The following is a 72,089-nucleotide window of genomic DNA, read 5'->3' as shown; positions in this document are numbered from 1 at the left end:
TCCAAGAGACAGTTACACTGACGACTGCAGCTAAGTCCCCCTGGCCCCCTCACCCCACCTTGGCCACTTGGTGCCGGCTTACTCAACTATTAAATGTTTCAAGCAGAATGCTCCGAGGGAATGACACATGGGCTCAGATCTGACAGCAAATAAACCCATTAGTGAGATTTTTCACGCTTTCTGCTCTGTTGGGGGGTGAGCTGAAAGATGGGAGTTAAGAGGGCAAAGGGGTGTACCAGAAGAAGAAGAAGAAGGAGCAAAGAGGAGGGGGTATCCAGAACTTGAGGGGTTTCAGCGGCTGCTGCTTCTTCTCACTCTCTCACTGTGCAGTGGATCCAGCAAAGGGATGCAGTGATGGCTAATAGTTGAAGGTCAGCCAAAGATGGGCATTTGTCATAAAGATCTTGTTGCCCTCTCATGGGACAGTTGGACACAATCGTAGGTGATCCAGTCATCCAAATCTCTACCCCGTGGTTTGTCAGGAATATTCCTTTGCTCGATCACGAGTCGAACCTCTTTACAACCCCATGATATTCAGGTGCTGTGGTAATTCATTGAAGGTCACTCCTCCTTGCAAACCCACATCTGTTTGACATCAGATGGCAGAAACGAGTTTTGGTGTTGGTCTCTGTGTATCCAGGTTCTCCCCTGTTCACTTTCTGAGCATTAGGAAGGAGCTCAGTGGCATTTAAATCATGAGCCGTACTCCCACCCCTTTCCTTCTTCACTGTTGGCAAGCACACTAGCTTGTCTTGGTCTGTTATATCTCACCTGAAGCACAAGGGCTTCTGTGGCAACAACTTGTTTATGCATGAGACGTGTGTTCATTTGTGTGGATATCCCTAAATGTTGACATTGCCTAGAGCAGATTCTTCTAAATCTTATCATCAATAAATCTTCTGAGAATGGGTGGGGTTGAGTTAAATGGAAATTAAAAAAACTGTAATAGGACGCATTTGATAATGACTGAAATTTAAAACGACTTTCATGTATTCTCATGATGTACCTCTGAAGTCCTATGTGAAACTTCAAACCCTTAAGACGCAATATTATATATTTTAGTATTCTGCCATCCAGCGGCAGCAGTTTGAAGTGCATATACTTAAGACAACGTTTTGTAATGCTCAGCATAAATATATGTATACAATAATATAAATATATATATTTATATTAATATAGTTTTTTCCATCGAACCCAATCCAGTCAATTTCTACCTTAAACGTGTACTTTAATGTGAAAGTCCAACTTCCTGTCTGTATTTTCTTTGTAGCTGTGTTTAGCTTGACACAACAAGCACAATTGTGCCAGATTCTGACGTGTTTCTTACTGGGACCAGTTAACGAGAACTTCCCAGACGGGTTTTTTGTCACTGTTGTTACCGAATGCGCCGGTCGGATTTTAGCTGTACACGACAGTGAGCTACGTGAAAGCCACGTCTACAGTTAAGCAAGATCACCCTGACGTGGTGTTAGCGGCTCGGCACTAGTTTGAGTACCTGCTAGCCTGTCACTTTCCTACGGCGTCTTTGACAGAGTTGCTGTTTACAAAGGCTGTTCACTGGTAAGTATGGTTATATTGAAATATACTCTCTTACCGCAGAATAAACCACTGGGGTTTAGCATTGACCAACTGGGCGTTAAGTTGACAGTGTTTTGGAAGCGTCTGTCATGTCGGAAGCTTCCTCTGTACACGCAGTCGCTTCCCCCCTAATAAAAAAAAAAAATACTCTTTGAATTTAGAACAACGTGAACCATTGATCTGATTTAAAGGAATGCAGCTGGCAAAAAAATGAAAATAAACAACGAAAAAAAATGTATTGGATTATGACTCATTGCCTGCTACTGACACCAATGTAGGTTTCATTCAAACTGGGGGAAGTGCAACTACAGTGAACCCTCGCTTATCGCGGTACTGCACTACTGCAGGAATATGCAATACTCATTTGTAAAGATCTCATTTTAATGATGATGTAATGCTTTCTTCTCAGGTAACAATGGGAGTATTTACAAATCTTGGTTGTCCAAATCTCCTTGCACTGTCACTATTGTTGTGGACATTGGTGCTAGGAATCCATGTAAATGCTCGGCCAGCCAATGCACCCACTCCAAAAGACAAGCCTGCATCCAACAAGGAAGAGAATGAGATTCTTCCACCGGGACACCTTAATGGCGTGAAGATGGAACTAGATGGTCACCTCAACAAGGAATTCCACCAAGAGGTGTTCTTAGGTAAAGATATGGAGGAGTTTGAAGAGGACTCTGAGCCAAGGCGGAACAGAAAGAAGCTTATTGACATTTTCTCCAAGTATGTAATAACTCGACTACCATATTTTCTCACAAATACACCATATATGTCACTAAACTAATGGCTTATGTGCGTCCAAATTAGACTTGACATGCACGAAACAATTTATTTTGACCTACGAACAAAATTCTAAAAATATATATATATATATTTTGCATAAAACGTCAAAAAACTCACTTGTGCCTGCCATTGTTCGCTCAGGGTGGCAACATCTTACCTTGTGATGACAGACTAGACCGATATGGACTCACTTTCTTGTTGGACTGCTCACAGGAATTCTTTTTTGAAATTGTCTACTTGCAGGCAACACCCTTTAGGAATGTGCAGTCCAGCACACTATCCTTTCAATTCATACAGTACAGTAAAACACTTTGACACACAAGGAATTTGAGATATGAGTAAAATTCCGAGCAAATATTTACTTTGAGGTACGCAACACATTTTGAGATACAAGCATACGAGAAAGCCAGGTGGCCATGCCACGAGAGGCTGGTTATGATTTTAGCACACTGTCTCTCTCGCCGCACCTCCCTCGTGCAAAGTTCTCTACGAGCTGTGGGGGGAACGTTGCATTTTTTCCGTGTCTTTTTTTTTTTTTGCGTTAGTTAGTGCAGAATTAAGGAAAACACAATGGGTCCAAAAAGCTAGCTGGTCCAATGAAGGGCAGTGTGAAGAAAAGGCGTATGATGACAATTGATATTAAGCACGAAATAATCAAAAAACATGAGTACTGTACTTGTGACTGAGCAGGCTTGGCAATACTTATGTGGAAGCAGGAAGTTGGCCTCGAAAGCCACGGTGGAATACATTAACCTCTTTGCCTTGGTTATTGCACAAGAAAGTTTACATTTTGTGCAACGTAAGATCAAAAGTTTTTGTGTGTGTTTTTAGGAATCTAAGTTCATTTTAGTTAAACTTAAAGTTTGTGTTACGTTACAAGCGCATCCATCAAGTCTCCCTCTCCCAATCGCGAACTCCGGGTTGTACTGAATAATGTCTCGTTTTAATGTTAAACACCATAACCAATAAAGGTTGTTAGTAAATGGTAAATTACAACCAATAAAAATGTTTTTACATTGTAAAATCATGTTTTTTTCAGAGGGTAGGAATGAATTAATTTGTATTTAGTTCTATATCTGATTTGAGATGGGAGTAAATCGACATACAAGCTCAAGTACCGGAACGCATTAAGCTTGTATATCAAGGTATGACTGTGTATCAGAAATACCACCTGCGATGATTTTCCCTTCAAAGTGACACATTTGTACGCCCTATCAAATCCATGAATTTGGAGGTGAAAATTGTGAATCAGGCGGTGTCTTTTTTATATAAGAGAAATTGTAAAAATTTAACGATTTTAAGGCAAATTTAAGAGTAGTGTGGCTAACGTGCGAGAAAACACAGTAATTTTGCAACGTGGGGTCTAATGGCGCGTGCACTCCAAAATTGTTGATCTGTTTTCAAGCCTATCCAGGGCTATCTGAGACCAGGCACCCACATACATGAACGTTACATTTTGGTTCACTCATTGGCGGGTTCAAGGGGAGTTATCATCTCTCAAAATTGAATAAATACATTGAAATGTTCTTTTTTTTATCTACCTCTTTCCACAGAGTGGATTTCAATAAGGATCAAAGTGTAAGCGCCAAGGAGATGCAGCGCTGGATTATGGAGAAGACGGAAGAACATTTTCAAGAGGCCATGAGGGAGAACAAGAACAGCTTCCATGCTGTCGATCCAGATGGTGACGGTAAGTGTGTGTGAACATTTTGTATTGATACATGATTTAATTTGGACAATTTCAACATTAGAAGAAGGCAATGTTGCCAAAACAAAACAAGTTTTTAGTGCACCTGTCTAAAATGCCTTTCCTTTTTCCGCATTTTCACCCTCTTGCTACTGTGATAAAGAAATTTTCCCGAATACGGGATGAATAAAATTATACAATCCAATAGCATTTTGGGGACAAATGGCATCGCAAAATCAAAATGTGATGATTTAATTACAAAGTTACGACTTAAATACTTTTTGAATACTAGTTTCCCTCCTAATTTATCATTTTCAGGTCACGTGACTTGGGATGAATACAGGATCAAGTTTCTTACCAGCAAAGGTTTTGATGAAAAAGAACTTGCAGAGAAAATCAAGAAAAATGAAGATATTAAACTGGACGATGAAAGTAAGTTGAGAACTATACAGAATATTTAAAACGTTATTTCAACGTTTTGTTGTTTTTTTGCTGCCATTTGCAGCTCAAGAAGTTCTGGAGAGCTTGAAGGACCGCTGGTTTCAGGCTGACAACCCGCCAGCTGACCATTTACTCAATGAGCAGGAGTTCTTGTCATTCTTGCACCCAGAGCACAGCAGAGGCATGTTGAAATACATGGTCAAGGAGATCATGCGTGACTTAGGTACTGACCCAATTTCACTTGTATTCCATCAAAAACACAGAAATTTGAGTCAAAATGGATTGGATGTCCATCATTGTCAATAGCAAACAATTAGTTAATTTATTAAACGGCACTAACACCATTAGAACAAAAGTTATCCAATCCAATAGAAACATTGTGTTTCCTTGGTTTCAGTTTGGCTGGATAATCTAAAAAAATAATAATAAAAAAAATTCAAACAAATAATTGTAGATTTTGTTGTTGCTTTTTTGGCAAAAATGTGAATCTAAAAAATTCATTACCAGTATTTTAAAAAAAAACATCCTTGTTTTGAAATTTTGCTGAGTTTTTTTCTTATTTTTCTCATTAAAAAAGATAACTATTATTAAGGAAATTCCCAAATAAAATTTGGGTGAAAATATTGGAGATTTCTTTTTAAGGCCATCACCCAATCCTAATTTCAGGATCGGACCTTTGGGTGTTTGTTTGCATCATGAGATAGACACTGATGAGAGACAAGTAACCCAAAGTAGTCTAGGCACATCATTTTGGGATAGTACATTGCATTTATGACATGAAATTTTCCTTTTCAAATAATTTTTTTTGCTTGTGCTGCAGACCAAGATGGCGACCACAAGCTGACCTTGTCAGAGTTCATCTCCTTGCCTATGGGTACTGTGATGAACCAAGAGGGCCAGGACATTGATGACGATTGGGTTCGAGAACGCAGGAAGGAGTTCCTGGAAGTCCTCGATGGCGACCATGACGGCATTGTCACCATGGAAGAACTGGAGGTGCTTTATCACTCTAATTGTTCTCTTGCCATTTGCTTTGTCCTTCAATCATGCATTTCAGTATTTTCCCCCTTATGATAATTGGTACACGCTTTCAATGATTCTCAGAGGTACTGCTTTAAAAAATCCCCAAATATACACGAATCATTCCAGAATTAATGGCAATTTTACATCCAACCTTAACATTCTCTACAATCCACTTACAAAATTAAATTAAGAGACAAGAGTGCTTTAGAATATCTAAAAGTAAAAAATAAGTATCCATGAAAATGCATGGAGCTTTTCTTAACATACATTTATCATCCTGATAGAAAAATCACATGACTCACATGATATCCTGGACTTGATTTTAAACAGATTTCCAAAAGAATGTTCATAAATGTATGATAGTCTTGATTAAATACCTGACTATTTCATGCAACCTATATATTGAACTTGTTATTTATCTTTTTTACTTTTATGTTCTCTATATTGGATGTCTTACTATCTTTTACACTTATAGTTAGAAGCTCCAATGACATTCTGAAACTGGTTCTGTAATGAAAATAGAGCATATTCAGATCTGATTTTCCTAATCATTAGGAACAGCTTGCTTCTACCCCTGAAAAAAGCACTAACCCTAACATTAATATGGATTTGCAACTCCTAAGGTTTTATTGGAAAAGAGAAGATGCTGTTCAACATCTTTTCAACTTTTTTTACGGTTTATTTTTCAAGAATTTGAATGGCCAAATGCCCCGATTCAACTTTGGGAGAATGAAAACTAGGAAAATGAGAGAATGCAAAAAAATCCAGGTTAAGCCTAAACTTGTGGCATTTTGTTTCCCATGTGGCAGGAGTACATGGATCCAATGAACGAGCACAACGCTCTGAACGAAGCCAAACAGATGATCGCTGTGGCCGACGAAAACCAGAACCACAGTCTGGAACTGGATGAGATTCTCAAGTACAGTGAGTACTTCACTGGCAGCAAACTCATGGACTATGCCAAAAATGTTCACGAGGAGTTTTAAAGGGATCACTTGCCATCCACCGTTGACCCAAGTTGCCTGGACAACATTTCAGGCAATTTAGCTGTCCTCATGAATGTGTCGCACTGTGTTCAAAGTTGATAATTGTGCGTATGCAGTGTATGTATATGAAAAGTATCCCCGGAGGTGATTGAAAAGGCACCTTATGAGTGTGTATAGTGTAAATATATTAAATTTGACTTGCATGAAGCAGATCTCCCTTGCGCTTTAAAGTTTTTATAGTAATTTCTAAAGCAAGACAAGTAATGTAACAGATGAATAATATATGATGACAAAAGCTCAGGTGTTGAACATTTTCTTTGATTTGTTTGGATTATCTGATGGCTTTTTCTTCCCTGGTTTACATATGAGCAGCATTGTACCACATGCTGAATGACCTCATTTACAATTTTGTGTGTGTGTGTGTGTAGTAGTATGAGGAACGGCATCAGAAGAGATTTTATTCCTTTTGTTTTGGAATATTGCTCAGTAACATGTAAAATACAAACAACTACTTTATGACAACTATAGCAAATGCACTGCAGAATAAATATTTCCTACCAATTGTTTTTCTCTAGTTTTTTCATGTGTAAAAAAATCTTTTTAACCAAACTCAAACCAGTTGTACTACACTGTACACATTATATATCATATTCAAAAAGAAAAATCTTGAAAAGGAAATAGTGGTTGACCAAAACATTTTTTTTAGTATAAAGACTTGCACATGCCCACTAAATGGTATTTTATGTCTCATACGCTAAACCTATAGTTCCCTTTTCACCACAGTTTTATTTTCAGTATTTACTGATGTCATTGCTCTCAAGCAAGGGAGGCTGAGTCACATCATGAGATATTCCTATGTCATAGAGTTAAGATGAACACTTGTAGATTGATGACCAACCTTAGGGGTTGTAAATTTGGAACACCGAGTAATCTGTCAATTTTGAAACAAGTGGGACAAGTGACAAGAAAAATGCTGTCCGACTTATCAGTGGAACAGGAGATTCTCCTGCCGATGCTGTCGAAACATTTTGAGAACATTTCACCAGCCCAGTGGGGCATTTTGTCTCAAGGCCATTTCGACTCCAAAGCAGGGACTACACTGGCGGAAATGTGTACAGAGATGAGTCAAAAACTCTGTAGTGATGCCTCGAAATTCATCGTGCCAATGTTTCTGCAGCGCATCGGTGAAACTGATCGTTTGGCTCCCGTCCCTCAGGGCACAACAAACAGCGCTCCTAAAATTCCATTAATACAGTGCGATCATGCCACCAAGTTGGATTCACTGTTAGCAGATGAGTTTTCCAAAAGGTTAAATGGTACTTTGAACGCTGAACAGTTAACGTCGCTCACACACCCCGCTGGCACTTCTACCAATATCAATGGGCTTTATCAGATGGCTCGTCTTTCTGGTAGTGCATTGTTGACGTATCTAGATCATGTCGAGGCAAGAAAAGGGGGTTTAGGAGCATGTTGGCGTCAACCATCGGTTCAAAAGGGCCACGGTGACCAGCTGACGCAAATTGAGGAAGTTCTGAATCTGACGTCATCCTGCGCTCTAAAGTCAAATATGAGTCTTGATGACACAACTGAAGCAGTAATTGAAATGTTACACAAATGTTTAGCTTCCAAGGACATGGAACCTGTAAATACCCAACCTGAAATCCCTCCAACATTTCATGGTGATGTTCACAATCCTTCAGAAATGGACAGTAGTAACTGCAAGAGCTCAGTGAGTACTCGTTTTGATCAGAGTTGGATTCAGAAGACAGTGATGCGTTTTTTTTCCTCTCGCATAGAAGAAAGTGCACGCAAAAAGAGATTTCTTGAGTTCTCGAGAAGAAGATTTTGCAAAATGATGGCTGATGTGGTCAGTCCAGATTTGTGGAAAGACTCAGAGTACCTGGTCACATTCCAGGGCTCTACTGATTCTGCATTTGATCCTAAATTGCCTCGGCCAGGTCCTGACATGGCTCCTTTGAGTTTTGAGGTAATCCAGGACGATGTTGAGGATTTGTACAATAGTTTTGCTAAAGCAGCAAAAAAAGCCACAAAACTACATGAAAATCTCAATGACGAGATGACCAAGTTTTCCAAAAAGCTGAAGTATAAAATTTTTAATCATGTGAAGGTGAACGAGAAATTGTGTCCCTCTGAATTTGCAAACAAGCAAAAACCCGGGCAGAGAAAACACAAAAAACACAACCTGGATGTATTATATAACTTTGTAGAAGATTCTATTGGTATGTTCTTGCAGCAGTTACTCCTTTGGATGGAGCTGGAGTCCAGAAAGGGCATCACCAATGCACAGTGTGCCACCCCAAATGTCACTGAGATGTTCAAGTCCGCAATTGACAATCGAGGCCAAGACAAATCCTGTTTACATCATGTCACCCTACCAAAGCAAGGGCCCTCAGTGTCTGCAGACCACCAAAATATAACTCCGTCTAATGCCAGGTCGGTTGCCATTACGACAACACTACGAGAGAAGCTGGCAATGAGCCTTGTAAACATGCTTATCATGAGTCTGGTGAAAGAGTTCCCAAAGAAAGTCAGGAAATCAATGGAACAACACGAAGTGCAGTCGATCATCAGTAAAGTCTACAGGGAAGTTTTGAAGGGGACTGATTTGGATTCACTGATTTCTATGGACATGGTCCTCTATAATAAATTCATCAAGATGGTGATCAAGGACCTTTTCCATCAGTACCAATCCAAGAAGAAGCTATTAGAAACGTTTAGGTCAAATTCTGATTTGTTTCGGGATGCTGTGTTGAAACATATCACTTACAACCTCAAATTTAACAAAGTTGACTCTGGTAGGGCAAAAATCTAAACATTTTTTTTCATTAAGTTTCATTCAACAATGTTGGTCCTTAACTATTTATAAGGGTTGTGAATATTTTTGTAGTATATAATTTAAAAAAAAAAACATAATGATCTTGTGTCCAGTGATTCAAAATGTAGTAATGTCCACACTGGGTCTCAATTATAATCCTTTTTTTTATTGTTAGACACTAGTATAATATATTTATTAGTCAATAAAATTAAAAATGGAAACATCATAATAGCAAATAATGCAAATAAATTAGTATGTAAAAAAGTAAACTTTGGCTAAGGTAGTACTTCAAAGTACTTTCTTAGTTTATAACTTATTACCTCCCATTGACAACAACAGACAACCAATTCAAGGACAAATGAGTGAATGCTCTTCTTGTAGTTCTACAGATCCATGGAGTTAAATGACTGTCCATTTGAGAGTTTATTCTTGCATTACAAGAAGGAAATTTAGTCCCAAAAAATACAACCTTTAATGCTGAAATCCAAAGAGGAGTCATAAGTCAAAACTGAAAATGTGTGAAATGTTTTGTGTGACCCTCTGTGTAATAGAAGTGGGATAAGAAACAAAAATGAGAATTTGAAATGCATGCTGGATGAAATTTCAATTGTTGGTTAAGAAAAAATTGTAGATTTTTTGACAAAAATGGGGGGGGGGGGATCTAAAATGGGAAATTCTTTGGAATGGGTTAAAATTTACAAATTTGTGTTCAAATTGTGATTTGTTTTGGTGAAATAAGAAATAAACTTTTGTAAACACGTCATGTGAATGATAAGTACACAGCGTGTTTAACTCATTCACTCCCATTGAGAGCGATAAATTTCAAAACAATTTGGACTGGGGTGGCCATCCATAAATGATGATCTTTCAGTTCCAATGACAACGATAGAAGTCCAATCCCTTTGGACAGGAAGGGGCTGGCAGCGAGAGAACACTCCTTGTCCAAATGATTTGGACATCTTTCGACTTCAAGAGGCAGCTAATGAGTTAATTCTGTGATCATGCAAAATCTAATGGTTAAAAAAAACATTTCACGTACAGTCTGTTACCAACATGTATTCTTTATTTGCTTTGTCAAACAGTAAATTTAAAAGTAACACATTCATAAGCTAAATCTTTTTCATCCATCTTTGCATCATCGCATTGTTTAGGAACTCCACAGATTCAATGAATGTTTTTTCTTCCAGTTTACTATCTGCACTATTGCTGAACATTCTCCAAAAGAGATTTTTCGGTTCACCTTATTTCACACAAGTGAATAACTAAAAATTTGATCCATGTAGTTCTATGTATTGCTTGCTGAAGAAGTTATTTTTTAGGTGTGCATGTGCTGATCTTCAAAGTTTTAGTTAGATTATGTGACAGGCTAAAGTGTGTAAGTTATTAATAGTAGAGTGTGACATGCAGTGTTTAAGTTATAAATGATTGCATGTGTGATGTAAAACTAGTTTTGGGATTGGATGTTTATCAGTCTTCGATTATTGATGCCTCCAGCAAAACAGCAAGAGTATGTATCAGTATTTGATTATTTATGTCTGGATACATATAGTTCAAGCGGGGAGGACCTTCAGTCATTGCAGTAAAAGTTGGCTTGAAGATAACAACAACTGACCTGTATGATTATTTCTCCCTGTGTTTAAAGGTATGTTGTTTTGTTGTAGAGACCGACTTCTACTGCAATGACTGAAGGTCCCCCGCGCTTCAACTAAATGTACCCAGACATAAATAATCGAATACCGATACATACTCTTGCTATTTGGCTGGAGGCATCAATAATCGAAGACTGATAAACATCCAATCCCAAAAGTAGTTTTACATCACACATGCAATCATTTATAACTTAAACACTTTTAGCATGTGACCCTCTATTATTAATAACTTACACACTTTAGCCTGTCACAATTACAGTACATGTGCTTACTAGCAGTTCAGCATGATACAATGAATAAAATTTTATTGCACACCTAAGTACAATTCAGAAGCATATTGTTATGTAAGGCTCGGTATAAAGGTTAACTGTTCACTTCAAAGTCAGACTACAGTAATGAAGACTTTTCAAGTCTTTGGAGGTAGTTTGGGATTTCATTAAAATCCACGTTAAGCATGCCCATTATTTTTCCTTCCTGGAAACAATTGCAGCATAATGGTAACATCATCATGGCATTGCTTACAATGCACAAATACTTGCTCAATTGAAATTGATGCCTGAGAAAGTATATCATGTGTGTTGACTTCAAGAAATACAATTCAAATAAAAATGATAGCTTTAGAGAGAACATTTACTGGTTTTCCCTGTAAAGACATAAATAAACACTTTTTTCAGTCTATTTTTAGGTAGAAAAAATAGAGATTTTTGAAAAATATATATTTTATATATTTCTAGTTTTTCACATATTGTTTTTAACATAAATAGAATATACATTTTAATCTTTCCTTCGTGGAGAACTAATCAGTAAAAGGTAGACAAAAGGAAATGTTTGCTCATCTTAAAGAATTTTTTTCCTGTTTTGATCTTCCTAAATAAAGTGTAGAAAAATAAATGTAAAAAAAAAAACGAAAAAATGTCTACTCTTCCCTTTTTTTTCCACTGGAAATAAATAAACTACATTTAAGAAATAGCAAATTTACTCCCCTTCTTTTGCATTCAAAAATTGTGCATAAATGGTAAAAAAAAAATTGAAACCACATGAGAATATTTGACACCAAAACAGAAGATTTTGAGAAAATTTTGAAATAATCTATCGATTATCAGAAAAACTGTCGATTCATTAGTTATGGCAGCTTAGTTGGCAAACGTAACGACCCTCCGAATACTCTCAAAATTGTTATTTTCCCTATTAAACCTTTTGTTTCCATAGTGTTTTTTTTAAATAGTACCCGTCTTCCTATGAAGACAAAACTATAACTGCGTTGTTGCTTTAATCTACATTTCCATGCAACTGTGCAGGTTAGTTAGTTTGATAAATTTTTTCTGCGGTTGCTTGCATATCCCAAACAAAGTGTAGGATGGACCTGCATCAGTTATGCCCTGCACAAAATGAGACAGAATAATGATTTGCAAATTGAAATTTCTAACATTTGCGAGCAAGCGACAGGAAATTTAATTCCCCTTCATTGTTTTGCAGTGTAGTTGCTAAACGTTGCCTCTTCCACCCCTTCCCATTCCACATTCACACTGTTAAAGATTGAGTGGAGACAAGCGAAAGTAAGTTGAACCGCAATGGTTGGTAGAAAAAAGGATGGGGAAGCAATCAACTAGAGTACAACCAGAATGATATGCTCACCCCACATGTGATAGTCAGTCATGCTTGTGGGTTGGTAACACAAGTACACCCCACAGCTACCTGATAAGGACAGCGGCACAATAACTGTTGGCTGATTCTCTTGTAGACCGGGATCTCGATGTAGATGGGTTTTGCCACCATGTGTGCCACGGTGCAATTCTTGCAAACAGCATATTCAATGGTTGCCGGCTCTCTGCCTATAGCAAAGTTTTTCCTGCAATGAAATGGAACCTTATGATGACAGCATTAAGATATAACATATATAATAAGATATAACGGTTATAAATAAATCCAGTACATATACATACATAAAAAAAAAAAAAAAATATATATATATATATATATATATATATATATATATATATATATATATATATATATATATATATATATATATATATATATATATATATATATATATATATATATATATATATATATATATATATATATATATATATATATATATATATATATATATATATATATATATATATATATATATATATATATATATATATATATATATATATATATATATATATATATATATATATATATATATATATATATATATATATATATATATATATATATATATATATTTAAACATTCACCTCATAGTCTGAAAAATATTGTACTAATTCTATTTATTATGATTACTATTAGGCTTTAATTTAGGTCAAACGCTGAAGGAATACTTTTTTGTCTGGTACGCTGATTTTTACTATTACTCCATACATCATTACCTCCATCAGTAGGTTGAAATTATACAATATATTCAGAAATCTAAGTCTGTTTGTCCTCCCTGTGTGTGTTCAAGATAACTTAGTTCGAATGAAGGGTGTATTATCAAACTACAAGGATATGATATGTTTGTAATATGAAATGGAGGAGGTCAAAGGTCACAGAGGTCTTGAAAGGAATTTTGTGATAACTGATCAGATTCCCTTATTACTCTTGAAATTCACAGAGGTCAGAAATATATCAATGCTTTGAATTTGGTTCTTCATGCAGAAGTAATGAGTGAAAAAGTCTATTTCAGGAGGGATGAAAGGGAAAAAAATACATTTCAGTTTCTTTTAACAGCTTCCTGAAGGAATAGAGAATCATTTTTTATCGTGTGTATAACAGCAGATATAGTCTTGTTTAAAAGAGAATGTACTCTTTCTAAAATGTAACCGTGGAGAAAGATGTAAAATATAAACAATATTTTTGAGGAAGTGGTCACTGGACGCAGAGGACAGAGATATATCATTTCAGTAGCAACATAGCGTTACTCAAAAGAGTAATGAGGTTGATTTTTTTGCATACTTGATATTGTCTGTTTGACTATTTTAAAAGTAAAATTTGTCAAAACTGCTCCAGCTAAACTGCAAGGCTAATGAGAACAGATACCATAAAAAAGAAATAAATGAGTAAAACAAATTAACAACCTGACAGATGTCTTTAAAAAAAGTCTATAAGAACGCAGTAGTCTTAACATTGCTGTAGTGAACATTGGAGGATAACTTACGTCAGTTCCCAGGGAGCGACTGAAGACTCTCCCAAATCAGACACGTGTTTGATGCGTGTGTGTTGATAGTATTGTTTTGGGATAATTTTGCATCCATCTGAGCAAGAATTTTTGACGCTCGCCGTATGGATTAAGACCAGAAACATCTGGGAACACTGGAAAAGAAAACAGAAAAGCACAAGAATTGATTCAACATGAACTTGAATTAGTGTGGAGCACTGCTGGTGACAAAATTTCTGCAAAGGTACAATGCTGGAGATGAGCTGATGCTTAGTTTGTCCTATTCTAAGATGTACATATTTCATTCGGCTGTTCACTAATTTCACTAGCTGTGTTAATGAACATTTCATAATGTAGCACGTTTGACTAAAAACAAATTAGTCAGCTAACCAACTGTGACTGTGAGCTGACAGTGTTTACTTGCTTGAAATATTTGCCTATGTTCTTGCAAGGTTAACATAACCAAAACAATGCCTCGATTTTAACATTGCTTATTTATTGAAATGAGGCATAGTGACTATAGATGAATGAAGCAGCAGCTTTTAAAACAACCCCTTGTACTCACCAGTATTGCCTTGGCAGCCATGGTGATGTCGTAATTGAAATTGTAGATGCTCAAAAAGCAAGAGTCGTTGAGATGTGTTGGCTAAAATGTTTGCAGGAAAGGCAGCTCACTTTTTATACTTGTACCCTGCCACCATTCCTGTGACATCGACGTGCATTTGCATAATGTTTCTGACCACAGATGAGTTGCTGAGCTCCCATAATCCAAAGCAAGGTTGAAAACATTAATCTAGTTCTCTATATTTTTCTCATACATTGATTCTGCTGAGGAAGATCTTTGCTTTAGCAAAAATCTAGGAATGAAGACCAAAACCAGTCTCAGTTTTCTACTCTTACAGGTTCAGTTTTTTATTTTCATTTTTCATTTTAATATACGTATATAATATATATGTATATATATATATGTATATATATATATATATATATATATATATATATATATATATATATATATATATATATATATATATATATATATATATATATATATATATATATATATATATATATATATATATATATATATATATATATATATATATATATATATATATATATATATATATATATATATATATATATATATATATATATATATATATATATATATATATATATATATATATATATATATATATATATATATATATATATATATATATATATATATATATATATATATATATATATATATGTATATATATATATATACATACATATATATACACATACATACACACATACGTATATACATACATATATATATACACATATATATATATATATTTTTCTGCAACACGCTTATTTTTTTATTCATGTAATTATTAACTAATTTATTATTCATCTATTCATGTCTCAAATGTCTTTTCCTGTGTCGGCATTCTCACCCTCTTCCTAGTGTGACAATAAAATATCCCGAATACGGGATGTATAAAGTTATCTAATCCAATCTAATCTAATATGATGCTGTTATACCACATGTACTCAATGTTTAATTTGTATTTTTGAATTACTTGCATTTTTAATCCCAACGTAATTATCATCCACACCAAAAGTATCAAAATTCTTTCTGTACGTCATCTCTTGATGATTCAGATGCTTCCTCTGAATCATCCATAGCAACGTGGATGTTTGGAAGCACTAGTGTCTAAGCCTGGTTTCTATGTTTATGTGAATGTTGGGGCTTCCATATACTAATGAGGGAGTCACCAGTCCTCAGGGATTTACAACCATCAGAAAACAGGAAGTCTGAGCTCCACACGGAAATACTTGCCTACCAATGACAAGGAGAGCTTTACAATTAATTTAAACTGGCCGGACCGTCATGTTTTTATTTGATCCCTCCCTGGCAAAATAAATAATAATAAAAAGAAAAATAATAAAAGATGGGGATTCTGGCCTTCATACATCTCTATAGCTGATTTTACTCTGGCCAAATATAGTCCATACTTTCATTACAAGTAAGCAATTATTATTATATACTAACTGTTTCAGTCATTTCTGTTGATGCAGAGTGTAAGATTATATCAGTTTTCAGTATAAAAGGATCATTTTCATACTGACATGTCAGCATAAACACTCAACAATCTGACTGATTGATTTCTTTTTGCCCTGTAAATGACTGAAACGTATCTGTCCAAAGTCTTGGTAACAACTGTCAGTTTGGCCTGTATTTAAGACTCACTCACTGGTCATTCAGTGAGAGCTGCAAGAACAATAGACTGTGAGCGGTTCAGGCTGTATGAGCTCTCCCCATTTCTGCAGTCCGGTAACAAACCTATTTACTATTAAATTGATGTCACTCTTTCTTAACCTGCTCCTAAAGTTGTCTTTCAGACCTATCACATGGCATGGTTTTTGAAACAGTAAAAAAAAATGTTGTGTAAGTAACAAGCTTGCTGATGTCTACAATTTTTTTCCAGGTCACCCTGTATTTGCAAAGTTCCAAGAGGTGAGACTTGTTTGGATTGTAGCTGTATGATAGCCATTCTGCCACTTAAATTTTGCTATATGGTCAACTTTCTAGTTACCATTTTTACTCACCTAAGATCATGTATAACGTGTCTGAGATCAACTGATAATAGTCAAGCAAAATAATTATAAATAAAAAGTCTTTACTAAAGAGGAGAAAAAAACCCAGGTTGGTTTTCTAGTCTTGCATTTCAAGACAATTTTGTTCCAATCTGAGCCTCCAACATGGCAACCCACCAATATTGCAGTCGTAAAATGTCAATTTGAAACAGTGAAGGAAGAGTGGTTGGCTCAGTGAGAAGTTTGCATGTTTTCTCCAGGCCCACGTAGGTTTTTTCCAGGTATGTCAGTTCCCACCACATGCCAAAAACATGCATACTAGGCTAGTTTAACACTCGAAACTGTCCTTCGCTATGAGCATGATTGGTTGTTCTGGCTCCTTATGGGGGAAGGGTGTTGATTGAATGGTTAGCGTGTCAGCCTCACAGTTCTAGGGTCGGGGGTTCGATCCCAAGTCGGTCTACACTGTGTGGAGTTTGCATGTTCTCCCTGGGCTTGCATGCACATAAAAACATGCAGGATAGGCTGGAACACTCTAAATTGCCCCTAGTTATGAGTGTGCTGTGATTGGCTGGCCAATTCATTGTTCCCCACTTGGTGGCCACAGTTAGCTGAGATAGGCCTCCAGCACCCCTGCAACCCTTGTGAGGATAAGCAGTTCAGAAAATAAATGAATGTCTCCAAGTGCCCTGGCTTAGTTTGGCAACCTATAAATGTCTTCCGCCTACTGCCAAATGGTTGACTGAGATATGCTCCAGCAAACCCGACTTTGTGAGGACTCCAGAATGAATAAAACAACAAGAAAACAAAACACTACTGATGGTGCATGTTCTTTGTTTTGTGCCAAAGAAATCACAGCAAAACCTGCCACGGTGAAAGATTTTTTTTAATTTGCTGTCATGATAGCAATCAATCACAAATGAGGCTGTTCACATCACGAGGCCAGACAGAGAACAAGCGCTAATTTACAGAAACATCTGAATGAATTGGGAGGAATATCACATTACATCCTAGCTCATTTCAGGCAAGACACTTGAGGCTATGGGTGAAATGAAATAGCTGTTTGTATTATTTCTATGCTTTTTTTGTTTTGTATTTGTAGCCGACAGGGTTACAAAACAAAAAAAGATATTTCTCTATCTGTGATCAATGCTAGAAAAACTTTAAAATTCTCAAGAGAACACAAATTTATGATACAGGTACAACCCCCCCCCCCCCCCCCCAAAAAAAAAATACCTCGAAGAGAAACTACATGTGCTGCCCCAATCTGCACATTCAAGTTAAAAGCATTAAACAAATAGGAGCCAAATGGGGTTTGTATATTCAATGTAAATAGTTTAATCACAATCATACAAGAAACCGGGGTCACAATGTATTCCACTGGGAATCCAACTCCAATTTTTCACAATCCTATGTTTGGAGCATAATCAGGCTTAAATAATATGAACAGTTCAGAAGACAGAACTGAAACAAACATAACCTTAACAATTTTTGCCCATGCTGGGATTTGGACTCTGTTCGGGCATTTGATCTGCGACTCCTCCAAAAACACATTCTCATTAGAGGCGCTGTCTAATGAGTACAATGCAGATTGGGGCATCGAAGTAGAACTTTTGAAAAACGTCCCGTTAAATGGTCAGAATGGATATAAGCCTGCTTTCCATGAAGAGTGCCATGTACATTCTTTGCTTTTTTTCCCTAATCACAGCAGAAGATTTTCCAACGTATTCACCGAGTAGCCGTTTGCCTCGGGCCACCATTGACGCTAATTGTCACACAATCTCCTTGTGCTACTGTGACGTTCTACTTCAGGAGGTTGGATTTGGTTTTGAGGAATGTTGGTTTGAAACACAATTTTTTATGTTATTTTTGGTTTTAATTTTATATGAAACAGTAGAAAACAACGCAAAGGGAGCTTGGAAAAGCTGTTCTTCCTTCAACCCATCTTGGCGAGTGAGGGACTGTCATTTTGTGTTCTCGCTAATGGCAAAGAGGCTCAAGCGTCAATGGTCTTCAGAGCATTTTCACGTCGTCAGGGGAAGCACCGGGGTGAGAATGTGACACGCCAATTGAACGGTTGCGCTCATTAGAAAACATCGGCAGGAGCAGCAACAGGTGGCCATTTTCTGTAAACGGTTGCAATTATCTTAACCCCACCATAACATCTTTTGAAGATCACCAATGGAGGCTTTCTTTGTAACCTGATGTTTCTGGTATCTCCCGAACTAACCCAATTAACATTTACACAGCTGCTTTCATTCTAAATAAAGAATCTCTAAGTATGGGTAACACTGCAACGTGTTAATTCAATGTTTAGTTCTGTATTCTTTACGGTGGTGCTACCGTACGAAATATGTTAACAGGGGTGAAATAACTAACTATTTTATATACATTGTATTTTCCACCCAAAAAACATTCTGGGAACATTTTAACACGTCTTATCAAAAATAAATAATTTAAGTGTGATTAAAAAGCTTTTATTTTGGTGGTGTTAGAATTACAATCTATTGTGGACGCCTGTTTATGGGTTGCCAGATTTTCTCGGAAAATTTCATTTTCACCTCTGTGACTCCCCTGGGACGTTCAGGCTGACAATATTTGTTGCAGATGGACAATTGTGGGCAACGTTCTTTAGTGGGCCTGCAAGATAAAAATGGGAAAGGAACAGATTAGAAAGAAGAGTAAAGCATGAATGCATGGATCAACTTAAACTTAAATGTACTTTTTGCTGCTATGGATAACAATGGTACCTCTACTTACGAATGCTTCTACACACGAACATTTCAGGTTACGGAACCCTACAATATGCACATTACTGTTCCCATAAAGGAAAACATGATCCAAGTTACAAAATCCCCCAAAATGTCAATAATTTTACACGTATCCGTTACTTTATTTTAAAATTGAAGTAGGAGCGTTACAAAAAAATCCAAGTTAGGAAAATTATATTTATTGATATGAAAAAGATATCTCGGCAAAATGGAATAGATTATTTTTTTATATTTTCTAAGTTTCCTGAAGCCTTCCACAAGTTTTTAGGTATTAAATTAGCACATGGTAACAAGTTCACAAATGAAATGAGTTATTCCTGTTTTCCTTCACTACTGGTTTCCACCAGAAAGGCATCACCACCACCATTTTGCATATTTAGTCTTTCATTGTGAGCAGAGCAACAGCGGATTTGTATTCCTGAACGAGTACACGAGGCATAAATATTGGTTGGCACAGCAACAAACTGCATTGACTGATTGAGTTTTAAAGTTTATACATTTATTTTGTATTTGTTTAATGACACATTTAACTTGTGTGTTGTCTCAGGACTGCGCTAAACCAGATTACCTCTGCACTCTGCCTTTGCACTTTGTGGCCTGAGTAAGACGACGAGTCTTCTTCCCCCGGCGCATCACGTTCCGACTCGCGCTCGCGTTTTCCTGTGATGCCAGCTCTCGTGTGTGAAAGTCCTGAATGTACAAATTGGACAGAGAAACAATAAACGAAATCTATTAGACCTATTAGTATATTATTTATATATTTACATATAAAGAAATTTGTAATTATGAAGGCTTATATATATATATATATATATATATATATATATATATATATATATATATATATATATATATATATATATATATATATATATATATATATATATATACATATATATATACATACACACATTTATATATATATATATATATATATACACATTTATACATATACATTTATCATTTATATTATACATTTATCCATAACTCTTGTCATTAACTTTCACAAACAAACATAGAACGTCTTCTCAGAATGTGGAAGTCTTTATACTACAAAAAAGTGTGGTGGTGGATACTACTCCACAATCATTCATTCATTTTGTGAACCGCTTATCCTCCCACGGGTCCGAGGTGGTGCTGGAGCCGATCCCAGCTGAGTTCGGGCAACAGGCGGGGGACACCCTGAATCAGTGGCCAGCCAATCGCAGGGCACAATGATATGGACAACCATTCATATTCACACTCATACCTAGGTCAAATTAGAGTGTTCAATAGGCCTGCATGTTCTTGGGATGTGGGAGGAAACCGGACTACGTGGGGCAAACCCACACAAGTCCGGGGAAAATATGCAAACTCCATGGATTGAACCCTCAACCCCAGAACATCCTTTTGGTCACTTCCTTCATCATGAGCCACCTTACCTGGGTGTTGAGGCACAGCAAACTTGTGGTACAGTCGGTTGTTGGTGATGGCTGTGTTGTTTTCTGGCACTGTTTGGTAACCTACAAGACAACAACAAAATGTTACCAATCCTACTTGCTCATTAGCCCTTTAATGAGTCCACAATTTAGTTGTCTTTTAAAATAAAATTCCTTAAATCCAATAGTGTTAGCATAATTTGTTTGAAAGATGGCTGCTTAAAGAATACAAATACGCAAATCAGGAATCTCTTAGAATCATTATAAAGTAGAAAATAATGTTTTAAAACAGAAAATGACTCACTGACATTTTTTTTCTTAGGCAAATATTTCATTGGCTAAAACATAATAATAAAAATGCAATATTAGCTTTTACTGTCATTTTCTCCCATTTTACACAACAAAGAATTTGAAATGATTTGTTTCTCTCCAAATCCTTAATGACTATTTCTGCTGAGAAGCTGAACATTTAAAAATATTACAATTCCTTTAAAACCCACATCAGGACCCTGCTGTTAGAGGCAATCAGCTCTTTTCATCTTTTTGAAGGGACTTTAAAGTACTTCCCAATGATTTCTTCTCGACTTTTGTTAATAAACAAGAATCTTAGCTTGTCATATGACTCACCGTGCTGCGACATCACTGGCAGCAGTCGCTGCCTTGACTGTTCCTCGCGGTCAAAGTTGAGGAGAATGCTCCCGCTGCTGTTGCCCGTGGCGACGGAGCCGCCCGTACTGACTGAAATGACAGAGTAAAGGTAGATTGAAACAGGTGATAGCATTGGAGGCTATGTCATAGATGGGTCTGTGCAATTACTGTGGGGGGCGCTATTGTTGCTGTTGCCACTGTTGTTGTTATTGTTGGTCCCCGGCTGCTGTTCTCCAGGTGAGTAGGCCATCATTCCTCCGCTTCCATTTCCATTAGTGGATGGAACCGATGCCAGCAAGCCTTGTAAAAATATTGACATTAAATGGCTATAATAAAATTATGCCAGTGTTTCGCAGCCATTTTTTGAGATGTGGGACAAAATCACAAAGCACACAGCCATCTGACCATTTTCTAATTCAAAACTCTGTCAAAGTCACTCATTTTTACAATATAAAATCATTTTTATCTCTAGTCTATGTTTTGATCAGAATTAATATTGTTATGTGTCCTTACCCAGTCCTCGGTATCGGCTCAGCTGCTGGTAGATCTGCTTCATCCTCTCAATGTTGAGCCGACTGGCTTCAGCGTGGTGCACCATTGGTTTTGGGTAGTGGACACCGATGATGCACTTGGCGGCCACTTGCACAGACTGGGGCGCGTTCCACGGGTCATAGATATACTTAGCAGGGAAAGCTCTAAGGATAGGTAAGTAACGTCTGCAAGCACAGGGAAACATTATAAACGAACGAAGGGGTTAAAGAAGACGTGGATGCTTCGACACATTCGTGTTAAGGGGGCTGCCACAACCATTGTTCATTTTTATATATATTTTTTTTTTTGACTAGGTAACTATTATTGGTTAAAAGCTAATGTTGCTAAATGTCCTATTTTGATTAATTTGAGAGGAAATCAGTCTGCTTTTAGCAAAAACTAAAGGCATTTGAGAAGATGTACTGTTCATATGATCAAAGAAAATAATTCTTAAAAAATATGTAAATGATTAATGAAATTAATGTTATGGTAGGTTATTTGTTGCTTAACTGTGGCAGCCCTAATGCATTTGTTATTATCAAGCGGTATCAGTGGGATTCAATTATCGTAATTTAAAAGATTGCAATTACGTTGACATACTTATAACTCATTTTATTTATTTACGCACTTCGCAAACACAGTTTCATGCAATGCACAAAAATGGAATTCATTTTTCCCTAAAATATATAAAGGATCTATATTTTCAACATTGCTTTTCAATATTATTTTATGTAGCTCAACTAAACACATACATGAAATGAATCCATACCTTCTAAAAAACTATCAATTTGTCCATTTCACTATTACGCCATTTTGGCACCAAGTACGTATGGCCATTTCCTTAATTGGTGAAGCTGGCAGTAATAATATGGGTGTGGGTAGGGTGGAAAGTAGTAACGTATTTTTGTAACAGCTTTTGTTTTCCAGGTGCTGAATCTCACTGTGAGCCTAAAAAGAGCCCTAGCATTTTGCAAGTAGAGACTGAGACAGGACCTTGAAAAGGGGGTCTCGAGATTGTTCTTATTTGCTGCAACACTAGTAAGGAATTGGCCATCCTGACAAATTTGGAAATGAATCCAGCCTCTCTTTTTCATTCACAGTAACGGTCTGTACCAAGAGAGGTACCCACCTGATGAAGTCCCCGTTGGGATCAGTGCGGCGGCCAAAGCCAACAGGGCAGTAGCAGTGGAAAAACTGCTGGAAAAACGAACTGCAAGAGAGCCACATCCAACTACCCGCATTTACACTCCAGTCGGCATCAAGAAGCAGCTCCTCAAAGACCTGTGACACCACAAACCAATGAGACTGAATGAATGAACTGTGTACAATATTGATTTGAATAAGATTTGATCCAGTCTGTTAGTTTTCTTCGAGCCTGAACAATGTGTCCTTTAAACAGCAACATTGTAATGTGCCAACCGCAAAATACTCACACTTTGTTTGAATATGCATATATATATTTACTCAATTAACAACCATTAAGGTCTCATCAGGATGTACGTGTGGTCTCGACTGCCTTGGCTATTATTTACGACCAGTCAAAGGTGCTTATTAAGGATTCCCATTTAATGTTGATGTTCTTCATTTCGGCACACTTTGTTGTTAATCACGAGTCCGAGCTGCTCTTCAAACTGGTTATGGCCCTCAATAGCACTTGTACTGTCCCAAACCCCCCACACAGTATTTAAATGAGTGACCTACAATGGGTTAATGAAGCTACAGATGGTGACTTGTATCCAATTGTACTAACCTTCATTCCTTCTTCCCAGCTGATCCACAAGTCGCCTCTGGTGAGGAAACATGCCACAGCGTGGCGAGCCAGGTGATGGATCCAACCTTCCTGCCTTAGTTGAGTCATGATGGCGTCTATCCAAGGGAAGCCAGTTTTGGCTTCAGCCCACTTGGCAAGTGCTTCGGGATTTTTGTCCCATGGGATTCGAACACAGATGGGGTTCCCCTCCATTTTGTCAAAACGTGGATTGGTAGTGGCTGCTGTATAGAAGAATTCACGCCACAGTAACTGTCCATAAAGTGACAACGGAGGTGAACTGTTTTTTTTCACCTGAGACAAAAAAAACAAAAACAAAAAACAAACATCAATTAACCATTAAAAGGACATGGTCTAAAACCTAAAAACATTAAGTAATGTGATCCTTCCTAATTGGCTTCAACTTTCACAACTCCCCTACATCTCAGAATATTTAAAAAAGAGACATGCTTTTTCTCTTCCTTCTTATTTTTTTAATGTAATTAATCTACATTACAGTTTTTGTTTTATAAAATAAAATAAAAATACAAATAGGAAAAACATGGGAATTGACACTGACTGTCCACTTTATTTAAACAATGTAGTACTAAAAGACAAAAATTTAAAAATGGATTAACGTGCTAGACTAATGGCAGCTAAATTATCAGATATAAGGTCTCTAAACCAGCAGTCCTCAACCACCAGTTTGCTATTCACCTTGTGCGGTTCTGTCAGAAAAATAAATTTTAGTGTTTTCTATTTGAAATGAGAAAAGTTGCTGTAATAATAATAATAACAATAATAATAATAAAAATACTAATAATAATAATAATAATAATACAAATAATAACAATAATAAACAATGTCCTTATTTTGTATGCAATGTTTTGCTCATCTATTACAAAACAATTCTAATGTGTGATGATTGCCCACCTTGCGGTACAGATCAGTGAGTTTGAAGTAGAAAAGACGACATGAGAGACAGCCAAAGCGCAGGTAAGGGCTGAGGCCTGTTGGGCTGGCCAACAACGAGTTGGCGTTCATCCTCGGACGTTCAAAGTTTGCCACCCATGCCTGGAAAGTGCACAGAGACACAAAGGTAGGGGAGGTGCAGAGCATCACACAGGATTCAACAGTAAGGCTATGTCACATGTATACAGGAATTTCTTTAACTGTTTCCCCACTTTTAAATTCGGAAAAAAAAGTCTCGTTGAAATTTGAGGAGAACATAAAACTGATAAGAAAAGCTAAACACAATAACGAAAGACTCTTTTAGTCAAGCCTGAGACAAAAGTGTAGGTTGAATTAAAAATGGTGTATGAATGTAAAATCTCTCTTGCCAAATAATAAGCTCAAATCTTCACTATATAATCTTTACTTATTTATGGCATTTAGCAGGTCGACAATTTGTGTAAGGTGTGACAAAATTAACATTTTGTGCTGTATATGGTGGTATTAAAACAAATGTGGCATAGGTAGTCATCACTGCAGATGGATGGCATGCAAAATAAATTTATGATATATTTGTTAATCCCTTCAAAGATCAACTATTCTGAATGGACATTCATGGGGTAATGTCTTACTACATTCTATTAGTAAGACACTATTTGTCTAAATGCTGAGACTGATAACCATTTTTGGAAAAAAATATGACTGTGGGCATATGTATTCATTCAATGTGCCTTGACCAGCTTGACAACAAACAAGCGAAAAGGTCCAAATAAGACACCTACAGTACTACCCAGTTTTCAGGAATGCAGTGTTAAAGTCTGTATGGCTGCATGGGGAAGTTGTCTTATGACAAATACAAAAAAATAACACTCACTTTTCTTTCTAAATGACGCTCTATTCTGGTCAGGGCTTCAGTTTCTCCGCCTGGCCACACAGCAGTTGGCAGCCCTTCGGTGTCAAAGCCTGAACACATGCATACAATTTATTCAGCAAGTTAATAGCAATTAAAAAGGAAAATTGTGAAATTTAACACAGTACATCTTTGAGGTTTGAAACAGTTCACCTCAGATTTGATTACCCCTAAAATGCTACAGTTCGTACCAGAAATGTTTGAAGACACAATCACTCTATCAGTGCCTTTGACGATCATTAATGTCCAATCATGCAGTTTTTTTTTTTAAATCTTGCAGAGAGTTCTAAAATGTTTACAACTAGTTTTCTTGTAAAATTTGGTCGGTCCAGGTTGCTTTCAGGCAGGTTTTATAATCTGATATTTTTGGCACCTAAAAATAGGAGGGTACTTTTTATTAATCCTATATACTACCACTTAATACTTGGGACACCGTCTCATTTATGAGAAAAAAAAAAGTCTGAATTTGTGTCTGGTAGCTTAACAATAGATGAACGCAAGTACAAGCACACGAGTACACAGTTTACATCTGCAATTTACATGTAGAAACAGCTTGTAGCTCCTAAGTGTGAATGTGGTCTGCCAGACGCAAATACTGCTAACATTTAAAGCTAATTCAAGAGACAAACAGCTTGTCCCCTGCTCAGGAAGCATTAGAAACTTTAAATACTGTATTGACATCTTATATATAGCATGAAAGGCTGGTCCAGGTGGCGGCAGCAGACGGTTGCAAGCATGTCTTGGCTATTAATTGAGCCAAACCATCTGTGAATGGAAAGCAGACATCTGGATAGAAGCTCAGAGGAAGATGAACTGCCACACAATTAATCCAATACTCAGATTAAGACCAGCAGTGTCCTAAAATACTAGAAAACGCTTAACCCTATTTTTGTGAACACCACAAATCTAGATCAGCTCATGGCTGTGGCAAGCCAAATGTGTTATTTAGAGCAGCTTTTGGTATTTCGGACACCCACGGCCATACACCTTGCAGAACACTGCAGTCGATTTTTCTAGATTAAGGAGGCTTCTTCACATTTTCTATACGATTGGCACATCTTTCATCTTCTGATAGCCTTGCAAGCAAAATCTCAAGAGCCCGCTCTAGCAAGGCCGAAAGCTGTCCACTTTCCAGTAAACTTTAAACTTTTACGTGTGCCCTATGTGTATGTGTTAAAATATGTGCCGCGTTGCATTGTACAGTTTTTAATCGTTTAATAAGGGGAATCGCAATCATTAATAAGGGGAGCATATAGCCGAGGTGGACAGGTATGTAAGAGAGAATTTTGGAACATGGATAGTGGTTGTTGTGAGACAGCCAATTGAATTGAATTGAATTTAATTTAATTGAATGCTTTTATTGTTATTATATGAGATAGAATGAGAGCGATCAAATGAGACCCCAGTAGAAGGTGATGCTCTAAAGTGAGAATCAATGCAGCCGCGACAATATTTTCAAAATAAATTAACAGAATACAGAAGTGCATTTACTATTGGGGATTTCGTAACTTGGATCTTTTTTGCATCTCAAGTCAGTCATTTACATATAAAAAAAATTGTACCCTGGAAATTTAGTACCAAGAGGCATTCGTAAGTAGAGGTATGACTGTATTTCAATATTTGTCACCAAACAAGTGAGAACTGCATTTTTGTTTGTTGTTTTTCTCACCAAGCTCTTCCAGCGATGGGACTCCATACTTGTCTCCGTGGTCGTCCAAGACAGGCGTTATGCAGTTGGCCATCAGGGTTTCCGATAGTGTCTCCACAGGCATTTCAGGGGGATCGAGTCGACTGATCAGCGTCTGGAATCGCTTGTAGGTAAGTGGAGGTTGACCACCATTCAGTTCTATAACCCTGGTGGGTTAGAGAAAATGCCTAATGAGAAGCTGCAGACTTAAATTAAGAGTTTGTTTAAAAAAAACTAATGTTGTTTTTGAGCAGATATCTCTTTTGATTCTTATAACAGCAAAGAGCAGTGTTACCAATGGCAAAGGCAGATGCATCTTAAGTTCATAATGCTAAAAAGACATTCCCAACATTCTTTGTGTCAGATTGTTAACATACTTGTCCAAGTCATAGAGTGTGTGGGAGATCTTGACTATGACCTCCACTCCTGCTTCCATGGCCAGCTTTTTGATGGCGGCATCTCTCTCCTTCCCAAAAGGCTCAGAGTCATATTCGAACGTCAACCGAGAGATCTTCCATTCCTGATGCAGAAAAAGTAAACACATCCATGATTACAGCTCCCTGAATGAAACTAAAAAGCGTCCAAGAGGTACAATTATTAGAGGGGCAGACCTTAAAGAGCCGTGGGAAAACATTGGCTGGTTGGCCCCTAATGACGAAAAGGCGGGAATTGAGCTTCCGAAGGTTGGCATCCAGATCTTCCAAGCACTGGAGAAGAAACCTGTTGGAAACAGAAACAAATGGTTAATCTTAAAAGCCTCAGCATGTAGAGGAGCTACTCTCGCAGTATTTGACATGAGGGGTTTCAACACAGAACCAATTCCCCATGTATGCTCAAACTCTTTCTTTCCACAGTTAGTCCATGTTCTTCTAGGTCTTTTGCATTTCGAAGGATGCAGGGTTGTCATAGATGCACGTGGCTGTATGCATTTCACTTACTGACGTTTTAGGCAAACTCAAAACATGGAAGGATCCTGAGGGGAACTTGTGCTTGGACTGTGTTCTTCATGGAGGAATCTGTATCTGTCTTAACATGTTTGGTACTTGAAGTGTCAATTCCATTATAGATCGCAAAACCGATCCTCTTGTTAAATGGCACAAATGATATGATCAATATTTAAATCCCAACTGAGCATCTTCACCAACTTATTGAGATTGGATTTTTTGTAGACAGAAAAAAGTTTCACATTTAGAAAAAAATAAAGCTCACTACCTCCTTCGTGACCTACAAGTTTGACCTACATATCAAAAGACCTCAGCAACACCAGTCTAGACTGTGTCTGATCTCCATTAGGACCAAGCAGAGGCTGGACAAATCACTTCTGTCCATATCCAAAAAGACAGTACATGTGTAGACACAGGAAAATCAATCTAGCTCCTTATTAATTTAGAGACAGGCAGAAAAGTTGCACATTTAAAGAAGGGTATTGTTAATCTGCTTGCTGCAATGAAGAAAAGATGACTCAAAGCAGATATGTTAATGAACCACCCGTAGAAACAATCTAAGACAAGAGTGTTGAATATAAAACAGATCACTGAAACTGCTGATACCTTTTTACAGGGCTACAAAAGCACATTTCCAAGATAGCAGTGATATTAGTTTTTGAGTTTGTAACAGAAACAGCAGATCTGAATATATTTTGATGGAGTCATTTTCATTCATTAATTAAGGTGCAAAACATAATTCTGAGAGGCAACACTTACAGCTGAAAGCATTACATTAGCCAATATTTGGCAATCACTTATAAGGAGTTACGTTCAAGATCCGTAAGCGCTTTGGGCATGTTAAGTTCAGTGCTGTGTATATTTCGCAGCAGATGAACACATGATTCTCTGTTCAGAGAAGAGTAAATGTGCAGTATGCCGGTCACACATCTGCACGTGTGATTATGTGAAGATTTTGCACAAGTTTCTGCTCTGTGGTGTGCCCACCGAGTTACTTCCTGTTACTGTTCGCTATTCAGTATGTGACTGTTGTTGGCTGCGTCATCAAACCGCCGACCTTATATAACTGTTCTGTCCTACATCTGTTAGGGGATATTAACGCAATTTCCTTCAATCCACAACACAATTCCTTAACCTAGTAACCTCATTCTTGGTTCAGGCATGCCCGTTACCTTCTCTGTATGTCATTTTTTGTATTTAAATAGCTTTAAAAAGTGGGGAGAGAAATTTGATTCTGTATTACTTACAGTGGTGGTGGGATTTTAAATATGTCAGTTGTAGTTGTATGGTTAATCTTTATCTTAGTTGAATCCTCTCAACTTAAAATAATATCATATTTCCCTCAAATCGTGTCACCAGTTACACACGACCTAATTAAAAATATCACCTACTAATAAGGAATCAATCGCCCATGACGAGGATCATAATTCAATTCATTTGCATCTTTTATTTGACAGGGAACCAGTGGCCAGCCAATCGTAGGCCAAAAGGAGACGGACAACTATGCGCACTCACACTCATACCTAAGGGCAATTTAAAGTGTCCAATCAGCCTACCATGCAGGTTTTTGGAATGTGGGAGAAAACCGTAGCACCCGGAAGAAACCCACGCAGGCCCGTGGAGAACACGGAAACTCCACACAGGCGGACCAACCTGGACTTGAACCTTGGACCCCAAATGTGAGGCCGTTCGCTAACCACTTGCTCCAACAGGCGGCCCTATAGATAAGACAAATGTATAATCTTTGCTCTCTCTTGTTTTGGGAGATGAAAGAATGACAGCTGTGTGTTGAACAAGCACACTTCCCTTGGCTGTCATGTTTGCCTGTAGCCTTTTCCAGCGAGTGCGTCCATTATCTGAGATGTAGTTCACGATCACATAACTCAGACATTGTAAGTTGCTGGCACACTAACCTAAATTTGCTTCCTTCCTTGTTGTACAGTGAGGAAAAACCATCAAATGGAAGCACAGTTGTAATTTAGCGTAAATTCCACTCCACTTACTAAACAAAAGACAACTCAGAATTGGCCCAAGCTATGATTGATGTCAATGGCCATTGACAAAGTACATTAGAACTTCCAAAGTCTTATCACAATTAATTCCATTAAAATAGTAGTTTAAAGGTCGTTCTGGCTTTTTTTTTTCATTTTCTGAACTGCTTTATCCTCACTAGAGTTCCAGCGGGGTGCTGGAGCCTATCCCAGCTGCCCTTTGGGCACAAGGTGGACTGGTGGCCAGCCGATCGCACGGAACAAGGAGACAAACAACCATACACGCTCACACTCATACCTAGTGGCAAATTAGAGTGCTCAATCCCCCTACCATGCATGTCTTTGGACTGTGGGAGGAAACCCATGCAAGCCCGGGAGAAAATGCAAACTCCACACGGGAGGACCGACCTGGTTTTACCCGGGGAGAACATGCAAACTCCACAGGAGGACCGACCTGGACCCACAAAATTCTATTTGTGCGTTTCTTTTTCTCATGCAACTTAGGGAGCGAAAACCCTTAGTGCCACTACAGAAGGACAATTGAAGGCGACCACGCATGGTTAGACATGAAAAAGCTTGTCAGGTGTATCGTAAGGGTACATTTAAAAATATTATATAGAAGAGTATGGCTCCATCTGACAGAAAAAAACAATTTAAAGGTAACCTAGGGGATGAGAGATTTTTAAAAGGATAGATATCCAGTTTCCTGCGATGAGCGAAAAATGTTAGCGTCGAAGCAGTTTTCAACAGGAACAGAGTCAACTTTATGGCTGACAAAACCCACCCGACGCTTGATGTCGTTACAGAGGAACAGTCTAAAGCTGCGGTGTCAAACCAATTCCATAAAGGTTGTCCATGAAATTTTTACTTCCAACAATTTTTACCCCTGCAAGTCTAATGAATTGATTACAGCCAAGTGTTGTTTGTTTCAGAAATGTAATTGGTTAAGATGCCTGCTCTTCATTGGTTGTAACGAAATACAGGACTTTCTTGAACCTGGTCAGTGTGCTACAAAGAAGTTGCTATTGGCCCTGAATCATTAAATACAATGGGATTTTTAAGAAGCCTTTGTCTGCTGTAAGGTTAAAAGTCCAGGTAAAGTGTATTTTTTTTCAAACATGCAGTGAGCTGTTTTTTTTTTTTTTTTTTTTTTTAAAGGTGTGTCTTTTAATTGTTTCGGAGTGCCTTAGGAAAAGCGAGTGCAATTTGTGGTGTTGGGCACCTGTAACAATTCTGCTGCATATGAATGCGGAAAAGACAACGCAGCATTCTGATGTTAATTTGGTTGATATAAATATTATTAATCAATCAAATTTAACAGGTTGATTGTGGGGCTTATCAACACACACTTTTATAATGTGTATGATACAGTTCAGGGGCAATGGTGGCGCAGTTGGTTGAGTAGGTCATTCATTGATTGTAGGATTGTGGATTCGAATGCAACTTCCACTTGTGCCAATTGTTGTTTTAAGCCCTGTGCAAGATATTTCACCCTACTTGCCTATGTGTAGTCATCTGAGAATGAGTGGTTGATCATGGTCAAAAGGGCCAATGATGCAAATTGGCTCCCTTCTTTCTGTCAGATTGCCCCAAGGCAAATGGCAATACAAAAGTAGCTTACTACCATCTAGTGTGGAGTGAAAGAATAGAATGAATTATGAAATGTACTGCACCTTTGAGTGTCCTTAAAAGTGCTACATAAATCAAATGGATTATTTCAATTTCTAACAAACGCAAAACTGCTTACCATCCAAAACATAGACAACTTGGAGAAGTGTGAAAGGGTGAGAGAACCAAATACTGTGTACTGACAGAGTAATACTATCTGTTGATGTTCTGGGCTATATTGTTAGAAATGTGCTACCAGTCCACAGGCAGGATTACAAGACATAAGGTCATTGTTTCCCAAGCCATCAATTTAGTAATATTGTGCAAGACTTGTTAACATGTTGAATATGATCCATTTCTGCTTCTGAGGTGACATCAAATGTTCCATTCAATAATTATCATCAAATCTTTTGGGTGCTAAAAGTGAAAATGTTCTAAATGAAGAAATATTAATATTATAATTGTGATTTGTACTCCTTTTTTTGCATTACTTTAAAAAAGTGTGAAACATTTCATGCTTACTTTGCGTTTGAGGCAGACATTATAATAAAAGAAAGAACCAACTCTTAAGTTTAAACAAAGTGAATTCTATCCATTTGAGCTCAATATTGTTCCTTGAAACTAAATACAAATTATCCCCTTTTAACATCACCACCGTTCACCCCAAAAATGTTAACATAATCAAAAACACCTAATTTTCCAAATCGCCACCTGGCCAACCCTCAGCTGTGTTGCAGCTATTGGCGCTCAGTTGTATTTTTTTCTCCAATAGTGTAATGATTATTTGTAAAAATGCATTAATGCAACAGAAAAATGATTTACCTCCACCTGTTGACCCCGACATTGGAGGAGCCTGCAAACCAAGGATCCAAGAAGTAAACACAGCGCACGGTGCCCACCCCCTGGATAGCCTCCCTGAGAGCTGGGTTGTCATGGAGACGAAGTCCCTTGCGGAACCAGTGGATGGAATTGGAGGCCATGTTAATCTAAGAAAAAAATTGGACAAAGATCATTTACTGTACTTTCCCACCAACTGCAAATATTAAAAACATACAGTATTTAGCCAGAAAGTTGAAATACACTCCCCTCTGTGCAGGACAGACTGGAAAATTCTACCAGTCAAGTATGAGAATTTATTAGAAATAAAATTCCTCATCTCCCTGCAGCCTTGATAGCCTCTATTCTAGACATTCTAGAAAAAAAAACGTTATGCTAAGTGACTGAAGAACAAGTTTGTTTTTAGGCCAGAGGTCAATGAGGAAAAAGAACCTCTATGTCCAAATCTCCTCCATCGTCAAATTAATTCAATAGAAGTTTCAACCTCAGTACCAATGTTATCTAAATATGTTTCTTGGACTTTGCCATGGACACACCTGCATCTAACTGATATAACAAGAGTTCCTTTTTTCCCCTCTCAAACTTTGAAAACAAATGCAAAAAACAGACAAAGATGCAATTGCATTAATTTTGCCTCTGAATCGTAAGAAAACAAACTAACCACAAGTATGAAAACACCTTTAGTTAAAGAGAAAGCTACATAAACAAGCCTGTAATATGCAGTATATACGTCTAACAATTTGATGGTGGCAACTATCTGAACCTGGAACAGTGTGTTGGGGGATTATCTAGGTCTGCACATTACTTTTGCTGTTAAATGTTCATGTCGTTAGGAAACAGCAAGAGTACACTATAACTGAATTACAATTGGATTGATTTTCGGTAAAACACATCCGCAGTGGCAGATAGATTGTTTGAGGCCTAAATACTTCATTGATCTTCATTTCTGACATGGATAAAAATGAATTTCTTTATTTCCAAAAGTCTATTGCCTTTTAATAGCAGCCCAGCTTCCAATTGGGTGTATGCAGATGTTTTTCTGTCCAATCAGAGTTCAACTCCAAAGGATTGCCGTGTAAATTAATAATCGGACATTGGCTTTGTCATCATCATTGACTCGACAATAGCCTAATTGTCATCATACTCAGAAACTGCGAGTGACAAAATAGTTAAAACAATCCGTCAAAAAATAATAATGACTTTTGTAACTTTCTCAACCTATTTAGTTGAAGTAAATAGTCTTTTTAGAGCTGCTCCTTTCATTAGCTGAGCTAAAAAATCAAGAGTTACTTGGAAGGATGTTGCAGATGATTAAAAATGTATTTTCCAAGTGGATTTTACAAGAGAAACTATTCTTTAAAACATGTTGGTTAATAGCAATATGAGCTGCTTGTTTCCATCTGGAGAATGATTTAGTTGGCACTTTTGCATATACCAGCAAAAGTAAAATACCCCTAATTATCCACCACAACTACAAAGACCAAAGGTTGATGACCCTCATCTATTAATCTATAATTATAAGTATATCTAGTATGGTGTGTACATCTCTTTTTCTTGTTTTTATACTTTTTTTATAAATAATAATTATGAAGTAATTATATTTTTCATTTACATAGTAAAAGAAAAAAAGGCCACTGTGCCTTGCTTTAATAACATTTGTATGGTATTTATCGTAAAATATACAAAATTACTAAGTCACATGTAATCATATTGCATTTTTGAATACCCTAATATCCACCAGAAATGGAAAAAAAAGGATAATATCCTAATATAAATGAATAACTGTCGGTGGTGAAAACGCATAAAGTTTGTACATTTAAAAAAACAATCACATCTTAGTCATATTGTCAATTTTAACATCACACACCTCATCTCACACTGACTGACAAGTGGCATACTCTTTGTTTTCCAGGGTAAAATTTTAGTCATAAATCGTGTCACCCATCCAATAACATAAACCGTGTGACATCGTCAGCTTGTTTGGCCAGGAAAAGGCAAGCTGCTAACGCCAACAACCTGTTTGCCCAAAATGAACAAGATTTCACATATTGATAATGTTCAGCATTTTGATGACTGAGCATGAGATTGAACACAGTCTTCAATAAGGCACTGGTCAACAACCTATCCCTTTTATTATATACACATTAGCTGCTATTTGAGACACCTCATCTATTTTGAGTGTGGGGTATTGGCAGCAAATGATTACTGCTAGGCTTTTCACAGACAATCAGGATTGGTCTTTTATTTTGGTCAACACGATTTCAAGTGGGCCGGACCATTTTAGATATAACATTTTGGACTTTTTATTGAAAAATTAATTATAAGAAGCCCTGAATCTTCAGTTTTTTTACAGATCTAAAACAATGTTTATTTGATCTTTTATTTTTCCCGAGTAAGGTGAAACGTCTTTGATCATTTGTTTCTCTTTTCAAAAGTAAACAAAATATATGTTTTTAATTAAGTTCAATGTTAAAGTGGAAAACTGAAAATATTTTTATATATTTAGATTTTCCAAAAAATGCTTTTTGAATTAAAACATTTCAATAATTGGATTAAAAATTGTAATTCTTGATTAAAAAAGGGGTACCAGGAAATATTATATACATCTATATAATCTTCAATTGAATTTGATTCTAAACCGGAAAGTCGGCACTCATAATTTACTTTCCCGGGCCACACAAAATAATGCGGCGGGTCAGATTTGGCCCCGGGGCCGCCACTTTGACACCCTTGGTCTACAGTCTACACTCTACACTATCAATAGCATTCAAAACCAGTCCTCGTAGTTTGTATCAAATAAATATGTTGTTGTCAATGGCAATGAGTGAAATACTATGAAATCATATCATATTAGACATACACATTGTAATTGAGTTTGAGACTACTAATATATACAGGGTGTCTCAAAAAATGTACTCACTAAAGGTTTTCTGGTCATTCTAAAAGTGAGTACATTTTAATTCTAAAAGTGAGTACATTTTTGGAGACACCCTGTATATATATAATGTATACCTTGCAAGCAGCATACTTTGGTCTTTGTGTATCTAATATTGTCAGCACTCAACATCATCCATAATTTACATTTTGATTGAGCAATAATGTACAAGAAACAATATGTTGAGTGAACATCAAGCATATGCATATCGGAAAACAATTTTCTGAGGTACTGTATTGTCTGTACATAGTGTACTTGTACACTGGTCAGATCTAAATCCGCAGTTAACTTCCCACAGATTAAAACTAGGTCAACTGTGCATTGCAACCTGGTAAAAACTTGAATCAATCGATAACTGAGGTTGCTGGAACGCCAGAAAGTCCTTTATTAAAATATAAAAACTACACACAATCAAAAAGCACCGTTTGACACTTATATTTAAAGCTCCCAGCTGTAACTCAGAAACCGGGTCAGGGAAGCGCTCCTTATGCAACCAGTGGCGTTGTTTATCAAGTATAGAGGTACTGTAACCCACTTGAATAATGTACTATCACCCCCCAAAACATCTGTCTTACCTTAAGTTGGCACCCCGGATTTGATAATTAAGTCAAACCCAAAGAAGAGAGCATTTCTCCCCCTGTACTTTAAAATTCCCTCAACCAGTTGAGAGCGTGAAAGCATACACGAGAAAGCCTGTCCTCTACCTCGATTGTCCAAAACGACTGGCGGATTGCCTGGTTTCATAACAGGTGGACTCACTGCGCATGCGCCGACTCCATCTAGCCTCCTTTCGCGTGGCATTCACAGCCCTTGTGACCTCCTCGGACTATTGGACATTTTTGTCCTTATTAACACAAATGTCCAACATGGCAGCATAAATATGGCAGTAATATTGCTTACAAAATACACCACATCAACTAGTATGAATGACATCTTTCAGGGTTCATAATGGCAATTTAAAATGCGTACTTGAAAATGAAAACACGGAGCAAATTATATTTTAAAACAATATTGACATTATATACACAAAAATTATACATTTTAATTATATTATATTTTACTTTGTTAAATTGTAATCAAATTAACGTAATCTATTTCCTAAAAGGACTTTTGGTCTCTGCGATTCTCTAATATTCGATATTTTTGAATGCAGCACAACAAGCGCTTCCTCAACGTGAACACCGCAATGCCTCAATATCTTCTTTCCCATTGGTCAATGCACCCGCCTTCGTCACCTGCTTGGTCACGTTTGAGCAGCATGGAAATCCGGATGTCTACATGACAGGAGGTCATCCGTCACTTTTTGCAGCATAAATAACTTTTATCATGTCGAAGTCATTGCGTTCACCTCAAGCTAATAATTTGCAAACATTTACCAAGGAAGGCTTATCCCCATAACATTTGCAAGATTTTAAAAATAATTCAGTTGTGTTTTTGCTTTCAAGTATAGATTAAATGAATAGAACAAACAATATACTTTAATAAAGTGTTTAAGAAATATCTAGTGTTGGTGGAATGCATTACTATTTGGAAATGTGAGTCAATTTTTTTTGTATATTCCTATTATGTACTGTACTTCCTTTTTGTATTGTTTTATTGTACTGCATTTTCTTTCTCATTTGTGTCAAATGGAGTTATATTGTATAAGTAAAGTACTTAAAAACTATACAGATCTTTTTTTTCTTATTATAATTATTAACTGTGGTCCGGTGGTGCAAGTGGTTAGTGTGTCGGCCTCGCAGCTCTGAGGTTCAGGGCTCAAATCCAGGTCATGTCCATCTTTGTGGAGTTTGCATGTTCTCCTAGGGCCTGCATGGGTTTCCTCCCACATTCCAAAAACATGCATGGTAGGGTGATCGGACACTCTACACTGCCCCTAGTTATGGGTGTGAGTGTGCATGGTTGTCCTTGCACCCTGCGATCGGCTGGCCACTGATTCAGGGTGTCCCGCACCTCTGGCCTGAAGACAGCTGGAATACGCTCCTGCACCACCCGCAACCCTAATAAGAAAAAAAAGTGATTCAGAAAATGAGATGAGAAAATAAATTACACAAATCAGTTACTCAGAACAAATCATTTAACTGCAATGGTTCGTGTTGTTATTTTATTTCATTCAACAACATGTTGCAAGACCTACCCTACTGTATGTATACATGTACATCTATGTGTATTTATGTATGTATGTATATATATGTTTATATATAGGTATGTATGTGTATGTATGCATGTATATAACACACATATTTATTTATTAACTATTATCTATTTATGTCTAAAATGCCTTTCTTATATCTGCATTCTCACTTATTACCTATCTATTTATGTCTAAAATGCCTTTCCTATATCTGCATTCTCACCTTCTTGCTACTGTGACAACGAAATTTCCCGAATACGGGATGAATAAAGTTATCCAATCCATGTGTCAGTATAGCAAGTGTCACGCTTTCTGAGACGGTGTCGTGGCTTACGTCACCTTCCCTTGGCTGCTTGGACGCTGACGTCTCATTTCGAGGTCTTCTGCTGGTTTGACGCTGGTTTGTTTTTCATGCCAATCTGTTACAGTCAAAAACATAACAACTCCAAATAAATATTGTGGATACAAGGATCCAGTCTCCTATTCTTTTGAGTGGTTTGATATGGTTATGTCTATTTGCGTATCAAAATGCAGACCAAGTACTTTGTTTGACTGACCATGAAAGAAAGGGTTTATTTGTTATCAATGTAGAAAATACATTTGGAACAGACCATTAGCACTGAGTAGCCGCTTGGTTTCTTCCAAACAAGCAAGGAAACAGTGAGTAAAAAAAAACATTTAAATATGTACAGTAAAACCTTGACATACGAGTACCCCAACATACAAGAAATTTGAGATATGGGTAAAATTCCGAGCAAATGTTTGCCTTGAGATACGGGATAAATTGGGTTCCTGGTTCCAAATCCAGGTCATGTCCACCTGTGTGGAGTTTGCATGTTCTTCCTGGGACTGCGTGGGTTTTTTCTGGGTACTCTGGCTTCCTCCCACATTCCATAAACATCAATGGTAGGCTGATTGTACACACTAAATTGCCCCTAGGTATGATTGTGAACGTGAATGGTTGTCTGTCTCTTTGTGCCCTGCGATTGGCTGGTCACCAATTCACTGTGTCTTCTGCCTCTGGCCCAAAGTCAGCTGGGATAGGCTCCAGCACCCCCCACGACCCTATGAGGATAAAGCAGTTCAGAAAATGAGATGAGAGGGATGCTGCTGTTAGGATAGACAGGAAACAATCCATGATTGGACCAATAAAATCCAACCAATGTCCAAATAAGTACAATTTTAATTTCCCATGGAAAGAACGAGGATGTTGCTGTGCTTCTCTTTACGACATGTTTTCATTTTGACAATGTTTTTTAGCAAGGGTTGAGCCACCTGCGGATCCACGTGTCTCCATCTGCTTCAGATTGTTTGCTTGACATGGATTATAGGAGGAGGTGAGTTGGCCACAACAAGAACATGCTTCATGCCACGTTCTAGCACTTTTTTTTCCCGTCACAAACAGACGCGTGTCCTATTTCCACATAGCATGTTTTTCTTTGGCACCCTGACTGTCGGATCTGCTCTGACACCTTGAAAGAAACATTTCTAACAGGCATTGCATACACAAATATTTTGGGTTTGGTTAAGATATTTGTTATCGGTTGTTTTGGAGTCTGCCAAATTGCCTTCTAATTTTCAAAATCAGATTGAAGATGAATGAAGAAATTATGTCATAAACAAATTGGTATAAATGTACCAAAGTGGTCATAATGACAAATGTGTATATGTCATCTATTGGTCCCAATACAGTAAACAAAAAGGTGGCAAAGAATGTACTACAATGATGTCGTTCTTTATTCTAATTCTAAAATAAGATAGCATCATAATTGTCATGTTTTCTGTGAACTTTGTCATCCATTCTCAGAGAATATGTTGTCTGTTGAGGTGACAAAAAATGAATGCATCATGAAAATGGAGAATATATTGGTTTTTAAAACTGAAATGTATGATTGTATATTAGCCATAACAGTTTTACACATTTAGTCTTCTGAATTTCTGAAATAGAGACTTTCATTGCAGAGTTCTTGTTTACTGTGTATCAGTTATTAAATCTTCATTAATTTTTTTTCATCATCAACATCACTTACCAGAGTTCAAATATTTTTGACATCATGACGTTACTATAAAAGCCAAACAAATTTTAGTCCAGATTCATTAATATTTTAATAATAATCAAATTATATTTACATCGTGTTCAATATTTTATACTAAAGTAAAAGAAATACAATTAAATCAATTCAATAAAGTGGCGCTGACCATATCCAAGATACGATTTTAACTAAAAGTTTACTAATCATATTTGAATAATTCGAAGTCAACCCTGACAACTGTCTTTAGATTTAAACAATTTGAATCCCCTTAAATTAGATTCATACTCATTCAAAATAAAACCCAATCCATTTCTCTAGTGCATCTTGAATGTTTTTAAAGGGTTACATCACTGAGGCCACATCACTACCGACATCATTATTCCTTTACACTCCATAAGTAGCATTATTACTATTGGGTGTCATGAGCAGTAATGGAAATTTACAAATATTCAAGTAGATTTTTTTTCAGATATTTGTACTTTACAACATACCTGAACTACCTCATAATTCAAATCTGACTATATAGATACATTCCACTTCTTAATCAGTCCAAACTATCTCAGTAATTTTTTCGCTTTTTTGAAATCCTGTAAATGGCGGCAAGACGTGAGGAAGAATAAAGAGAAGACTGTAGCCATGAGATCATGGAGAGGATGAATACAGGAAAAAGAGCCACATGTAGGTAGGTGCACCAATACAAAATATCTTGTAATTGAGCCAGGGAAGCAATTCATCAATGACAAATTTCAAACTCAAGGCCAGATCTGATGTGACACACTATTTTAAAAAAAATGTAAATAAAATTAGATTTTATAACATCAATTTCTCATGAAATGAAATTTCTGTAGTCCTCAGTGAAATACTATAAAAACAAATATTTAAGGTTATCATTTAAATAAAACATGATTTTAAGATTTCAAAACATTTACTATGTTCCTCAATTATTGACAAGAAATGAAAATACAATAGAATATACTTAACTAGTAACTAAATAGATAAACAACTTTCAAAAGGGAGAATACTAATATAGTGCTAATATAAATATATTTCTATCTATTAGAAAACAAGCCTGACACTGTATGAGTAGTTAGCGTGTTGGTCTCACAGTTCTTAGGTTCTATGTTTGAGCCCAGGTTGGTCCTCCTGTGTGGCATTTGCATATTCTCCCTGAGCGTGTGTTTTTTTATTGGAGTATTCTGGTGTTCTTTCATTTTCCAAAAACATGCATGGTAGGCCGATTGGACACATTACATTGCCCCTAGGTATGGGTGTGAGTATGCATGGTTGTGCTTTGTCTCCTTGTGCCCTGCGTTCGGATAGCCACCGATTCAGGGTTTTCCCCGACTTGTCTAGTATTGTTTTCCACCACTGACATTTGACAAAAGGATCGCTGCTATTTCAGCAAAAAAATATTGTTTTTCTGTTAAGCCATGCACGTTCATAGTTCAAATTAATTGAACTTTTGTGCATTCAAATACACACTGATAAACAACAGTATTGCACCAGTATTACTATGCACAAGCATCTGTTTTTTTACCTGTGTGTATGTAGTTGGAGTTCTTTTGCAACTTGTAATTGTGACATCGGCATTTTTCAGCAAAGTTGGTGTGTTTTCGATTACAGGACACTGCTCAGGATAAGGAATCAAATGCTGGTTGTCCTTTTTATCCTCATCCACTTCCATTTGAGCTCTGCCACCATGATTCAGGTGGAGGTTGTCACTAAGAGTACAGAGTGTAGTGTCACTTGTGGCCTGGGTGTCAAAGTCCAAACCGTTTGCAAGGTGAAAAACAGCCAGAAGGCCTTGGAGGAAGGTGAAACCAGTTCCACAGGAAATGCTGCTGCAGAGTCAAATTTGGAGATGGAAGAGTGCCGTGAAGTAAAAGTCAGTTGTCAAGAGTCGTGGCAGTGTGGACTCACAACTTTCACCAGGACAACAGGAGAGAGGCTTGAGATCGACTGTCTGTTGGAGACCCCAAAATTAGTTAAGAAACTTGCATGGAGGTGAGCAGTAACTCATAAAACAAGTGTCATGAGGGATGATATGGCATTCTACAAGAAAACTTTCAGTTTGCCAAAGATGTCATTACAGCAATCCCTCAAAATTCGCAAATCATGAAGACCAGACATGGCCGTGATAATCGAAAAAATCACCAGTCTGTTATATACAATTCCTTTCAAAACATGGGCTTTGTTCTTGTTTTTCAAAGCATGAGGACGGCCGAACTGTAACTGGCAATTAGCCATTATTCAGAAAGCTCTATTTTTAGATAAAAATAATGGCCATCGCCTCCTGGCCGCCATTTTTTCTTCAGTGCTGAGTCCTCTGTCTTCTGCCATTTTCTTAGCGGCAAGCTGAAAATGGACATATTTGGAAGATTTAGGTAAATCATGTCACATTGCATATTATATTGTTCTCACCTTAGGGTGTCATGGCGCCGAGCCCCAGGAGTGATCAGCACTGACGATTCACTCTTCACCACCTGGGAAGCTCCAGGTGTAGACTTGGCCATCTTGGATCCAATTGAGGAAAAGCATGCAGGTGAGCATGATGTCACTAGCACTAAAACCTCTTGTGATAACATCAGAACATGCCTGCCGGTAATTTCTAATTCTGTATACAATAGGAACTTACCGCTGCGATGTGCGTGATGCTGATTTCAGGAGTGTGAAAACGGAATACTGGGGTGTGCGAGTGCTGCCGAAAGGGGTGCTGAATCTTGATTATCAACATGCCAAAAGTGCATGGGGATCACTTTGGAACAGGATGAATCCATATGAGACCCAAATTATCTGGCTTTACATTGTAAGGTTCACTTTAGCTAATAATGATTTCAGAATTCAAAATTAATAGTGGGCAAGTTCCCAATATACCGTAAAACAAGTCAACAGTAGTATGAGCAGAAATGCAGGGAAATATTTTAACACAAAGATCTAAGAGAACAATATCACAATATTAACTGATATTTGTATTGATGTTACATTTCTTTTAAAGTGTTTAATAAGATATTCTATGTACCTTGTGTGATTTGAACAGATTCTGACCTTTCTGATCCTTGTCGACATGGCAGCTGTGGGGTATTTGGTGTTAAGGATATGGAACAACAGAGGATCATATGAGATCCCCGAGGAAGCAAACTGCCCTGAAACCATGTCACGGCTTTGACCAGATAACTGGTGACAAAGTGCTCAAGGTATGTAAAAAATATTTACATGGTACATAAAAACAAAAAGTACTTGGAAAAAGGGGGCGTAAAGGAATAAGATGACAGAAGTTTTAAATTAAGCAGGACACATTTCTTTTCTAGGGCGCTTCAGTGATCGAGTGGTCAGCACGTCGGCCCCACAGTTCTCAGATCCGGGTTTCAAACCCAGGTCCGGGGTTGGGAGTTTGCATGTTTTCCCTGGGCTCGGGTAGGTTTTCTCTGGGTACTTTGCTTTTTTGCCTCATCCCAAAAACATGCATGGTAGACTGGTTGAAGACTCTGAATTGCCAATAGGAGCAGGAATGGATGTCTGTCTGTTTTGGCTAAACACCAATTCAAGGTGTCCCCTGCCTGGTTTCCGAAGTCAGAATGAAGTCATGAAGTAGTATTTTTTTAAATTATAAATAAACTATCTGATGATTATTGTGTTTTGCAGATATATATTACTCTAATATGCTAATAATGAATTCAGGTTTGAGTCAATTAAAACAATTACTTGACACATACACTAAAGAGCCGGTTTCTTCTACCAAAGAAGTGTCTCTTAATTTTCGGATTGCAAACCATATGTATCGGCACGGTATTGGCCGATACTGCAAAGCTGAACATTGAAATCGGTATCAAGAGCCAGAAAAAAGGTATTTGTGTAAAACTAGTCATGAGTCCTCATTTTTTTCTTATGAAGCACAGTTTAGTAATAAAACATCAATAATTGCCATGATTATCATGTGAGGCTTTAGGTGAGTCACTTTAATCGAATCTTTTCACTGATTTATGACTCAATTCATGTGTACCTTTGATTGATAGATAAACTACCTTAATTTATAATGAAATATTACCAAAATGTATAAATTTCCAATAAATATTCATGGGTCATGACGTACTTATAATGTATTTTATTAGTATTTAAAAGAAAATACTTTAAACTTAAATCTGCAGGATTGAAGCTAAATTGTAGTATACTTATGACTACCGTGCACACCTTTTTTTAGTCTATAATGTGCATCTGTGTTTTCAGATTTGCCCAAGATCGGATCATATTAACCAATTTGTTGTTTGAATAATCTGAGATTTTAAGGAAGAACATTATTTCATTTTGCTGGAAGAAAAACCTGAAGAATCTCATCATATGAATACTCACCAATATACGTCATTATCAGTGCATGAATACATTATCCAAATATGGCTCCTGTCCTTTCACGTCATTGTTATCATGCAGCTGCAGAATTTTTGCACTCTAAATGCAGCAAAACGAATGTTATGTTCTTCATAAGCAGACGCTAGAGGGCAGTGCTCGGTCACATTTTGGACATATACTGCAATAATTTGCTTATACAACATGTGAAAGAGTCGGCCTGGTGTAAGAGGTGATACTCCTGTTTACTCCCATGACCTAAAAACATGTATGGCAGGCTAGTTGATCACTCTAAATTTCCCCAAGGTATGAGTGTGAGCGTGAATGGTTGTCTTTCTCCTTGTCCCTGCGATTGGTTGGCCATCGATTCCAGATTTCCTCCACCTGGTGACCCTAAAATGATAGGTTAGGGTCCTGGAAGCGGTTCAAAAAATAAATGAATGAATTTGTTAAAGGTAGAATCGCTCAGCTTAGTCAATACCGAGTTTCCTTATAAAGTTAGCGAAAGATTGGTTTATTATGAAAGTAGTTCCTCCAACATCACACTCATTATGTGCTGTACATCATGATGTCTTAATATCTGAAAAATGTGGAGTACCAAACTCTTAATACAACAACACGCTATTAAGGCAAACATTATTAGTACATTTATGAGGAGCAGAGACAACAACATGGCATGTTAAGTTCCAGGGATAAAAATAATGGCAATTATCATTAATTTTCTAGTTTAATTCATTTCCTGGTAAAAGGCAGTGCAAGATAATTGTTTCCATTTGTGAGCTTGACAAGACAGCCACGTTTTTCCCGCCTAATGTAATATTTGGCATGGTAGCACACATATGATAATTCATACAAGCCAGACCACTGTGATGTGACATCAATGTCGACGGCGATTGAAGACTACCTCAATGCAATTAGCAACACATTTTACACGTTTCACCTATTGGATTTCAGCCTGAAAACTGAAACAGAATGCTAAAGTAACACATTGAGCTGGCAATTACATGACACATAAACAACGATTCATCCATTTTCGCTCCTGCTTATTCTCACATGCCCACACAGACACAGGGAGTACATGAAAACAACAGAGGTACCTCTACTCGCAAAATTAATTGGTTCATCAACTTGTTTCTTAACTTGGATTTTTTTTCATAAGTAGAACAGTATTTTACATTGAATTTGCATAAATTGATTCCACAATCTTTAATGCTTGCCACAATAAACCCTCATGTTAAAAGTGTACCAATTTTGTATTCAATGTGTATGCAAAAACTGATAAGAAACTAAGAAAATTATTTATTTAGCCATTAAAATGACGCCACAACATCAAACCAAACAATAACAATCTTGAAAGCACGTTAATGCAAACATGCAAATGCTAAATCAGTTGGTCTAACTCTCAAGTGGGCAAACCAGTCCTTGAGGGACGCTGTGGGTGCAGGTTTTTGATCCAATCGATCCAACAGACAGTTTAACCAATGAGGTTTCTGCCGAAACAAGAAACATCTGACTCGGTACTCGGACGTTTGGTCGCCCGGACGTTTGGTGACCAAACGTCCGGGGGACCAAACGTCCGGCGACCAAACGTCCGGGCGACCAAACGTCCGGGGGACCAAACGTCCGGGCGACCAAACGTCCGGGGGACCAAACGTCCGGGGGACCAAACGTCCGGGGGACCAAACGTCCGGCGACCAAACGTCCGGCCAGGGACTCCAAACTACTGATTGCACTTCTAAGGTACCAGATTGGTGGGAAGGTTCCTTTTATAGGTTGGAACGAGAACCCGCACCCACTGCAGCCATTTGTGGAAACGTTTGCCACCCCTGGTCTAACTCAAATTTCAAACTCTCTCCCTCTTGCTTTCTCGCTCGCTCACTCACTCTCTTTCTATCGTCATTCACAATGGTACCATAGGGCCACGTGAAGCTCCTTGTGGTGCATTTGCCAGCAAAATGGCTGATGGGTTTGAACGCCACCGTGAAAGTAAATTGAATTGAATGCCTTTGTTGTCAGTACACAAGTATAATGAGATTTAAGGCTTCACCATGAAGTGCACAAATAAATAACCAATAAATAGGTTATGAATAAATAAGTAGTCAACATAAATGAGTAGTCAACATAGATAGAACTCAAGTTCAGTGTGGTGACGGCTCTTCGGAGGAAACTGTCCTTGAGTCTGTTTGTTTCGGCTGTTATTGACCTGCTTGGGGGCAGCAGGTTGAAGAGGTGGATGCTGGGATGTGTGTTTTCTTTTATAATGCTGGTTGCCCTTCATGGCAACGGGATTTGTAGATTACAGACTAAGAATATAGGGGGCGGTTGATGAACTTTTGGGCGGTGTTGATCACCTTCTTCAGTCTTGTCCCTCTGCTTCTGTGCAGCTTGGGTGCCACACTGACAAAACATAGGTCAGCATGCCCCTCAATGGCTGATGGTAGAAGGTCACAAGCAGGTTGATGTTTAGTTCCTCCTTCCCGTGTACTCTCAGGAAATATAGCCTCTGCTGTGCCTTCTTGGCCAATGCGACGGTGTTTGCTGCACAAGTGAGCTATCTGGTGTGGGTGTTGCTGAAAAAAGGAGGGTAGCTAAAGATAAGTGAAGTCTACGGTATGCTTTGCAACATTTCCTTGATATATTTATATGCTATGCCTCTTTTGATGTTTTGAATCTTGGACAGTCTAGTGTGCATTAGAACAATAATTTTCATTAAAAAAATCATAAATTGAGGTACTCGTAGGTGGAGGTACCACTGTGTCTCTCTATACCTTTATCCTTTCAGGGGGTAGTTTTCAAAATCATGGAACAGATTATGCAAACATGCCTCTCCCTACCAAACATTTAGGTTATAAAAAAACTTGCTGAACCAATAGATTTTGTAGGTAGAGGAACCCCTGTCTTTGCTTTAAAGACTGAGCTGCAGCCAGCAATTATGTTTAATCTCATCTCATTTTCTCATTTTCTAAACCGCTTTATCCTTATTATGGGGATGCTGGAGCCAATCCCAGCTGTGCCAGCCTGGCCAGAAGCGGGGAATACCCTGAACCGGTGGGCAGCCAATCACAGGGCGCAAGGAGACGGACAACCATGCACACTCACACTCATACCTAGTGGCAATTTAGAATGTCCAATCAGCCTACCATGCATGTTTTTGGAATGTGGGAGGAAACCAGCATACCTGGAGGAAACCCACACAGGCCCGGGGAGAACATGCAAACTCCATACAGATGGACATGACCTGTATTGGAACCCAGAACCCCAAAGCTGTGAGGCCAACGTGCTAACCACTTGCTCCACCGGGTCTATGTTTAATCATGAAGATTTAAAAAAAGAAGTTAGAAGTCAACGGAAAACATGCTGCTGCTAAACTCAATGCACAAACCCGGACAATGCTGATAAACGATGAATGACCTTTTCCAAAAGTGCTGCTCCATAATTGGACGTGGTCACAGGGGGGTGTCAGTGTATGCGTCGGAGGGTCCTGCAGTGATGACAGAGTACATTAAATGAATTCCATTTGAGGTGTGACATTTTCATGTGGTCGTGACAGGTGAGAGCGCATTTGTGGTCTGGCAAGCTGCATGTGACGTGAATGATTCCGACAGGTAACTCGTTTTCTCACTGTGGCTTTCATTGCGACCCAGAAAGTATCTTTAGGTACTCTTAACAACATCTTCCTACTCTATACGCCCAAAGTCATGAAATGATAATGGATCTTAGGACAATTTAAATTGCTCATTCCTTGGCCCAAATCCCTATACTGGATTATAATGAAATTTAGCTTGCTGACTGAACTAAGGTAGACCTCAAGTATGATTATCAAATCATCAAAAACTAATAAAAAACTTACCTCTATGAAATTTGAACCAATGTTAGACTTATTTCATTACAACTTTTTTATTTTTTATTCACTGAACAGAATTCGTAAAAGGACATCATGACCCGGTGGTGTATTAGCATAATTCATCTAAATAGCATGTGCACTTTGTCCCCTTAATTATTATCTTCATGTAGTCTTCACAAGCACACTTGACACATGAGCAAAATACACTAGATTTACCACTATTATTCTAATTAGATACTCATTACAAGCACACTTATCATGTGTTGGATGTGTCGTATTTCAGGTAAAAGCTTCATCCTCCGCAAAAAAAAGTTAAAACCACCTCAATGAAATGAAATACTTTGAAAAGTCATGCCATGTTCCACCAAAATAAAATTAAAAAGTGCAAATCAAATTTAGAATTAATTCTTTGAGTTTCATGTCCATTTAATTGTGCAAGTAAAGTTTTGTTAGATACTATAATTACAAAATGGTAATGTATGTCCTTTATTTATGTCTGGCTTGTTATGCCTTGTAATGAATAGCCGCACCATGCACAAATATGAATATTAACTTCAGCACATGACGTGTCACCATGACAACAAGGAGGGGACCTTCCTGAAAACATGCCAAGCAGCACATAGAATTTTGAAGATGTTTTTTTCCAGGTAAAACAACATTGCTTTTTTGAAGGAGTTGTTTTTTCTGAGTGTGATTAAAACCTCCACTAGACTATTGAGATGACTGCATGAAGCAGTTCATCAATAGGGGCTAGAGATTTGGAGTGAGTCACATTTGCATAATAGTAGTACCCATTATTGAAAACACTGGTGAGAGTCATACATGTACACAATGTAATTATAACCTACAGGACCCCTCAGCAAAACACTTCACAAACACTAAACTAATCACATACAGTATATATATTTTCAACAATCACAAGCAATACCTTTAATATGTTCTACCATATGCCATGGTAAATCCCACTATAACTTCTTAGTATTGTTCTTTCTATTATGTTTTCCTGCTGGGTGTTGATTTGACCACAAACCCCTCCTAATTGTGACAAAAACGTGACAATTCCGCAATAATTATTCGTGCAATATTTGTATGTGTTTTTGAATTCGTCATTGACTAATTTGTGTCAATACTATATGCTACGTATATATTGCTATGTGATTTCACTCCCCCAGACAATTGAAGCAAGATATATTATATCATTTCAATTGTGTTTCTTACATCTTTCATACAAAATTGATACACTTTGATCATATTTTAAATGTTAAGTTGGTAGTATATTGAAGACCGTGAAACAAATTTGAGAATGTACATGTAAAATGTGTCTTGACTTACGAAAAATCTAAATTACGAAACCATTTCGGGAAAGGATTTATATATCAATCATCGGCACTACCAACCTGCTCTCCGGGGTATTGCATTTAGGAGCTAATGTTTTAGATATCTGCTCCAATCATGGTCAATTTGTCATATGTATATACATATATATGTATATATTTTTAGTCCTTTTAACAATGATTCTGATGGGTCCATTTGTTGAAGGACCTTCAAATGGAATTTCAGGATTTAAATCTCTAAGTGAGTTTACAAGGTGATAATTTTTTCTTAATCCTGTCAAAGATGAATATAAAAATACATGTTTTAAGTTAGGATATTCAGTCAATTCGAGTGATTTTTTAATTTATTTTTTAATTATTGTTTTCATTGTTTCATTATTATGTTGAAGTAAAGTACAGACTCAAGTTAGTTCAAAATTGACAGCTCCTCCTTCTGTGAGTCATTTAATCCACTTGGGGCATTCCTAGTTTCTAATTAACCAGAATCACTGGTAACAGCTGTAATTAATCCCTCGCTCAGCACTGGATTGCTTGGCCAAAGTGTCACATTGGAAACACGATGGCGAGAAGAGCTGGAGACACACAAAGGCGGCTCTTTTTAATATTCATTACAATAGGCCTCCTGTGGTGATGAGCCAGATCACCCCTGGTATGAAGCGTGCATATTGATCAACGGATAACAACGTGTTTGTATTTGGCATTCATTCTGTCGATCTTTCACCTCATACAGATAGTTGTCAATTTTGATTGGCATAATGTCTTTTAGATGCTAATTTACTTTGGCAAAGGTGGCAAATGGCAACCCTTGACATCACAGATGCATGTTGTTTTTACGGTTTTTATTCCATTTTTAGATGAATTTTGTTCTGCCTAATGTTGTAGTTCATCTGGTATGATTGTGAGTGTGAATGGTCATCTGTCGTTCTGTGTGCCTGACGGACTAATAGGCGACCAGTCTAGTGTTTAATCTGTCTTCTGCCTGAAGTCAGCTAGGATTGTCCTTAGCATTCCTGAAACCCTGATCAGGATGTGCGGTATAGAAGATGAATGGATAGATTAATTTTCAACTCCAATGTAGTGATTACAATGAAGGAAGAGTTCATCCACGTTTGTCTACAATTACAACTTCTAGTAATATCTCATCAAAATCATTGGGAGTTGAAAATGATGTTGTCTAAGTTCAGTGCGTATATAGTGTTTTCCAAAAATATGTGCTCTCTTGCTTTCTAGCCACGTACTGCAAGGACCTACACAGGCAGTACTTTTTATCGAACTCGCTGCTCCACAAAAAAATTCTAAATATTTACAGCTAATTCCTAAACTTCATATGGTGGAGGGCACTTTTTCTGAGCCTACACTGCTGATTTTGAGGACCTGGTGAGATGACACAAACTATCACTTAAAGTCATATGCTTTGCAAAAAAAAAATCAAGACAGTGAACAGAGGAAAAAAGTCAAGAACGTAGTCACATCTTTTACGACAAATACTCAGACAGCATTACAGTCATGACCCTTCAAATAGCATATACATTGAAAAGATATAGTTGAAAGTGTTAAGTTCGTGGGATAATACACAAACAGCTCACATTTGAATTTTCTTAATTTTCTTGATATGTACAAGTGGCAATGTATAAGAACGAGTCTATGTAAATAACCGTTTTAGGCAGGAAAAAAACACACTGACGAGGAATGGCTTTTTTTAGTGAGAAGCTTAAACCACTGGACTCCAGCTCCAGGGTTCTTTCGCCGATCACCAACTTTCCCACATTATTCAAGACTAAAAGATAAGGGAGTGACAAGGGAGCAAAATAACTTAAAAGACCCGGACCAGAAAGGCTGGTTCATTAGAAGTAATCCTATCCTATCTGATGACCCACAACAAGAAAAAAATAGAAGGAAATAATAAATGTTAAAGCTGTCCACAACTATTCCAACAATGGGCAACCTACACGGGTATTACAGGGAGAACATGTGTGGGTCCTAGTTAGAAAATGTCTTGAGTGATATGGCCTGCTTGCATTGTGATTATTGTCCTTTCAGGTGATAAAACATTTCATCTAATACAACTAACATGTGAATATCTCTTATGGTAAAATTCGCCATTGGAGAAAGCCTTCAATGGTGTGGCTTGGTGACTCTTGTCTTTTTAGTGAAAATTAATGACACAAACTTCACTCTCTCAAGTATATTGATCTTTGCACGAGCCGCAAGTGCTATGTTAGTTTACACAGAAATCCACCAGAAGAAACCTCTTTCCAGTGACATACACAAAGACCACCCTCCTCCCCCTCCCCACCTAAACCGAATTAGCCAGATAGTGGGAGGCTGAGTGAAACCTGTGGTTAGCACATCTGCCTCACAGTCTAAAGCAATTGAGTCTTTTCATGTGCCAAAATGGTGCATGGTGGTCCATTGAACACTCTAAACTGTGAAAATTGTGTAAACGGGTTGCAGGTAACAAAAGAGAGAAAACCCTGAGAATAAATTGTCACCATCTATTGTCGAGTCTGAAAATGTACAAAGCTCCTTTTTATGTGACAGGAACACAATGTTTTATTGGAGCTACAGACCATTTAAGTTTTCGAAAAAAAATCTCATAATTATTGTAACCCCAAACAGGAGTTTTGGCCATTGCTTTGTACAGTTTTCATTTGTTGATTTCTACTGCAGGAGTGTTGGGAATGCAGAATATCCTCCACATTACGTAGTGTTAGAGCAATGTAGAGCCCATTTACGAGACCAAATGAACTGAAAACACCTAGATTTGCATTCACACAACGGTGTTCTCCTTTCAAACAATGACAACAATATTTGTTCTAGTACGTAGCATTAAGAAACTAATCTCATTTAAAATTTCACCTCAAATTGGTCACATCCTCAGATGGATGGCATATCAATTGACATTCGATGTTAAAACATCCTGCAGTCTTTTGGTGTCGTCTCGTTTGAGACAGTATATTGAACACTTTCAGCATTTGGATAGCCTGTTTAACATGTATATGTACATTGGCAACTGTTGTGCTCATCACTTCTTTAGTTTGACTTGAGTTAGATTTATTCAATGAAGGAAAAATACATATGAATAAATGAACATATAAGTGTAAATATGTAAGATTATAGCCAAAGGCTACTTTCTATCTTTAGACCCTTGGGCAAAAACAAGATACTTTACACTGTCTGCACTTTTATAATGACTAAAAGAGGAACTGCGCGAGTGGAAGTTTGTAGCTTTCTGAATTGTGGTCTCTGTAGAATCAATAATACATGTGTTGTGAGGGTAGTTTCTAAATTCGGGTGGCAAGTTCGAAGGATTCACAATTATGGTAGCCAGCAGATTGTGGGCTCCAACTGCTCACCCGTGGTGTCAATCCAATAAGCGATTACTTTACTAGCTGATGTCCACGAATGGAAAACGGTAAGCGGAATCTCCTGACACGAAGTTTAGTCTCAACTTCATTAGCGTCATCAAAGTTCAGGCCACTACAATAATAGAACATGAATTTCCTCCAAATGACAAATTTGTGTAATCAAAGTGAAAATAATGAAGACAAAACACAAATTACACTATTATTGGGCACAATGACAACTTATCCAGACCTAAGTTAAAACCATGACTTAAGTTGAAACCAAAGTTCCGGCAGAGGATGTTCTTCTGTAGGTTTCTAACAACAAAGTAATAAAATGTAATATACAATCTTTCAGGTGGATTCTTCAAGTTTAAAAGAGCAGGCACATCCTTGACTCATTGCCCTCTGTTCATTGCGGAATATCAGAATCAGATCAGAACATTCCTACTCCAACTACTATATATTTTGACACAAGATTTTACACATCCTCACACAACACAAATATTCCTACAACATGCCAGTAGTGCTGAATTCATTTATGGAGATTTTGTGGGTTCCTCTGGTTTGATTTTTAGTTTACCTTTGTCTACTCACTGCTTACATTGACCACAATAATTGATCTTCTGTCTAAACCAGATGTCTGTAGCAGACAAATGCTTAAATTGGCACAACACATATTTTAGTAATGAGACTCCTGATTTAAAAGTGAGATATTTCGGAATCTTATGAAATAGACACAACAATGGTCGACCCAATTACATCAGCAAACAAACAAACAAGAGAGATCTACGGCTGACCGTCGACCAGTCTAGGGTGTAGTCTGCCTTTCGCCCAATGTCATCTGGGTTATGCTCCGGCAACCCCGCAACCCTTTTGAGGATGCACGGCATGGAAGATGAATGAACAAACAAAACAAAAAAATCAAGTTTTACTTCTTTCAACTGACAAGCAATCACAAAAATACCCTTAAAAGGTGTTAAGTAGGTTTTTTTTACACCACACCGACTACCAATGTCACAGATTCTAACAAACAATTTCAAAAAGGTAGACTTATAGCCTGCCTACCAACTCCCTGCCGACATGAGATGAAATCCAACCGGATAGTAATCTTCCTCTCCTTTGTCATGAAATAGCAGGGGGGGGCAAGAAAGGCAAGCCATTAAAGAGTCCACTGCAATTGATGTGGTTTGAAAGCCAATAAACATTGACCTTTTCCTCCGTAATAATATGTTCTTTTTTCCTCTTTGAATACTTGTTTGGCCAGTGTAACAACACTCAGGATTTCAAACAACTGAAATCAACCATTTCTATATTTATGTATGTCCTCCCCCAGCAATTCACCATCACTCAGAGAAAGGAATCAATAAACATTTTGAAAGTTACTTTCTCAAAATAAGACAAATCCATAGTATACGTAGTCTCATTGTAAACACAGCTTTATTTTCTATCTTTGCAAAATATGTTTCTTTAGTATGCACAAGCCATGTAGCAGCAAGGAGAATGTCACAGTAGTTATACAGGCACTAAAAAAACATGAAACATAATCAAGACGTGTAACTTTTGGTGATATTGTCACTATGTGACCTTTAAAATTTCTGGGGAGCAAATGATCTTTTCTACCTGAGATGGATTAATTATTTTCAACAGACTAGAGGTAGGGAACCTGTGGCTCGGGAGCCATATATGGCTCTTTCCATGGGTGCATATGGCTCTCCACTAACCTGAGAGGTAAAACATGCAAATCACTGGTGAGAGAACAGAGTCCCGAATGCACCAATAGTCGTGACACTGGCGTTGACCAACCACTTGCACCACCGACTCATAATTTTGTTTTTCATTACTCTTCCGCATTCATAATCTCATTGATACTGATTGATTATCAACAGCATGACAATGTTGTCAAAATAATTCGGAGACTTTTTGTACTTTAAAAGTGGTGAAATGACCAAAAAATATCACACATTTTCATATATTTTTACTTTTCAATTCTGAGAATGGCTCTCAAGAAATAACATTATAAAATGTGAATTGTTTATGGCTCTCTCTGTCAAAAAGGTTCCCGACCCCTGGCTTAGCCCATTTATATCACAGTTCTGAGATTTAAAGGTTCAATCCTAGCTACTTGCTTTCCTGTGTTGAGTTTACATGTGCCTCCCAGGTCCAGTGTAGGTTTTCTCCGGGTAACTTACTCACTATACCTGAAGTTAACTGCCATTACTTATGAGGATAATGGGAAAGGAAGATGAATGAACCATTTTGACTGATGAATCATTCAGTGTAATTTGCTTTCCCTTTTAAATGAATATATTTGATCCCGATTACAACTGGCGATTGTCTCAGGCACCCACAGGGCATGATGTCCAATTTGGAATTTTTTGTTATCCACTCATAATATTGTTTTTGTACCTGTTAAAATTGTACTAACAGGTATGTGTAACACGTTATGAAAATAAATACGGTCTATTGGAAAGGTCTTCGCTGTGTTGTGGCAACTTTGTGGATTTAATGATACTGAATATCAACATCTTTTCAACCTTATAGCTTCTCATATGGTAACAAGCAACAATTTTTTTTCTTTTCGCACTTTTGTCCGGCAATGCTCATTACTGCCTGTTGCTTTTTTTAATTATTAGTTCTTTTTTTATAGTCTTGACGTATTCCAATCGTTGATGACGTCTAGATCAGATGTGTGTGTGTGTGTGTGTGGGGGGGGGGGCGTTTATAGTGCAGAGGCATTAGATATATCTTTTTTATATCCACCTAAATGGTGATTGACCTATGGTGTGAAATTCCTTCCATTGGTCAATGAAGCAGCGGTGCCTACTGCAGTATAAATGTGTGTGGAAATTGAACAATGTGATGACATGTGAAGAAGCCCTATGGTGGAGATAAAAGTGAAATAAAGGCTTCTCATGCCTTTAAAGCTGTGCAATTACTGTGGAAATGAAAATGGGGATATTGTGCTTTCAATAATGGTTGTTTTGGGGGTAAATCAGACCAAATGAAAATTTTCAAAGTTTGTAACCACAGAGATAACCACTCAACATCTGTATCACTTAAGCTTACAAGGTTCGCAGCTCTGCTGGAGCCTATCCCACCAACTATGGTAAAGAGATGGATTACATCTTGCACTGGTTGTCAGCCAGTTACATAGTTATAATAAGCATGAACAAATAAACCCTTATAATTTTAAAAGCATTTCTAAGAAAGTATTTTACGGAGAATGAAAGATGATAAAAGACAGAAAACAGTTAGGCTCAGAAATGATTAGCATGTCTTATTCTGAGATTAATCCAGATATTTGACGCAAAATGACAGGTTATCTTTTGTCCTTTGACAGACTGACAAACTGTTAAAACAAAATTAAAGAAACCGCCTATTTAGATGCTACTGAAATTTTTCCTTTTAGAGATTAAATATACCTACAATAAAACAAAAAAGTTGTTTTATATATATATATATATATATATATATATATATATATATATATATATATATATATATATATATATATATATATATATATATATATATATATATATATATATATATATATATATATATATATATATATATATATATATATATATATATATATATATATATATATATATATATATATATATATATATATATATATATATATGATTTCAGAATGTCACAAAAAGGTTGTCTTCATTTGAAAGCTATAATATTTTAATTGTAGTCTTTCTTTTCGACGTGTCAGTGTTGAAAAATTTAACCATGTCAGGACCTAATAACTATATGGTATTTTCCAAAAACAAAATAAAATTGTTACCACTACCAACCACTGAATTGAAGTGAATTAAATGCTTTTTTTGTCATTTTACAAGTATACATAATGAGATTTAAAATAAATAAAATAAACAAAATAAGATATAAAACAGGCAACATTTAAAAATGACAACTAAATGAAATATAAATTGTGGCATAATCATAAAACGATGCAAACAATATATAGTGCAAGATGGTAACATTACATTTTAAAAAGTTGGGAATGCCAGGACTGAACAAGGATTGCCATAAATTCCCAAAATGTCTGGAAATGTCATAATTTTCTCTGAGCTACACTATAATGATGCATTTTTAATGAAAACTATGACATTTTGTATGCTCTCCGGGTCAGCTATTGAAAGTAACACATGCTGGGATGTGCAACCAATTTATACTCCTACAAGAACACGATAATAAATAACCAAGATCACTCGTATCCTAAATGATGCAATGATGCAAAATTTTGACCTTCAAAACCTCCTCTGATTGAATTTCCCAGGCATTAGTCATAAAATTGAGAATATTCCGGTCACGCATTTATCTCTGATTTGTTGAAATGGCAGCAATGATTGCTTGAATCGGGACCATAAACGGCACAATATCTCTGGATTTGTCGCTTTCCGTTGGTATGTTAGAGCATGGGGCTTGCTGGCTTGTGCAATCAGTGCTCCGCTTCACCACTCACAGCAGGAAAGTGGTGAAGATTAGAAACAAAGAAAATAGATGCTGGGACACCATGGCTACATGTACTGTACGTGACACATCTGAATTTCATGTGTTGTTCCGGAACCAACAAGTACTACAAAGTACAGTTTCTTTTATTTTTTATTTTTATGTAGCAAGGAATGAACGCACTCCCTACACCGCATATATGAGTTATACGTGCTGTATTCTTTATGGAGATATTCATATTAAATAGTAAATGGGTTTTTACATGCATAATGTTGAGTATTTTCAAAGTACTCAAAGCAATTAAACAGCCTCAATTCCTCGCTAGTGATCACCGTAATTCATTCATTCATTCATTTTCCGTTCGTCCATAAAATGTATTAAATTGCCTTTTCGGGCGTCTTGCTCAAGGACACTTTGACAAGGCCAGGCCTTAGGCTCAAACCAAGTATGGGGTTTGGAAGACAAACATTTGTATACATGTATAGTATACATGTGAACATCGGTAGTAAATTGAGTCAAAAGCAATGCATTATGTATGTTATGTGAAAATTATACATGAATAATACATCGAAATTGGTATGTTTCTCATGCTACACAATGCAAACTATAAAAATTCAATGGACAGATGTAAACAGAAAAAGCATTGGATAGACAATGTATGTATATGACTAGACACAAACAGTATGGATCAATATAGACCATACATAATGTATCAGTTTAAATACGGTTAGAAAGGAAAACTGCAAGGCAGTATGTAGTGGTTAAACCTATAAATAACAAATTGAAGAGACTATTATAAGAGAATAACAGTACAATTATCTTTACAGCCATGATGTACATAAATATATTATGACAAAATGCGCCTTAGGTGACTAAATTCCAAGACGGCTGCCAGAGAAGGATTATTTCAAAGGGGAGACATTTGTTGTCATGGATTTTACTGACATCCACATATTAGAAGTGTGGAAGGGAAGGAAAGATAAAATGGCTGAACACAGAATTTTAAATCAGCTACTTTAATTTAAGGTTTTAATCCCTTATCCTCGCATGGGCCAGGGAAGTGTTGGAGTCAATTCCACCTCATTATGGGCACCAGGTGGGAGACACCCGGATTTTCTGGCCAGCCAATGGAAGGCCAGAAGGAGAAAAACAACCATTCTTGCTCACACTCACACCTAGGGGCATTTTAGAATGATCAACTATTCTATAAACCTTGCTTTTGGCACGTGGGAGTAAATAAACAACTGAAATAAACACCTTCACTGACTGTTTTGAAGCCATTGGAAGTTAGGTCAATGCTAAATTCACCAAATTTATTCTTTTCAAGTGTAGTAAACTTTGAAATTGAAGTACAGTCCACAGTGCCAAGATGTTAATGTGATATTGATAGTCAATTTAGTCTGGATAATTGAAGAATTAGATTTATTACAAAAGAAATGTATGTCTTTTTATTTTTTTAAACTATGCACGTTCTATTGTTAGCTATTGTTACTGTAAGCTTATTAAAACCCCGTGGGTAATGAATCAACAGCTTTTTCACCTCGTTTCCATGTTTATTCTTTTTGTCATGTCAACCTTGTCCCAGTGGCACTTTCCTGGTATCTGACTCATTGATCAGTCAACTCACGTTAATCCTGCAGCGCTCAAATGTAATCCTTTGGTGCAGGCGGCCAAGTGGCTTGAGCGGGTTTCACCTGATCGGCTCTTTTGGTAGACTTTAATTAAAGCGTCTGAGAACTCCGGCAATGCACGATATGAATGTGAACGCTATGTTCGAGTGCTATCCTTTCTATAATTCTCTTTTGTTGTGTACCCAGTCAGGTCCAGAAATATTCAAACTTCCACTCAAGTCATTTTCGGGTGGTTATCACCAACCCAGAATCAAAAACAAAAACATGACATGCAACTCAAACTTCCATTCATAGAACAAATGGAATTTTAGTAAAGTCCCATCAGCTGTTCAATGATGTGTGAATTATATTGACAAAAGTGTTGACCACACCAGTTGTGCTGCATAAATACTGTCACTATGATAAAAAAAACAATTCGTCTGTGTCACAGACATTAATAATCGTGATTGCCGCAGGGCTGCATGAATACATTTAATCTCGTACTTACGAGGAATTGCAGTCTCTATGTTGTTGGAGGTGTTTTCAGCAATGGCTTTTCCCTGAAATGACAAGGACGTATTTGTATACAACAATAAGGCCGACTATGAACATGACTGGTAATGATGATTTTGTTTTTTTATGGTCAATATTTAATTAAATGGAGTATGAAAAGTAGGAATCAAACTGCCATTAAAGGGTATTTTTTTCGGTGCTGTTGGCTTTGTGTTAGTAACACACATACTCTGTCACTTGTATTTGTGCAAATATACTGTGGTTAGTTGGGCCTATACGTACATACATATATACATATATGTTGATATATAATGTTGTGTTTTTTCCCTGGTTGAGGCTTCACATATACACAAAAGTGGACACCAGACACCTGTATTTTTTCCTCTTTATCTTAAACACTCAAAACATTACTGCCTTGCAGGCAAACACGTTGACATGTCATGTATGCGACCCACGTTTACATTCAGAGGCAGTGCCCTTGAACTCGGTTGTTGTTTTTTCGTGCTTGCTTTAAAAGCCCAGATACTGCATTCAAGAACACAGACAAAGGACAATGTGAAGGGCTGTTCTATTATTTTATGCATTCCACGTCCAAGACATGCTCTTAAGCATCTCTTACGTGTCAACATCAGGACTCGAACCTCAAACGAAAATGCTAACATTTCTGTATAAGTGCTTAACCACTCTACTACAGGAAGGCAAGGAAGGCTAAACTCAAGTTAGTATTAAAGCATACTTATGCAGTTGAAGAAAAGAAGGCAACATTTTTAGACCTGAATCAAATGTTCAACTCATCAGCAAGGTGTCCAGAAGCCTTTTAAGAAAATATTTATGCAGATATTTATACCCAGAATCGGTGGCCAACCATTCACAGGACACAAGGAGCCATATAACCTATCAAACTCACACTTGGGAGAATTTACAGACTTCAACTACCCTATCATGTGGGATGTGGGAGAAAACCCACAGATCTCAGAACTGCAATATTTATATATATATATATATATATATATATATATATATATATATATATATATATATATATATATATATATATATATATATATATATATATATATATATATATATATATATATATATATATATATATATATATATATATATATATATATATATATATATATATATATATATATATATATATATATATATATATATATATATATATATATATATATATATATATATATATATATATATATATATATATATATATATATATATATATATATATATATATATATATATATATATATATATATATATATATATATATATATATATATATATATATATATATATATATATATATATATATATATATATATATATATATATATATATATATATATATATATATATATATATATATATATATATATATATATATATATGTATGTATATATATATATATATATATATATATATATATATATATATATATATATATATATATATATATATATATATATATATATAATATATATATATATGTATGTATATATATATATATATATATATATATATATATATATAATATATATATATATATAGTATAACTGTTTAAATTAATGATACATAAATTCTAAAATTTGGTCTTTCCTGTAGAGGAGCAGATTTCGACTGGTTGCTGTGACTACAATCAGGAGGCACTGATAAGTTCCTGTAACTAAGCTGGTTCATCCCCACCTCGGAAACATGGTCTGATTCCATCTTGCAGCTGGCGGGTCTACTCAAAAAGATTATTTGGGGATTATTTGTTGAATAATGTGGATTGATTACTTTTTTCTCCAGGCAAAAAAGATTCAACTTTTACACTATGTGAGTCATTAAGTTGTACATATAGGTTTATCCAATTAAGATTTCATATACTGTGCAACAACAACAAAAAAACATTTGTCTCAGCCTTTTTGTCATCATGTACCTTAATAGTGTGTTAACGTCAAAGTAGTCACACTTTGCTGAAAAAGATGTACAGTACTCCTTAAGAGTGGGCTGAACATGACACAAGGATTACTTGTGATGTCAGTTCGACAATAAATCCTCGAGTGCTTAGTGTCTATGTTCATATCAATTTTGATATTTGTAAAGATCTCTTCCTAGCAATTTTCCTTTCCTCATGCCAGCATCATCTGTACCTATTTAGGTGTCACCTATCTTACATCAAAGCTGTTATCATACAAGCACAAGCAAAGTAGTTCTTTTCAATATTTGTATGTAACTTGAACGCCATATCTTAGTCTTAAAGGATGTGCTACTGGGCAAAGAGGTTAAAAAATCTGCTACAGTGAATTGTGAAATGTATTTTACGAGGTAAGTCCTTGTCGCTGAAGTCTCCATCAAATGAAAAAAAAAACAATTTCAGATTTTGAAACATATGGTTCAACAGGGATGGCCTTGTAGAAAAGTGGTTAGCGTATCGGCCTCAAAATTCTGGTGTCAACTGTTTGATCCAAGGTGCGTCCACACTATGTGCAGTTTGCATGTTCTCCCCGGACTTGCGCAGGTTTTCTCCAGGTACTCCGTTTTCATCTCACATCCCAAAAACATGCATGGTAGGCTGGTTGAATACTGTAAATTACCCCTAGTTATAAGTGTGGGAGCAAATGAATCTTTGTCTCCTTGTCTCCAGCGATTGGCAGGCCACAAATTCAGGGTGTCCTCTGCCTGGTGCCCATAGTAAGCTGGGATGAGCTCTAGCACCCTCCGTGACCCTTGTGAGTATAAGCGGTTCAGAAAATGAAAAAAAATCTTGAATGGTTCAACTGTTTCAATCAATTCCTCCATCAGGAATAAATAAGATATTTTTTTCTGGAGAATTTTAATTATTGAGGTTCTATTTTCGAATTTGGTTATTTAAAAAATACAGTTATGGTTAAAAGATTCAAGTCTATTACTGCCCATTTTTTAAAAGGCAACCCCAGCCTGCCAGTCAATTTTAAAACCTTTGATTCAAGGTTCAGAGAATATTTTGCTTTTGACACGGAGACCTCTGAGACACACTAGAGAATGAAAGATTAGAGCCGGAAAACACTTTTTTCTTTAGAATTTATCGGCAGTAAAATGGATGTTGGGGTGAAATAAAAACATGAACTAATGATATAACATTTCTACATTTGAAGTAGACAAACTTCATCATCTACTTACAATATAAAACTATAGCAAATCAATCATAAAAAAGGAAAATAAGTGGTTTGTAATTAACGAGGAAGTTGATAATTATTCATGGTTTGAGGAGGTTCTAAGTTATTTGTGTTGTTCACACAAATTAAAAAATAAATATTAATGAATTAGATATTTGCGTGCCTAACACTCACAATTATGATTGAAGCAAAAATGTCTTTGTAATAGTTTCCCACTCAGTCACACACACAAGACAGACAAACAAAATAGAATACATTCAATTATTGAGATTTAGGACATATTTTGATATTCACCTCCGAAGCTGCCCTACTTATAATAAGTTCTTTGAATACACATTTTCTTCATTAGAGGTTAATAGCTAGAAAAGAATACGATGCCAAGACTGACCTCATTGTCTTGTCATGAGCATATTTCGTTTATGCATTCTATAATTGCGAAGTGTCAAGAGAACACTCCTGGAGGTTCGCCAATTATATTGTATTTTTGTACTCTTTTAAGAATACTTCATCAAAGCCCTTAATGACGTTGTGTGCACAGTGCACACCATGAGATGATTTTCCATCTGCGATTATATTCTAATAAACCACCTGTAGGGACTCCTCTACCGGTCACCTCTCTCCACCCACCAATCTCAGCAATTTTCATTCTGTGAGCTCTTCAATTTGTCGCTGACTAAATTGTTTAAGGGCACATAACTTTGAATCTATACACAGAACTGCACAACTTTTGAGCAGCTGTCCATTTTCTGGGAAGTCTAAACTTCCTACCTTCCACTGAACACTGCGGAGGACTGTTTTACGTCCACTTGTAAACATTCTTGTTACAAGTTGTTCCTTCTTTCATAGGGGAGAGTAGGAATGCAGATCAACAGCTAAATAGAGAGCTTGCTCAGCTCTTTCTTTAACACGACACGTAAATGCAGAGTCAGCATCACTGCAGTTGCTTGAGTGATCTGCCTGTAGTTCTTTATTCTTCCTTTACTCGTGAACAAGATCCCAAGATATTTAAACTTCTCCACTTGGGAAGGACTTTGTCCACGACCTGCCCACAGGCCATTGTACACTTGTCTGACTAAGATCAGTGGTTTCAAATTAGGGGGTGATGATTCTTATACCAAACGCTTCTTCTCTGTTGCAAATGCATTCCGCTGAGAGGGGAAGATTGAGGCCTGATGAAGCAGAAGAACTACTTAAGTCTACTAAATCCATTGTATCTAGATATCCTGTACAAAAAAGTTGGAAACAACAGTGACAAAAGGGCAGCTTTGGTGGAGTGCAACCCCGATGAAAAGAAAACTGTGTTTACTGCCAGATATCCGGAAGAAACTTTGACACTGGTCATATGGGACTGGACTACCCGTATCAGGGATTCTGGTACCCCAGACTCTCTGAGCTCCACCACAGGATTCTTTCAAGGACAAGGTCAAGCAACTGCTCCAAGTCCACAAAACACATGAAGACTGATTGGGGCAAACGTCCATGACGACTGCAAGAACCCTGCTGCGAATATATAGCTGACTGACTGTTCCATAGTCGGGACAAAAATCATACTGCTCTTCCTTAAATTTGACCACCCAATGGGTGCTTCTCTCCAGTACAGTGTTACCTCGACATATGAGTACCCCGACATACGAGTAATTTGAGATACGGATAACATTTCGGGAAAATATTTATCTTGAGATACCAGTCAAATTTTGATATTTGAGCAGACAGCGGACGGGAGAGGCTGCTCATTGGAATATCATGGGCACTGTCTCCCTCTCTGAAATTCCCTTGTGTAATGTCTCTCTGGTCGCAACTACCTTTTTGTAATGTCTCTGCGAGCACTGGGCAGAGCGTTGCATTTTTTTCAATGTTTGTTTTATCGCTAGTCAGTACAAATGGCGAGGCGATTGCTAATACGAGTTATATAGACTACTTCTCGTTGGCATGTGGTCGTGCATTGTCCTATTGTGAGGACATTTATGTGCATCATTTTCAGAATATTTTGATGGGAATACAAAAGCAAACAGTCCCTTCCTCGATAGGTTGCATTTGAAAGTCAGGGTGGAGGCAGGGCAAACAGAGCCAACCCGGCCGGGAGAAGAAAGGTATCAACATTGAAAACAAAATTAGAAATTTTAATGTAAGGTTAGTTTAAACTTATTGTTTGCCGTGCCAAAGTCTCTCTCTCTACTCTCAGCAAAATACGTCTAATTTTAGTTCTACTAAACACATTTTAGTATGCTAAGAAATCACTAGTTATTTGTCACTTTGTTAATAGATGACGAATTAGAACAAATAAAACTTTTTTCCAACAAAACATTTTTTACAATCCAATATCCTGATTTTGGTGTTTTTTCAGAAGGTTGGAACACTTTAAATCGTTTTTAGTTCATTTCTATGGGAAACATTCGTTTGAGTTTTGAGAAAATCGATATACAAGCTCGGTCCCAGAACGAATTAAGTTTATATCTCGAGGCACCACTGTACCCCTGATTTCAACTACCCAGGGAGGAAAAGGAGTGTGATCGCCACCCCGGTCAGACAATCCTGAGATAAACGAGTGATGGAAATAAAGCTCATTCATGCTATTCATATAGTGGAATTAACGATTCTTAATTATGTCTCTCACCTTGGACCATGCCATGGGTGACCCTGCTACAGAGCACAAGTCAACCTCACTCATAGGCTGGTTGTGACACAAAAAGCCCTCCAACAAGTTCAAGCGGGAAAACTATGACTTCGTGAGGTTACATGACAGGCAAAGACATAGAAAAGCAAATGAAAACAATATCAGCAAAAAGAACAATCCAAGGTAGATAGGCAGAGTGTTAGGGGAGGAATGTAGAAACAGAAGAAAAAAAGTGCTACAAAGAAAAAAATGAGTAGAAGAAGCAGCAGTCCTAGATGAATATTTAGCCATGCACAGAGGGAAATCAAAATTACACAGTGGGAAACAAGGAGAAACAAAGAAAGTATTTCGGAAAAAAACAGATTTAAAACTGAGCAGGGACCAAACAAATACAAAGTTTATATGCAGTGGGATTAGGAACACCGGAATAATAACGCAAAAATATAAAAATATTTGCTCAGTTATTCACAAGCAGAGATGCAGCCCTTAAATGGCACTGCATCATGAATAAATTCTACTCTAAAGTAAATCACAGAAGGAGATGAAGAATTCTTCCAGAAACCATTTTTGGTGAACACAATGCATCTAGTCATCATCTGTTGAATCTGTGAAGTTGTTATAAACCAGTGCAAAGATTTGTCAAAAGGTTGCAGCAGCACAGGCGTTCTCAACCATAAAATTCAAAATTCATGATAAATTGCAAAAAACAATCAAAAAGGTCAAGATTAAATATCTTATCTATGTAGCATTCATTCATTTTCCGAACCGCGTTATCATCACAAGGTTCACAGAGGGTGCTGGAACGTATCTCAGTTGACATTCGAGCACAAGGCACGGAACACCCACCATTCACGCTCACACTCTGACCTTGGGGCACTTTAGTGCGTCCAACCAGCCTACCATACATATCTTTGGAATGTGGGAATAAACCGGAGAAGCCAGAGGAAATCCAAGCAAGAATGGGGAGAACACGCAAACTCCACTCAGGTGGACTGAGCTGGTCTTGAACCCAGGACCGCACAGCTTTGAGGCTGATGCGCTAACCACTCGGGCCACCGGCTAAATAATTATATTACAGTTTTCATTAAAGGAAATTGGTTTTTAATGAACGCAGTGTTTTTACAGAGTGGAAATTAAAGAAGGAAGTGAGGCTTGAGTCATGTTAAGAATTGTCAAAAAAAATGGGAACTTAAAGTTGAGGAAGAGTTGAGAAGTAACAAACTAGAATGACATGAAATGATAGGATGACAGGCGAAACCAAATGAACACATTTCACATGATGGTTTTAGCAGAAAACAACAAATAAACATTATTTATATTGGATTCAAAAACATAAATATTACTGCATGAACATGTGGTTTAAATATACCTTTCTAATTATTTCATGGCCCTGGCTCTGCGTTTTTTCATGCTAGGAGGGTTTTGAAATTCAAAATTGTAAGCGGAAAATTGAAATTATTATTATCGATCATTAATAATCATATTGAAAGACTGCCAGAGAATCCTCTTAGATTCTCATGCTACCACTACAGAACAAAACTGTCTCGCTTTCTATCCGTAGCGATTGGCTTAGGAAATTTGTGGAAAAACACATTTAATACATTCAGCTCCGTAACTTGCAAAAAACATTCAACACAAGTTGGTACACTATTTTAAATGATAAATTAGAAATATCTAGAAAATGTTCTATTGCGGCAATGCACAGGAAACCATTGGGAGCTTCATTCATTTTTATTCGTCCCATGCTTGCGGTGTGTCACACATGGTGTACGTTATAGCTATTGGCGAGTAATAAACTAATCAAATATGCCATTAAATGACAATTCAACCTCAATCTTGACGATGGGTAGGTTGTTCAGTCCCCACACTGTGAAAGCTAAATTATATTGTATTACAAGAATTTTAAAGGCCTGTCTAAAAAAAAAAATTCCAAACATGTCTGATTGTGATTGGCGACCTTCCCAAGTTCCCCTGATTTCGTTATGAGGACATTGCGAGGACTTTGGGAGGCATTTCAGCGGTGCCTTGATCGCTCCCACGAGACAAAAAACATTCATGACAATTAATGGACCAAGCATTCCATTTCTCGTAAGAATGATTTAATAAACTCATGTAGTGCAAATCCATTCTTTAGAATAAGATTGAAACTGAAATTTTAATGTATATTGAACTATCAACAGCGAAAATAGATTAAACAGCTATTATTGTTAATAGGTGCATTCTTTTAAATTTAAATGTGCAATTACTAACTAAAACAAGAATAGGTTGTAAATAAGATACAAAGATGTGTTTTATTAATTTTTTATCCTTCTGTATTTTTGCATGGTTTGCAAACGGCAACCTAAAAAGAAACATCTCAGAAAATCTAATTAAAACTGATAGAAAATATTCGAGAAACCAGCAGACAGGGCTTACGTCTAGCTAGTATAATAGAAAGGTCCTATGCAAAATTAATCCTATCATGAATTGTCATTATTGCCCTTAATTCATATGTATGACATTTTTTTCCTTCGATTTAAGAGTGAACACTGCAAAACCTCACTTATTCCACAACGTACAGCAGTACAGGCAATGTCTAGGTCAAGGACACCTACTGTCTTTGGTCCGAATGATCTAGGTGAATGCTGCTGTCAAATTAAGATGCATTAGTTGCAAAGCTTTTGAATAGGTATTGTTTTCTCTCCCATGGAGCCCAAAGGCCATCACGTGGTTGCCATGTAGCAGATGAAGCGAGGGTTTGCTGGATTCATAATGAGGAATGCAGACTCAGTCACATCATCATCCTCTGCAGGGACAATCGTGGTCGCTGAGGCTTTTAAAGTGTTAATATTATGAAAAAGTGATTACCATGCATCTCAGTGTTGGGGCTGTATGATGAACAGGTTTTTATTTATTTATTTATTCTTTTCCATCACCTTCATTTTGGCTTTACATGTTTGACAAAAAGGGCTATGGCCTTAGTATGATAGCAGAGAGGTAGCTAATCAAATTTTTCATTTTCTAATCACATGAATCTCATTTCCTGATGGAGCAGCTCCTGCTCACTCCAGTAAATTCATACAGCAAGCCTCATAGACATCAAGAAGTGTCTTACTTCCAGATGAACACCAAGATTTGAGTTCAACCATGTGATGACAAAATGTCCATTTACTGTCAACAATTATAAAGCTCACTGACGCAGTTAACGTGATATAATCATCCAGAAACTCAATGATGCATACAGTATTGAAAATGGCAATGTGTAGATGGTGAGGTCTGATTACACAAGAATGGACAACGGGAAGAAGAAGTCAGATAATGGGAAATATTTAAAAGAATAATCAGGACCCCTGCACTCTTACCCTACCTAAATATTGTATAAAAATAAAATAAAAGCTATTTCACTGATCCAAAATCATGTGACAAAAATATCTGCCCTCTTAATGCTAACACATAATGTGAAATGGCATACATACACTAAAACACGGCATAGGTATTGTACTGATAGTTGTTAAAACAACTGATGCATGACAAATAATGGTGCAATTGGACCTCGAAACACAAAATAAGATTCAAATACTGATATTTTATTTCATTTTCTCCACCTCTTATCCTCACAAGGATCATGAATGAAGGTGCTGAAGCATGTCCCAGCCAACTGTCTGTGGTGGGCAGAGAAAACCCATGCAGGCATTGGAACAACAGACAAAAAGGTCGGACCCCACTGGGGATTGAACCCTCAATCTCAAAACTGTGAGGTGGATGTGCTAACCACTATTTTATTGTGCTGCCATGAATATATTTTTCATGCAAAAAAATCCCCATTATAGAAACTATTTACTATGCTGCAACTCTTTTCTTGTTCCATCGAAACTATGTGTATTATTCTTGATGTTGTTTTTGTGTTGTACTGCATTTACTTTGGTGACAAAAAATCGCACAACAGAAAGAGAAGCACTTTTAATTTCATATAAAGCGACGACAACGAGGCAAAACTGGTAGAATTCCTATTTTTTTTAAATGATTGTTCTATGTATTTGCAGTGACCCCACCCTTCATTTCAACAAGTAAATTTTAGAAAAGAAGGGTTTGACTTAGAAGCTTTGACTTAAAAGTTTCATTTATATGACAATGTACCACTGTGTACCATGTACGCAGAATACAATAGAGACCAAAAAGCCACTTTATTGGACATTCATGCCCTCACTCTGTGGAAACTCAATGCCCAACAATTCCCAAGGGCTGAATGCAACTAGTTTTCATTAGGTGTGACCATCTGCTGCTCTGTTTCAAATGAGTCACGATGCTCACCCATCGCGCACCATCTACTAAAAAGTATTGTTGAACTCGAGGAAATAAGATGATCATCATCTGGCGAATTAATGTCTGTGACAACAAAACCGTTTTTTTGCGTAATATTAAGAGAATTAAGTTACCGAAGGAGAAAAAAGTCATAACACTATAAGAATAAAATTAATACAGTTATTCGGCATCCGCAGACTTGATTGGTGTGAAAAATTTAATATTAAAATACTTTTTTGAGGGTTTCTTTGATACCTGTTGATACGACTGTTGAAAATGCCTTTACATCAGTGGCGGTCCGTGCATTTTCTAGTAGCGCCTTCAGCTATCGGAGTCAATTCAACCCTCAAAAACGATTTTATGGCTATAAAAGCTCTACTGTAGCTACAGCAGCGACATATAAAAAAACCATCAATAATAACCTAATCCAATTGAAATATTATTTAGGAATATAGCCATATTTTACTCAACAAAAATCCTTTTTAACTGTACACAATATCCATCCTCCGGTATTTCCTCCTTCTTTTCTATCGCCATCGAAGTTAATGCTGAAAGTCAAGCCTGTCCTGTCGAATTTCTGGCATACATTTTTATTCGATTTAGTGCTGAAAATGTCCGACCTTTTTTAATGATGTCAAGCATTTTTTCTTGAAAAGTCCATCTTGAAAATGCCTTTGATAGTAAATCTGCAACCGAATCCATTTCTTCTCCTTCAGCCGTTGCGGGTTGACAAAACCGCTATTAAATAAAAACAACAATAAATTTTCTTGTGCAGCTCGCTCCAGATACAGTTTGGTAGCTCTGGCTAGTCCTCTCTATCCCTAGCCAATCATAGTTGGTGAAAGCAATGACGTATCGCTACGCCTGCGAGAAGGAAATGATGTATCCCTACGCCTGCGAGAAGGCCTTGGTGTCACCAGATTGAATTCTGATTGGTTGAAGCAACAGTATTATCGAGCCTGCAGAACTGATTGTGAAGGCCTTCAGGGAGATTTCAGATCCTGGCAACAAATAATGCCTGATATGTAACTGGTTAAATGCTTCAATATGTAAACACACATCTGGAAGCAGTGTAACCAAGGGGAAAGCAATGAAAGGAAGCTGACAGACCATTTGGAATCACTAAATAAGTATTCATGGACAAAATATAATTAACATCAGTCTGTGAATCAGATATTTCTTAGACCACCAGAGAAGGCCTTGACGGTACACCACTGCTTTATATTGTAAATATAGTTGACAGTGTTTTATATTAGAAGATTTTCAGCTGGTGGTGTGCCTTGAGATTTTTGCAATGCAAAAAGTGTGTCACAGCTCAAAACTGGTAGGGAAACACTGATCTAATCAACAGGCCGCAAGTACTGCATAGGTATGTGCATTGGCAGAGAAAAATATGGTAGGTGGGAGACAAATTATCATTGTGCCTCCAAATAAGGTTTTCTGCCCAATTAGTACTCTCAAAAGACACACGTTTCACTCAGAATTTCCTAAAACATGCCCTAAAAGGCATTCCGCTCGAGTCCTCATTGTGTTTGTGTTTCCTCGTCTTGGTTTTGCCTTGGCCTGATTGATTCCCAAATGGCCTTTGCCTGATCTACAAATCTCTCTCATCTACTCATCAGATCTCTGACAAAGAGAATCAATTTTACTTGCAACATGTGCTTTTGAGGTTTTCCACTTGCACAGCTCTTTTTGTAGTTGTGCTTCAATCCCAAAACAGTGTTATGAACTTCATATCACTATTGACTTTTCCGATTCAAAAAGACGAAAAAGATAAGTTCTGCAGGCTCTGCTGCATAAAACAAGCGATGATAAAACTATTGCTTTAACCAATCAGAATTTGATTTGGCGCCCCCAAGGCCTTCTCACAGGCACGGGGATACATCATGGCTTTAACCCACTATGACTGGCTAGTGATAGAGTGGACTAACCAGAGCTGCCAAACTGTATCTGGAGTGAGCTGCACAAGCAAATATATTATTGTGTTGATTCAATGTCAACCCGCAATGGCTGAAGGAGCAGAAGATATGGATTTGCGCGCAGATTTACTGTCATAGCCATTTTCAGGATGGACTTTAAAAAAAAAAAAAGCTGGACAACATTAAGAAAGGTCGGACAACTCTGCAGCAAGCAAGTCTGTCACAACCGGGAAACATTTTCACACATTTTCAGCACTAAATCGAATAAAAACATGCCAGAAATACGACAGGACAGGCTCGACTTTCAGCATGGACTGCCATATATATATATATATATATATATATATATATATATATATATATATATATATATATATATATATATATATATATATATATATATATATATATATATATATATATATATATATATATATATATATATATATATATATATATATATATATATATATATATATATATATATATATATATATATATATATATATATATATATATATATATATATATATATATATATATATATATATATATATATATATATATATATATATATATATATATATATATATATATATATATATATATATATATATATATATATATATATATATATATATATATATATATATATATATATATATATATATATATATATATATATATATATATATATATATATATATATATATATATATATGTATAGACAGAATAGAAGTGGTCACACAGCATAAATTGACTAATATGCTGCCATGTT

At 36.9% G+C, this 72,089-nt stretch overlaps 4 protein-coding genes across 6 annotated transcripts in view; 2 read left to right on the top strand and 2 right to left on the bottom strand.

The window, feature by feature from the left end:
- The window catches only part of c1qtnf12 (C1q and TNF related 12), a 19,517-nt gene extending 18,756 nt beyond the window's left edge, over nt 1-761 (bottom strand). Inside the window, exon 1 of the mRNA XM_077727362.1 lies at nt 1-761. This exon is cut by the window's left edge and continues 296 nt beyond it. The gene's annotated coding sequence lies outside the window, so the exon portion shown is untranslated.
- A 700-nt stretch (nt 762-1,461) lies between these two features.
- sdf4 (stromal cell derived factor 4) lies at nt 1,462-7,062 on the top strand. The gene is made up of 7 exons (XM_077727360.1): nt 1,462-1,560; nt 1,988-2,304; nt 3,918-4,054; nt 4,370-4,483; nt 4,557-4,715; nt 5,313-5,488; nt 6,325-7,062. Exons 2-7 carry the CDS (start codon nt 1,994-1,996, stop codon nt 6,499-6,501), a joined length of 1,074 nt encoding a protein of 357 aa, XP_077583486.1. The 5' UTR covers nt 1,462-1,560; nt 1,988-1,993; the 3' UTR covers nt 6,502-7,062.
- A 10,979-nt stretch (nt 7,063-18,041) lies between these two features.
- LOC144192152 (cryptochrome-1-like) lies at nt 18,042-36,455 on the bottom strand. Its single transcript, XM_077711255.1, has 15 exons — nt 36,286-36,455; nt 32,761-32,924; nt 28,007-28,115; nt 27,773-27,915; nt 27,378-27,562; nt 25,673-25,761; nt 24,781-24,921; nt 23,851-24,162; nt 23,230-23,381; nt 22,083-22,285; nt 21,738-21,869; nt 21,549-21,659; nt 20,925-21,005; nt 20,072-20,193; nt 18,042-19,372 (listed from the first exon to the last, which is right to left on the bottom strand). The coding sequence occupies exons 2-15, from the start codon at nt 32,916-32,918 to the stop codon at nt 19,364-19,366; spliced, it is 1,947 nt and encodes a 648-aa protein (XP_077567381.1). The 5' UTR covers nt 32,919-32,924; nt 36,286-36,455; the 3' UTR covers nt 18,042-19,363.
- Nucleotides 36,456-40,281: 3,826 nt separating this feature from the next.
- On the top strand, nt 40,282-43,377 carry tmem81 (transmembrane protein 81). Of its 3 annotated transcripts, none has more exons than XR_013327315.1 (6): nt 40,282-40,559; nt 41,501-41,881; nt 42,304-42,419; nt 42,505-42,618; nt 42,915-43,071; nt 43,186-43,377. XR_013327315.1 is itself a non-coding variant. In XM_077723860.1 (6 exons), coding segments are annotated over exons 1-5 (807 nt in total). In that variant the 5' UTR covers nt 40,282-40,553; the 3' UTR covers nt 43,044-43,071; nt 43,186-43,377. The 3 variants fall into 3 exon arrangements, 2 of the variants coding, with proteins under 2 accessions (XP_077579986.1, XP_077579978.1); XM_077723860.1 differs by having other exon boundaries at nt 40,282-40,555; nt 42,505-42,683; XM_077723852.1 differs by having other exon boundaries at nt 42,505-42,683.
- Nucleotides 43,378-72,089: the final 28,712 nt, after the last annotated feature.

This window comes from Stigmatopora nigra, chromosome 1 (assembly GCF_051989575.1).
Source record: "Stigmatopora nigra isolate UIUO_SnigA chromosome 1, RoL_Snig_1.1, whole genome shotgun sequence".
Taxonomy (NCBI): domain Eukaryota; kingdom Metazoa; phylum Chordata; class Actinopteri; order Syngnathiformes; family Syngnathidae; genus Stigmatopora; species Stigmatopora nigra.
This window is presented reverse-complemented; position numbering and strand designations above follow the sequence as displayed.

What these genes read in the sequence shown, in the direction of transcription:
- sdf4 (XM_077727360.1), top strand. Translation starts at nt 1,994, where the DNA reads ATGGGAGTATTTACAAATCTTGGTTGTCCAAATCTCCTTGCACTGTCA. An exon ending in CTTATTGACATTTTCTCCAA is followed by an intron (nt 2,305 to 3,917) that starts GTATGTAATAAC and finishes CTCTTTCCACAG; the next exon opens with AGTGGATTTCAATAAGGATC. An exon ending in TCACCATGGAAGAACTGGAG is followed by an intron (nt 5,489 to 6,324) that starts GTGCTTTATCAC and finishes CCCATGTGGCAG; the next exon opens with GAGTACATGGATCCAATGAA.
- LOC144192152 (XM_077711255.1), bottom strand. Translation starts at nt 32,918, where the DNA reads ATGGCCTCCAATTCCATCCACTGGTTCCGCAAGGGACTTCGTCTCCAT. An exon ending in GTCGGGGTCAACAGGTGGAG is followed by an intron (nt 28,116 to 32,760) that starts GTAAATCATTTT and finishes TGTTTCCAACAG; the next exon opens with GTTTCTTCTCCAGTGCTTGG. An exon ending in AGCGTCATTTAGAAAGAAAA is followed by an intron (nt 24,922 to 25,672) that starts GTGAGTGTTATT and finishes TGCACTTTCCAG; the next exon opens with GCATGGGTGGCAAACTTTGA.
- tmem81 (XM_077723852.1), top strand. Translation starts at nt 40,522, where the DNA reads ATGGAGAGGATGAATACAGGAAAAAGAGCCACATGTAG. An exon ending in AATTGAGGAAAAGCATGCAG is followed by an intron (nt 42,420 to 42,504) that starts GTGAGCATGATG and finishes TGTATACAATAG; the next exon opens with GAACTTACCGCTGCGATGTG. An exon ending in AAATTATCTGGCTTTACATT is followed by an intron (nt 42,684 to 42,914) that starts GTAAGGTTCACT and finishes TGATTTGAACAG; the next exon opens with ATTCTGACCTTTCTGATCCT.